Below are 70,974 nucleotides of genomic sequence, written 5' to 3'. Positions count from 1 at the left end.
GGGTGATTGGCAGTACACAAAACAAGCTATTGAAAACAATCTCTAAGGACATTTCTCTGTTGATTGGGTGACATGTCTGAGAGGACTAGATGACAGATGGACACTAGAGAGGAACTTACTCGGCAGTGCAGTGAACTCAAAGGCAGAGTGGTTGGTGATCTTTGTTGTATCGATCTCCACCCGATGGTACTCATAGATAGTCTGAAGTTGAGTATCTACATGAGAGATACAAGCCTTTGAACTGGGGTTGACTGTCAACATGAATAGAATAGAATAAAATAGAATACTTCAGTATCTGATGACTGTGATATTAGTGGGGTTGGAGAAGAATCCCTTTGCTGCTGACCTGAGGATTGTGGAGAGGGCAAGAGAACCATGAATGCGTCCGACAAGCCTGCCTTCACTGGGTGTTGAGCAGAACTTATCACTTCCACAGACAAAGGTATCTGACCAATAGCATGAGAGAGACAAAGACAGAAAACATAAACAAATTGAAAAACGGACAAATGTGAGCAAGTCTCTTAGATTTGGCCCAGAAGTGTACATGGTGGAAGTTTGTCTCACGTCTCTATAGCTGAAGGTGATGGTTCCTGTGCGGTGCAGGGCAGCCTGGAAGGTGAATGCCCCCTCTGACTCCCTCCCCTGGAGTCGAACCCGCTCCCACTGCACCACAAAAACCTCACCTGGGGTTAACACAGATCACAGAGGGGTTAGCCCCACTAAACAGTTCTAAGAACAAGACCTCGCTAAACATCACACTACAGCTCACCATTGTCCAGGTACTGCACGGTAGAGTCCTTGGAGAAGCTTGGATCAAAGTTTGCCATAAGGGGGGCGATGTACTGCGTTGCTGTCAGCATGCGGTGTGTGACCTCCCCCATGAAAATAAACCCTGGGGATGGTCAGAGGTGAGAGGTCAGAGTTGTAAAGGGGTAAAGTAGAGAGTATAAATACATAAAATATCACAAGTGGCTCAATCTGAGCAGGTGCAGTATGTATGAAGAATAATAAAGTGTACCTCCTGTTGCGATGGTAATCTGCCTCAGGTAATGTCCGTAGAAGGGAAAGTCAAATGAAAGGGCAACCTTCTGGAGAGTGAGAGAGAGAGAGAGAGCGAGAGAGACATACAGTATGAGTATGAGTGTGCAAAACTGAGAATTTATGGATAAATACCATTTCAGCTGCATGAAGTTGGAAAGAACTGAGACATATCTCTCACATGCAGTAGTATGTATCAGTTTAGGTGATTGTATATCAATTTATATCATCAAGGTTTTCAGAGGGTAAGGACAACATTTTATGTTCACAGTTGTGAAGTTTGACAAATAGCATTACTTATGTGATAGCTAATGGACATTGTTATGATTTGCTGATTTCTACCTCCTCCAGCTGCAGTTTACTCACTCAAATGCCTAATCCCAGACTATCTCAGATTCTATTTTAATTGAAGGTATCATGGTTTATTTTAGATATGGGTGAGAAAATGAGGAAGCACCCAGATTTGAACTGGGGACCTCTTGATCTGCAGTCAAATGCTCCACCACTGAGCTATTCCCCCAGCTGATTATAAGCCTCTGGCCAGGCCGCCCTGTTCCCAGGCTATTGTTGCACCCTCCGGCAGTGAGTGAGTGTGTGTGTGTGTGTGTGTGTGTGTGTGTGTGTGTGTGTGTGTGTGTGTGTGAGTGTGAGTGTGAGTGTGAGTGTGAGTGTGAGTGTGTGTCTGTGTGTGTGTGAGTGTGTGTCTGTGTGTGTGTGTGTGTGTGTGTGTGTGTGTGTGTGTGTGACTCACCGCAGCTTGTCTGTGTGTGTTGGACAGAATGCCATGCATCCTGACTCGGCCATGCTGGAGGTCACTCATGTCTATCCAGAGTTCATGTGTGCGTTGGTCCTCAGGGCCAAAACTACGCAATGAGTAATACCTGGCCGAGTCCTCCTAAAGTAAAGAGTGAGTGAGGTGATTGGACGAGAGAGATAGACGGATGGTGTACAAGCAGGTGGAGAGGATGTTATACATAATTCAGGGTGCGCACACTTAATAAGTTAAGAAACCTTTCTAGAAACCTTAGAATAACATTGAACATGTCATGGAATTTTCAGCAGAAAGGTTGAACCGATTGAGTGCTGTTTGATATTGCCAGCAGGGGGCAGTCTTCTACCACAACTCAAATGCTCAACACATCAACAGGCAAATCCCCCCCATTAACATACATGCACACACATCCCACTCAGACAAAGCTTCTTGGACCACTTCCCGCAGCTCCACTCACCACTAAGTGTGTCATGTTGTGAGGCAGGGTGTCGATGGTCAGTCCTCCTCCCAGTGTCTCCCTGCCCACCCTGGCATGACCAAAAGTGAACCTCTGGTCTCTGGTCCTTACTGCTTCTGATTGTTCCTCATACTGCTGTGCATACACATCAGAGCGCATACCTATCCAAAACACAGTAATGTAGGGAGAGATGTTATAAATTACAACTTGTTTTCTTTGACTTGTCTCCATCTATGGTAAGAGGACGTGCCAATGATGTGTTTATGCAACAGTTTACTGTAACAGTTTTAAAAAGTGATTGTGAATTTAAACTTCTGAACTCCGTCTTCGTCCAATTCTCACATACCTTAGCACATGTACACAGACCAGACACAAACACACTACTACACACATGGAGACGTTTTGTTGGCTTGAATCTAATCAGTACAACAGACCAGAAAGACCTTGAGCTGAGGCATTGAGCTGAGGCATTTTTGTTTGTCTGCCATCATGAATTTCTCTCCACCATTTCCAGACCTGCATATCCCATAGGCTTTGTTCTGTCTCTCTCAAATCCAACACAGTTCCCAAGGCTACAGACCAGCTACAATACAGCATGTGTTTCCACAACATCCTGCTAAAACATTATCCAAACACACCATGTAGATTTGTGATCATCTGCTGGGACTGGGTGGGACTTATCTCAGTGGACCTCCAGGTTATCATAACACATGTCCCGGAAATCAGTTCCACATCACTTTGCCTAGGGCCACAATACACGTTAATGTATGAACACTCTGGTTCCACACAGCTTTCTGAAATGTCAAATAAGAATCAGTGTACACTGGTTTGCATTAGGCTATATCACAGAGATGATGTATATTATACTATCCTCCTAGAAAAGCTCAAGAACGCAGCAGAGAATAGAATGAATTATTATATTTACTGAATTTACACCTTATGCCATTGCTTCTGATGTTGTATAATCAAAGCATCTTTCTAATCATACGAATGATCTCTGGTATCACCAAGTGTGTGTCTCACTTTGGTGTTTGGGCTTGTCTCTAGGCAGCCATACATGTTGCGCTCCTTTTAAGGAATAAGGGGGTGTGTTCATGACGTCACGTATACTATATAAACGTTATCTCAGGGTTGTTTTGTACACAGGGTGTCTTATCTAACCCTAAATTACAGCCGCTTCCTGTACTACAACGTTTACTGTTTTTCCTCTATAGCTTTCAGTAAACGACAGGAAGTTTTCGAATGACGGTAGGCATGGCAAACAAAAAAGCATAGAGATTCACTCTGAAGCTCACTTTTCCTGGTAGAAACGCCATGAACATGCCGTGGTCAGCATGGCTGCCGCGAAGAGTTCGTCTCTGCTGCTCTGGTGATTTTCTGCCGGAATAATGATTGTTGTTGAGTAGATCAAACTGTGCTGGGCATGTTCTTGCAGATCCTTCAATGATCTTGTTAGAAAGCCCGCGCGCAAACATTTCCTGTATCTTCAGATGTCGAGGTAGCCAGCTTGCGTTATTGCATACTGAGAAATCGCATGCTGAATGTCATTCATGGCTAATATCAGGATGTTGAGATAAAACTGTTCTTTCCTCTATGGTTAGGATATGGGAAATGTGAGGGGTTGAGTGTCATTTACAATTCATACAGATGGTATCTTACCTTGAAGGTAGACTATGGGCCAGGATAAACTGTAATCCATGGTTCAAGTTGTTTAAATAGCCATTGCTAATTTAAGATAACTTTAGCCACTGCTAACAAAAAAATGAGTTAGTTTAATGGATATTTGAACAACTCTGAACCATGGATTACAGTTTATAATGGCCCATAGACTTTCAATGTAAGGAGCCATCTAATTGGTGTACAATGGTGAACTATCCATTTAAGTGAAGAATTGAATATTCAGCCAAATTATGAAAAAGAAGCTCTCCTGGGTCTGCATCTTTTTTTTATTACAAGAATCAGGTTTTCCTTTATGTACCTGGAACAACATAAGGCAAATGTAAGCTGGCACTTTCCTAATAGTCAGTGTCTGTGTGGTTGTCCCTGTGACAAATGTCTAAAAAGATGGTTGGGGTTAGCATATAAACAGAAGCGCAAACCAAACACAGAAATAACATCCAAGTGGAATGTGTGTTGGCATTAATCTGATGCCATGGTGGCTTTAAGCAAGTGTGTGGGTGTATGTTACGACATGTCAGCTGGTGCTGGTTGTGCAGCTATCATACCTTACCCTAAAATTAGTGGCATGAGTTACAGTGGGTAAGAGCACTCAAGCCTGCTCCAAACTTTCTAGTGCATTCAAACACTACCATATTGATTGTTTCAAGTGTGATCATCAGTGATACAGAGCTCTTAGCAGAACAGACCAGCCACAGAAAGATGTCACTACAGAAATGCATTGACCATATTCACTGTAACTGTTGAATCCATCAGAGCTTATTTTCAGTTTGCACATGACACTTTGAATATGATATTTTTCTTGAGGTGCCATTTTTCAGCCCCTTCCTCTTACAGCGTCTATGAACTATGACAGCTGATTATACAATTGTGCTTTTACAAAAGGGGCTCATTCAGTGGCCATAATGTCTGAACGAAGCAGGTAGAATTTTACTGTGTAAAACACAACTCTCAGATAGGCCTAATGTTCCATTTTAATCGTGACCATCTCTGTGACCTTGCAAGAAGTGGTCATACTGGCCTAAAACGGGAGGGGGTTGAAGCTGCGCTCCGGGCCAGTGGTACTTAAACTATTGGCTTATCATCAAGACAACAAGAGGAGTCATCCTATCCAGAGAATGTTGAAGACAAGGGGGAAGTGCACTCTGCCTGTCAGAACTCCAAGTGGGGCAAGTTGTAATTAAAGGCCATCTTTGCATCCAGCCCGTCTTCCTCCAGGGACAATGACTAGGCTAGGGCAGTTGTTCATTCAATTCAATTCAATTCTGGAAGTTCCAAAATGGAAATGTGTCCCATGCTCTTGTTTTTGAGGACAAGGGCAGGGAGCTAAGCATCTTTCTTAGAGGAAATATTTGAACATAAAAGGGCTAATTGGATCTATCACATACTCTCTGCCAACGCCGTGGCAGGATTCTGGGGATTTAAGAGGTGGTTTATTGTTGTTAAATATGAGGCACCTAAAATGAAAAGTTTTAGCTAAAGGGACACAAAAATGACTTCAGAAGTCTAAATGTTGTTTCTGAGTATGTTTTAGTATAGAGTCCACTGTCCCAACCAGTTAGATTCTCTAAGCCCCACTCAGTACATCTAAGGGGGAATAAAGGTTTGTTTTTCAGGATCACATTAATGTAGGCATGCTAGTTAAAGGCGGGAGTGGATAAACAATATATTGAATCGGACATTACAAGAATGTCTGCTTTAAACATCAGCAGGCAGGCGTGGGCTGTTGAATGCTGGAAGATGGAGGAGTAGGATATGAAAAGTGAGAACACTATTTCTACATAAACACATCCTTGTACTGTATTTCAACTTTGTCTTTGAGGTACGGCCTAAAACCACAATGAACCGTCACCTAGTAGGTATATTATTAGTACAGACCTCAGGCTGTCTTTTACATTAATAAACTATGAAGGGTCAAGAAGCAGAAAGACATTAAAAAGACTGAAATAAAATAAAAAACACAGACTAAACAAATTTAATAGGAGTCATCCTCTTGAGCATAAAGAACAGCAAACTGTAGCACAGAGTGTAAAATAGACTTCTGCCCAGGGCACTAAAGTCGCCCAAATGCCATAAAACCACAGAATTTCCATTACTTTTTCTGTGAGCGGTCAGCACAGACTGGGGTGAGAGGACACACCCTTTCCTATAGAGATGCTGCACACAAGTCACACACACACACACACCACCAGCAGCAGCAGTCGTGGCTATTGGGTCAGAAACAAAAGACAAGCCTCCATAACAAAGTGACACATTAAAATGAGTCTCAAAAACCATAAATGCATCTCAACACTAAGTGTCCTCTAGCTATAAAACTGACATACTGTCAGTAGACTTGGTGGGTGACATAAGGCAAGAGATTTAGCAAGCATTGTAATCATATTGGATTGTAAACTGGGTGCACCTGCAAAATAAAGGTTAAATAAATAAAAGCGTGCTTGATAAGAGGGTTTATAAGCCAACACCCATGACTCTTGATTCTGAAAAGAACCCACAATGAAAACAAGAGTGTTGTGATGACATCACACATCCTCTGTGTTCTGGCGAAACCTAATCTCTGTGTGGATGAGGTAAAGGAGATGAGTTCTGTTTTTCATTGCATGGTCAGAAAAAGCCCATGTGTGTAATGAACAAAGGAATCTCAATAAGGATCCGGGCCAAAACCCATTCCCATTGGAGCCGTTTTCCCAATTCCAACATCACGCCTCATCTTCCAGAAAATAACATTTCTTAAACCCTGGCAAAGAGCCATTAAGAAGATTTGTCTCTGCTCTTTCTCTTTCCTGTTGCAACTCACGATCAGCTCAAGATCTATTGTTACGGGTGGATTTTTTTTACATCCATACTCATCTATTCGATTTCTTGCTTTTCAGACTTGGCCCGAAATGCTTGGAACAGATACAAGCCATTTGTTAAGTGAAATTCTCAACAGGACAAGGGACAATGAGCCAAGCACTGAGATCACCAGCCAGTATCACAATTAATTATCATCGCTCAGTTTAATGTTTTTATAATCTGGTTTAGATGCAGCAAATGGCTCTCTTGGTTCTATTTCATACTGCTTTTGTATACAGCAACTGTTGTTTTGGGGAAAACAAAATGCCTTTTTTCCCAGAGTAAGAAGCAATAACAGTTTTTTTAGGGTGAATCAGGGACAGAGAGTGGATGTATTTTCTTTTACTCAAAACTCAGGATAGATAGATCAAAGAAATAAAACACTGAATGTTCTGGTGAAATGTGTTTCCTTATGCATAGGGTGTTTCATAAAAAGCGAGGGGAAGAGATAACCAGGATTAGGAGCAGTGGGGCCAATATGGGTGATAGGATTTATTGAGAAGAGAGGACAGTCTTCATGGGTGGAAACGAATCTATTCATCTTGGAGCAGGGATGTGTTCAGTAGACTCGTTTGGGCGATATCACAGCATCCCACATGCATCACTCTCGGCATCCCACATGCCTGCACTTCGCTAACACCCAGAACACATAAGAAGACACTCTAAGAAATCTAAAACATAACATAAATATGAAAACACAGTTCATCACTTGTTTTTTCAAGCTTACACAAGCATTACATTCTTTACAACAGCTTTCCCCTCTCAGTTCCTCTCAGCCACTGCCTCTCTGGACTTCTCCAGACCTCTCCAGGCTAGCAGGCACAGAGAGAGAAAAATGTCCAAATCTAATTTTAAGCATAGCAATGCTGTTCTGTGGGTTGTTTTTCAGAGTCATTTGCGTATTTGTGGAATCGGGTGGTTTTTTTATGGTACATTTTTAGGTCTCACTTTTCTGCACAAACAAAACGGAGAGGCTTGCTCACTCCAACACAGACTAATTGTACCAGCAGTCTTTACCTGTAACTCACAAGTCACAAGTAAAGTCACAAGTAAATAAGAAAAATAGTGTGTCATAATAACACACCCCTATACCTTTTTAGGTCAATATGAATTCATGAGATCAAAAAGGATGCCATGATAACACATTTACACAGTGTATTAAATGATAAGTATCACTTGTTGTTCTCATCATCATGACATTCATTTGTTGCATTCAGCTCTTAAGTACGGTCCCCCTCTGTGAAGAGTGCATGCATGGCTCTGAAAGGAAATGTAGGAGAGAGGCAAGAGGGAGAAGAATGGATGTGGACATGGGATTCAGATAAAGTAAGTGGGAGAACAGAGAAGAGGACGCCATGCAGGGAGACAGAGGATACTGTATGGCAGTAGCGCATTACCTGTGTGACCCGAGTAAAGTCGTAGTCGTAGTAGTAGTAGGAGTAGTGTACTCAGGGGAGGCTGGTGGAGGTAGAAATCGGAGGACAGGCTTATACCATTCTCTATGTATTACAATGAGCCTGTCCTCCGATTTCTACCTCCACCAGCCTCCATTGAATGTACTGTATGCATGATAGCGGGATGCCTGGGGGGCGGGAGGAGAAGATAGGTGAAGGCGAAGGAGATTGAAGAGGGGATGAGGGACAGTCAGTGGAAACAAGAGGAAAGAGAGAGGGGGGTAAAGAGGTGAGGGAGAGAGACAACGTACCTGTTGGTTGCTGAGCCCAAACACTCCCCAACTCAACCTGAGAGAGACAGATGAGTAGCAGCGCACTGAGACACATGTTCAGCAGCAAAAACACAAAACCCCTCTCTTCTCTTTCGACAACGGTTTCTCCTGGTCCCACTCTCACCCTGTCGCTCACTCCCTCGCCTCTACCTCCCTCCCTTGCACTCTCTCTCTCTCCCCTTGCAGTGCTTATTACACCCTCTCCCTCTCTCTCTCTCTTTCTCTCTCTCTCTCTCTCTCTCTCTCCTTCTCAATGCTGTTCTTCCGTTGCCATGGTGATTAGAAGACACAAGGAACAACTGATGAGGCATTGCAGCTGAGGAGATGAAAGTGTTCTCTCTCTCCCCGGGTGCCCTGCCTCTCTGGTGTTTCTATCCATCTACTTTGTTTTGCCTTCCTCCCTCTGTCTCTCTCCCTCTCTCCTTTGTCTGGGATTCTGATGGTGTCATAGCTGAGCCATACTGAAAGATGAACATAGTGAATGAGTCTGATGCCTGTGCATCTCTTGGTGTTTTACAGTCTCGGACAGCAATATGGCGCCTCCCTGTGTTCATGTAAAATCTCTCTGAAATATGTTCAGTTGTATTGAAGGTGAAAGTGCTGTAGTGTGTAGGGCATTGGGTGTCGAGGGGTCAGCAGCAGTGCCAGTGAATAATGTCTTTGGTCGTACTGATAACCATTGCCAATTAACACAGCCACTTACCCAACCACTTTAACAATGAGAGGTAAAGGCACTACAAACAAGTCAAAAGCAGCAGTGATATTCCATGCCCATTCATTACACTGCTATACTCATGACTTTAGTATATAAACACAAACCCTATGAAACAAAACGTACATATATTTTTGGATGAGTTTATCAGGCCTGTGTGAACACTTATTTTGGTCTGGTGAACTGATTAAATGAGCTTTACAAGTAGGCTACTGTGGTTGACTACACCATGGCATGTCTTGTCTCAGCCTCTGTTTTACTTTCAACGAGCTGTTTCATTTTAATCAGTTCCACTTCAAAAGCTCAGGCTCGGGAACCCTAGTGAGGAAATGACAGTAAGAACTTTATTAGACCCACTGCTGGAAGAGGCTTACAATGGCCCATCCCATGTCATTAGCCACAAACACTAGGGGCTATATTTTCACGGCGTAAACAGTCAATGTGGGCGCTGTCGGGGGCACTGCCGGAGGCGCTTCGGGTGTGTGTCCCAAATATTAATTCTATTTTCAAGGCCAGATTCTTCAACGCACATGATGGCCTTGGCCTGCTTATTGTCATGAACACGTTACTCCTCCCACGTGAGCGCAGGCGAGACAGCACTACAGCACAGTGGTATTTTCACGTGTTACCGAAGATTCAAATTGCCAATAGGCCTGTGTTTGGACTTGCGTTCGTTTTGCGCCTGCTGAAAATAGAGCCCTAGCTGCCTTATTACAGGATACAGGATGCTCAGAACACCTTTGCACAAAGAGATAATGTGTATAGTACTGACTGTCACAAAGACAAGATAATTGCCAGTGTTTTAATAGCACATTTCTATCAGCAATGTTCTGAACGTTCTCCTCATCCGAGTAATGCATTCTGCCTACACTGGTCTCTACTGGTCATCTGGGGAACAGCAACATTGAGGGAGAGAATCTAGAACTCTAAGGGGAAGGCAGATCGCCTTTCTACCTCCCAACTCTCTCTCTTTCTCCTCTCACCATTTTCTTGTTCCTGTTTCCTATGTTCACCTTTCATGCTTCCCTCTTTTCCTCCTGTGCTTTGCAGCCAGCTGGGTAAATATTGGTTCTGTGTTCCGGAGGCTGAGTATTAAACCCTTTAACCCCACGCCTGTTAACATTTAACACAAATTGGTGAATGCTTCTATCACCACAACTGCCATTGTGGCCAACACAAGTAATAAACCTCATGCCTCAGCATGCTTACTGTGTTGTGTGTATTGTTATTTCATTTTATCCAACTTTGACTCTAGTAGGCCTACTCAGCAACTGTTTGGGTGATTTTCTGTAGAGCAAAAGCCAACTAATTTAACACGTTAACAAATAAACAATATAGAGAGAGTAATCCAATACTGATCACACATCTGTGTAGCTCTCCCATCCATTGTATTCTGTCTGTGCTATTATGGGATATAGCAAAGAAGATACCAGCATATTCATACATCCATGGGCTGAGTATAAACATACCTGCTCTCCTTTCTTGTAATATGGACTAACTTACGCACACACACACACACACACACACACACACACACACACACACACACACACACACACAGAGTTGTGATTCAAAAGAGCAGGAGGGTGGAGCAATGGCTTGGGAGTGGTATCCTAATGATTTTGGCCTGATACCTGAAACCAGCTGTTGGGACAACAATGAGTACACCTATGTTTCCTTTTAACTTCATAGGGGGTATAGCTCAGTGGTAGAGCATTTGACTGCAGATCAAGAGGTCCCTGGTTCAAATCCGGGTGCCCCCTCATTTTCTCTCGGTTGTCCATCAAACCATCACATAATCAACATTGTTGGGATCCTATGTGGGACAAATATTCAGAACGGTGAGTTGAAGATAACTGCAGTAGTACATACAATATGACGCTGATCAAATACAGAAAACTTAACTGACATCTGATAACGAAACAAAGAGGCAATAGTAAAAACATTATATGGAGATGCCATATAACAAAATATACATCTTACCACATTAGCAAATAGGATGGGAATGTTGAAAAAAGTTTGAGTCCGACCTTTAACCAAATACACACAGAAATGCTAAATTCTTTGCAGCTAGACAGTTCAACAGTGTGTATGCATAGACAGTTTAACCCTCGTATTGTCTTCACTTTTTGGACCCTTTGGAAGTCTTCGGGTCAAATTGACCCGGGACATTATTGGGGCTTTAAAAGCAATACAAAAATACAAATTTCCATTCAAAACTCTTTAACATATATTGTCTTTATCTCAATTCCAAACAATATAGATAACATGTATGATTAATATTTGCAATTAATCTCTGCTAGATCATATTTAACAGTGGAAGTGTAATTCGTTTTTTGTGATAAAGTTATAATTTATGTAAAAAATCTGCTATAATAAGGACTTGGGTGGAATGCTTATCTCTGAAAAGTTGAAATGAAACAATGTTTTCATTGATGTTTATTATTTTTGAGGAGATATTCTCATTTGATTTTCATCTTTATCTTATTATAATCAAAGCTGTGAAAAGCAAATACAGGTGATGAACGACAATAGAAACACAAGAACCAAACTTAGATCGATTTAGTCACTGGATATGAAATACATCTCTCAAAAATGTCTCAAAAATAATTTGAGATGATTTACAATAAATAGAAACACAAAACATGAACGAAATGTACACTGCTTTATTCACTGTCAATGAAATACAGTACACTGAAAAATACATCTTTCAAACAATTCTGAAATAATATTGGATACATACAATTTGAGAGTATGTGTCCTACAGATGTACTTTTAGCAGTTTCTGCATGTGGTTTGTGTCTTTGAGTCCTTTGAGGGTTCACACACCTCGCTGTGCTTCCTCTTGTTGCCACCAGCTGCAATCTAGAATAATGAAAATACTTTATTAGTTCAGGATTTTTTTCCCACCACATCTTCTAATAGTCAATTTCAATTTGACCCACATACATACAGAGATACTCAGAAACATACACACACACACACACACACACACAGATACATGCACACATAAACAACAACAACAACAGGACACTTACTTCAGGCACTGGAGGTTGTGGTTGTGTGGGTCGTGCAGGTGGGACAGCAGGAGCCTCCTCCACCCTCCTCACTATGGCTAGAGAAGCTGGGTTCCTGGGCACATGTTGTCTCCTCTGTATGTGCGGTGTCACCAGTGCTCATAAGCATCACATTTTTGCCCTTTTTGGGTATGTAGGATACCAGGGCCATGTTGGCCGTAAACACAAAGTGGGAGGAATGGACTGGCCTGTTCGTTACAGTTAGAAGCTGAGGTGGGAGCTCTGTCTTATTTTTTCTGACTGTTCCACCCATTGTCAGCTTTCTTTTGAGAAGTTCCTGTCCCGGGCTGTACGATGTGAAAAAATTATCCCAAGTGATGTTGTGGCCACTGAGGCCCTGTGACATATCCAGTACCACCCGTGTCCCCTGGTGTCTCTCAGGGTCTCCTCCCTCTGGCTTCCCAGAATGTTTTGTAACAACATTGTACAGATTCTGTGTGTGTGTGTGTGTGTGTGTGTGTGTTTGTATGTGTGTGAGTGAGTGTGTGTGTGCATGTTTCTGTGAGTCTGTGTGTCTCTGTGTATATGCGGGTCAAATTGACCCGAAGACCTTGTGAAGGACATAAATGTGTAGGGGGGGTGTAGCATGTGCACTCAATGATTTTTTTTTCTTTGACATGTTCTTCGCAGTAAATAAGCCAAGGCCATGGAGTTTCAGGTTGAAAAAATGTTTCCTTGTATATTTTTTCTTCAAGTAAAAATTTAAAACGGGTCAATTTGACCCGAAGACCACACAAGGGTTAAAAGTGATAACAGCAATAACACTATTGTTGTTTTACTGCAAATATTCAGCACTGGCAGCAGAGAGGGTGTTGCCATCTGAAAAAAAAAACATTTGTTTTCATCAAACAAACCATAATGGTTTTACTCTCTACACACGCATGCATTTGCCTATAACTTTCCCGGGCGTGCAATGAATGTTGTGTTTAAGAAATGCTCACACAATATCACGTATATGTGTACAAGGGCTTCGCCTTCAGCTCAAAATTCATTCAACGAGATTGGTTGGACCAAGCACCCCTCTGTCTCCCTCAGCGGTTTATCAGTTTATTGCGCCCACTCTAATTGGTTGCTATGTCGCCATCATGAAAACGAAACGATATTTTTTCCTCTCCAGAAAGCCAAATTTCATCAAAATTATAATTAATTATTAGCAATGATGTGTGATTGTATTACAATCATATTTTCAGAAGACGTCGTGTCACCGAAAGGGGCGTAGCTCAGAGGTAGAACATTTGACTGCAGATTAACAGGTCTCCGGTTCAAATTCGGATACCCCCAGATTTTAATCCATGACGTCCCGTCATTCATTAATATCGTCACAGCTATGCCGTTAAATTAACGATTTACATAATAGGCTTTAAAATGTGCATAGACCAATGGATCCACTGTATACTGTTCATCTGAAATACCAAAGAAAAAAAGCAAGGGCACCAATTTGCCCAAGAAAGTATTTATTTAAAAATGAACAAAAAAACTACACACAAACAGTTGCACACGTTCATGATGAGAGGATACCTTACCTTAACCACTCGAAGTTAATGCCTAAAGGCATTTACACACAGGCCATGTTTTTGTTTACCCTTTAGTAGTGCTTTGTGGAAACGTGCAGATTCCATGCAACAGTAAGGCGCAGATGAGCCATAATGGAGGCCTTGTTCTATTATTATTGCATGCACGTTATGGGAGACTGCGTTGCAGGGAAACAGGCTTAACAGTACCATTGTGTTATATTTCCAGCCCACTGTTCAGGAATGATAGCCTCATAAAACCAGGTAGCTATCACAAGCTCACATTGTGTTTCACTTTAGTGAAACAAAACGTTAAGTTGGTCTGTTTGATCAGACTAATGCTGCGTTCATGACATGTCTGAACTAGGAAGCTCTGAAATTTCTGACTTGGGAACTCAGATGATACCCAAGTTTCCCATTTGGAGATTATCAGAATCAACCAATACACAATTAACTCTACACACACTCTGGGCTCTACACAAATAACTTTTAATTAGGTTAATTTTAATTTAGAGGTTCAGAGTTTACGACTTGTCATGGCCGCACCACAATCATCCACCTGCATTGTCATGATGAGGGAACATATTAGCAACTCCCCCTGTTGGATTTGTTACACAAGTACAGACTGATGGCACAGACTGATGGCAGGGATGCAATTAAATGTTTTTTTTATTTGATTTTTTCAATGCTGAAATACTGGGCTGAATTGTCTAGAGAGACACACCTCAGTAGGAAGGGCCGCGACATCAGCGAGGAAGCTGAGGATGTATAAAGGAAAAAACATATTGAAATGTGTAATCTACCAAGTATTGTGAAGAGGGGTGATAGCACTGTATTCTGAATCAAGATAAATTCCCCCTGGTTTCAATTCATAACCTCAACGTCTACTGGACAGTCTCTATCAGAATGGCTGAGAGAGTATTGACCTGACCTTAACACGCCTAGGATTGCCTCTCATTAGTCCACAGACGTTTCCCAGGGGCCCACAGACGTTCCTTATATTCCGTAGGAGCTGCAGAGGAAAGAACAAAACATCACTGTCTGTTCTAAACAGCCTGATTTGAAGTCTGCAGGGGCTTTAGCTAGGGGCTGCAGATTGGTCTGAAGCCTGCTGCCAAACTATTGTCATATTCATAAGGGGGGCGTTGACCAGCATAAAATCATTAGTGGGAATCTGATTTCCACCATCAAATAGAGATGCCTTAGGCCACCAGCCTATCAGGCTTGTAGAAGAGAAGGGAGAAAATCTATTACTGAAATGAATACTGACCATCCAATGGGAATGGCACAGAGCTGGGCGTCATCATTGATACATGGTCCAAAGGGAATGGCATCAACCCTGGGTGTGTTAGCAGGAGATCATCACACAGTTATGAATGGCTACGGCTAATGAGTCACACGTAAGGGGGCATTGACAGGCATAACGTCACTGATGGTTATCTGATGCCAACAAACAGATAGTTATTCAAAATTGTGGAAGGTTTTCTTAGATCACTAGTACATCAGGCTTGTAAGTAAAGAGAGGACACGTATAGTTTAAATCAATACTGACCACAAGGTGGCAATGGGACGGGTGCCATCTGGGTTGCCAGATCCATTGGTCCCAGCAGTGGTCCAGGTTCCTTCCTTGGAGTTGTTATAGAACTCACACAGGGGTAGAGCAGGGTGGGATACTTACCCCCTGGACGTGCTGTTAGTAGGGAAAACAAGATCACGTCATCATCATAATCATCATTGTTATTGTTATCATCATCATCATCATCATCATTACAGTCATGATTGGCTGATGCATTATGAAGGCTGATTTATACCTCCAAAATGGCATCTACCCAGCTTTTCATAGCGGACATAGATATCAATCTGCATAGGGGTTTGCATGTATACCAATTGCGGACATCTGCATGTATCTATGAGCTGACTTTAGCCAAAACAATGGAAATCTTTGTGGAGATTGACAGCGCAGACACTTTTTTGGGATGTGTGTGGACCTCCGCACAGGACCAGTCCACAGGCATCCGCTATTGCCCAAGCGGACAAGGAAGGTATAAATTAAGCTTTAAACACACGTGTAGGCTCCAGTGATATTCACCTGCTCTTGTGGAGTTCACTGTGGTTGAAGGAGGAGGAGCGCTAGTGTACCCTAAACCACCTGGCTGAACCGCTATCATGGGCACCATCTTGGGGGTCGTCGTTTTAGGAATAGGCGTTGTTGGTGGAGCCATAGGAGGAGGTGGTGGAATTGGCTCGCTCTGTGAAAAATATCAACAATATGTTACAACTATTTGTAAATATGAGAGGGTCTGTCTTGGAGAAAACTCAGCTCATTGAGTTTTGAGAAATGTTGGATTAACAGAAATGCTCTCACAGTTTAAATGAATACAACTGTTACTACTGCTTTAGACATGGCAGTTAAAAGTGAATACCTCGCCCTGGGGCTTGCTGGTGTCCACCCATCTGTCTATGTTCTTATCAAAGACGCACTAAGGAAGGAAATGAAAGGGATGAGAATCAAACCACAAAGAAGAAAACCAGTCTCCCTGGAGTATTAGAAACATTGTAAAGCCTTGCTTCCTACTTTAAGGTTTGTGAGTAATCTGGTTCATGTTACATTATCACTTGTGTCTCTCTTACATTATGAAAACAATAAACTTTAATAAAAACAACAGAAAACAATTTCATCCATCACTCCCTAATAATCACCACCCAAGCTACAAAATCCCTCCCTGCAAAAGCTTCCCTGTGCAAAATGGCCAAAGATTCTGTGTATCAGTTCACTGAGATTTCCCTCAAGGTTATGATGAGCGTGTTTCTTACAGGTTTATAGTCATCGTCCGGTAGGAACGCCTCTTTCTTCTTCTCCCTGAAGAGCCAGCTGGTCCACCCCTTCTTGGCCTGGGTCTCCAGCAGGGACCCAGCCCCTGGCTTGCTGTTTTCAGCCTCTTTGGGTTTAGCTGGCTGGCTAAGGGCTGCCTGCTGAGCTAGGAACACGAAATCAACATACCTGCTCCGTACGTCTGAGAAGAAAGAAAACCTCTGCTCAGTACAGCATGACATTAAGCTCAGTTTCAATATAGGACAGACAGTATTCCTATTGCTGACCGTATTTATCCCTCAGACAAACACTACTTTTGTTATGAACTGTGCTTTCTCTTCACAGATGCTCAGCTGCTGAAAGAGAGACCATCATCCCTCATAAGCAAAAATCACCTTTTCTCCTGGCGTAGAAGCCTGGACCAGGATTCTCCTTAGGTGGTGGAGGTGGTGGTCCAGGATAGGTCTGCAATAGACATCAGCCAAGCAACCAACAGGACACACTTTGATGAATAACATGACACTGCTTATCATTTGGGATAAAGGATTTACACATGTGAACTAGAGTGAGTCCATGTCCTCTGACAGAGTGCATACCTCTGTGTGTAATCTGGACGGGGCACTTACCTTGGGAAGACGCGCCCGCTTCTTTGGGACAGCGCCAAGCGGATGTTGCTGTAGCTCCCCACTTCCAACCATTCTGGGTGGACCAATCTTCTTCCCACCTGGAGCGATACCGCCAATCTCCTCATCCCACATAGGAGGGGGGATCTCAAGGAGAGAGTCCCTGTTAAAAAATCCCTTTAGCCCCTGTGGAGGGGTGTAAGGCTCTCGGGACGAACTCCGGAGATACACGTCCTCCAACAGTTGAGGGGTAGATGGCCTACGAGGGACGACGTCAAGGTCCCCCTGGGGAGCTTCAGCAGAGGCCCCCTGGTCCCTCTGGGTGTTCAGGCCCCCCTGCAGAGGCACACATACCCCAAAGAGGGGAGCCTGGGGAGCTTTTTCAGGGAGGACAGCTTCGTCCCCCTGGAGAGGCATACTCACCTCAAGGGCAGGCACCTCCTCATCCCTCTGGGGAGCATTCTCAAGGAGGACATTCTCGCCGTGGTCCTCTTGGGTAGATGTCTCAAAGAGGACCTCCTGCTCCTTCAGGGGAGCTGTAGCAGCAGCTGCAGGGGCCGCATCCATAGCTATGGCCTCACCATGGTCGCTCTGGGCATTCGAGCCACCCTCAAAGAGGGGAGCCTGATGAGCTGCCTCAGTGAGAGCAGCCTTCTGGTTGTCCTCCTGGGGAGCTTTCTCAGGGAGGACACTCTCGCTGTGGTCCTTTTGGGGAGATGTCTCAAAGAGGACCTCATGCTCCTTTAAGGGAGCTGCTGCAGCAGCTGCAGGGGCCGCATCCATATCAATGGCCTCACCATGGTCCCTCTGGGCATTCGAGCCACCCTCAAAGAGAGGGACAGCTTCATCCTCCTGGGGGGGCACACACTCCTCTTCTCTACAGGGAGCTTTCTCAGGGAGGATATTCTCGGTGTGGTCCTCCTGGGGAGATGTTTCAAACAGGACCTCCTGGTCCTCCTGGAGGGTCACATTCATCTCAAGGGTGGCTTTCTCCTTGTCCCTCTGGGGAACTTTCTCAAAGAGGACCTCCTGGTCCTCCATGGGAGCTGTGGACGCATCCATATCATTGGTCTCCCCTTGGTCCCTCTGAGCATTCAGGCCCCCCTGCGGAGCCATACTTCCCTCAAAAAGGGGAGCCTGGTGAGCTGTCTCAATGAGGACAGCCTTGTCGTGGTCCTCCTGAGGAGCTTTTTCAGGGAGGACAGCTGCATCATCCTGGGGGAGCACACTCACAGTTTCGTCCTCCTGGGGGGGCACACACTTAAGGGCAGGCACCTCCTCATCCCTCTGGGGAGCATTCTCAAGGAGGACATTCTCGCCGTGGTCCTCTTGGGTAGATGTCTCAAAGAGGACCTCCTGCTCCTTCAGGGGAGCTGTAGCAGCAGCTGCAGGGGCCGCATCCATAGCTATGGCCTCACCATGGTCGCTCTGGGCATTCAAGCCACCCTCAAAGAGGGGAGTCTGGTGAGCTGCTTCAGTGAGAGCAGCCTTCTGGTGGTCCTCCTGGGGAGCTTTCTCAGGGAGGACATTCTCGCTGTGGTCCTCTTGGGGAGATGTCTCAAAGAGGATCTTCTGCTCCGTAGCAGCAGCTGCAGGGGCCGCATCCATATCAATGGCCTCACCATGGTCCTTCTGGGCATTCGAGCCACCCTCAAAGAGGGGAGCCTGATGAGCTGCCTCAGTGAGAGCAGCCTTCTGGTGGTCCTCCTGGGGAGCTTTCTCAGGGAGGACACTCTCGCTGTGGTCCTTTTGGGGAGATGTCTCAAAGAGGACCTCATGCTCCTTTAAGGGAGCTGTTGCAGCAGCTGCAGGGGCCGCATCCATATCAATGGCCTCACCATGGTCCCTCTGGGCATTCGAGCCACCCTCAAAGAGAGGGACAGCTTCATCCTCCTGAGGGGGCACACGCTCCTCTTCTCTACAGGGAGCTTTCTCAGGGAGGATATTCTCGGTGTGGTCCTCCTGGGGAGATGTTTCAAACAGGACCTCCTGGTCCTCCTGGAGGGTCACATTCATCTCAAGGGTGGCTTTCTCCTTGTCCCTCTGGGGAACTTTCTCAAAGAGGACCTCCTGGTCTTCCATGGGAGCCGTGGACGCATCCATATCATTGGCCTCCCCTTGGTCTCTCTGAGCATTCAGGCCCCCCTGCGGAGCCATACTTCCCTCAAAAAGGGGAGCCTGGTGAGCTGTCTCAATGAGGACAGCCTTGTCGTGGTCCTCCTGGGGAGCTTTTTCAGGGAGGACAGCTTCATCATCCTGGGGGAGCACACTCACAGTTTCGTCCTCCTGGGGGGACACACACTTAAGGGCGGCCTCCTCTTCATCCCTCTGGGGAACCTTCTCAAAGAGGACCTCCTGGGGAGCTGCAGCAATGGCGTTCTGCCTGCAAAGCAGGGCATGGAAACACCACTGGGCATGTTGCATTAGGGACTCCAGGGACATGGCCTGGGCCATAGCTCTCATCTCATCACTAGAACAGAGAAAACACACACGTTGTTTAACAGACTGGGGAAGCACATGTTTTAGTTTAGTTTAATTGACAATTTTAAACAAGCAAGCAAGCACACATGAATATAAAAACATACATGTTCTTAAGAATTCTTAGTTTTCACACTTAAACCCAATTACAATTGCAAGATATCTCTAGGTAGATGTTGTTAATTAATGTTGTGAAAAGCCCCTACCTTGTCAGAGGGCCAGGGGGGGATGACGAGGCAGCTCCCTGCCCCTGGAAACCTTGCTGTGGTGCAGGGGTCACTAATGGAGGAAAGTAACCCCAATTAGACGATAAAGCCCTCTGGTAGGCTGTACTACAGCAATAACATGAGTGCTGCACAGTAACAGTGGAGACTAAGGAAAATGCTAACAGGGATCCTTGGTATGGCTCGACTCTTTAAATTAGTTAAGGTATGGGTTAGGGTTAGGGTAAGGGTAAGGGTTATAGTTAAGGTTAAGGTTCGAGTTAGGTAAGGGTTATGGTTATGGTTGCCCTGAGGTTTCCCCTCTACCAGAGACTAACCTTCCTCCCTGGATGTCTGTTCGGTTGGACGGTGGATGGGGGCATTACCATTGGCCACGGAGTGGTAGTAATGGTAATGGTTAATGATGGGGTTATAATTATGGATGACATTTAAAGGCGCACCCCCATCGCCGTGTCTCCATTGGCTCCTCCCTGTGAAAAAGGAACAAGAGGAAAGTTTTGGCTCTTTCATTCTTCATGTCGCGGAGATGATTTGGAATCACGCTGTTGTGATGAGGTAAGCCTGCCTGAGACATGTGTAGCCCTCGGACCTTGAGGAAGTCCTTTTGGCAGATGCTTGAGTCTTCCATGTGGAAGACCCAGGTTCCCGCCCCCCATATTTACTTAGAAAAAGGCGTATCAATAGCATCATTAGAATCATCAGGGGTGTGTAATGCTTACCTTCAGGGCCATATTGGCTATCATCATGAGGCCCTTGTTGACCATTCCCAGGGTACTGTCCTCCCTCATTCTTATAGCAAAACAATCAAGTCAACAGTTTGTAAAAGATTCAGAGAATAATCCATGTCAATAATAAATCCTGGTAAACCATCAACTTGCTGAAGCAAAGCAGATTCATTGTGCATCTTAAATTCAGAGTATAGACTGCAGACCATGAGATAATGCTCTCAGGAACTGTAACTCAAAATGTTAGTCAAGGTATGAGTACTACTCACAGGAGTGGTGTCCATGGGTCCAAGGATCCTCTATAGAGGTTTTCTTAGGTCTGGATAATGAGACAGAAGCATAGTTTTCTCTTATGTACTTGAACAGACATTTCCTTCTTATTTTCTTTTCGATCTTTTCTCTCTCAAATAAGATTGTATATACAATATATTTGTTAGGGTTAGCGTAACTATTAGGTAACTATATACAATCATTTTGTATAGGCCTCTATAGTAGCCTAGATTTTTCGATTAGGTTTAGTTGTTTACTTTCTTTATCTACTACAAGGCAGAGGTTAGAGCCCTAACTTACCGCGGCAAACATTTTTGCGCCTACTGCGCAGCGTCGGGTATGGGCTAGATTGGAGGCCAAGGGACTAAGCTTTAGTGGAATAAACTCATATCAGTCTAGACTTGCTTTTTTTGTGCATGGTTACTTGAAACGTCACAATACATATTTGGCGATTAGATTGCGTCACAATTCAGGGCTATATTTGGGTTCATTTTGATGGACCAAATTAAAATACCGTAAAACTTGTTGTAGTAGCCCGGGGATACATTTGCTTTAACCGCGGAGCGCACCCGGCACGTATTAGAGACCGGTGGCTATTATGTTACCTGTTGCCAAACTGCTGCTCAAACCCGCGATATAACGGCTCTGAATATGAGCCTACTGAGAACATCTATCCACCAACATTATTAGCCTATTAATGCATTGATTTAATCATCTGCTGACATAAACAGAGAATACATTCCGAGAATCGTACATGGGCACGATCGTATTTGCTTCATTGTCATATGTGGCCCGGATATTATTGGAGACAGGTGTTTATTGAATGTTTTACGGTAGCCTGCATGATGGGTAGGCCTGTTTTAGGATGTGGTAGGGATATTGACCTACACTAAGTATCATTTCTACCTCAGCGTAGTTCAATTAAGGGCAATCATAACCTAACCCTTGCTTGGAGTAGGCAACATTCTGATAGCATGGCCAAATATGGACCGATCTGGGTTCCGATTTCATCAAAGACCGTTATATCCCTCTATGGTTTTATCCAACCCCAGTTCATGATGCGTCTAGGTCCCCAATTTGAAGTTAATGGGCCGGGCCAGTGTTTTGTTCAGTAAATGTATTAAATTGTATTTAGGTTTGTAGGTTAAGTTGAGTCGGTTATACTTTTTAATGATATTATTAACTGAAATTTCGGGGCTAGACCCTAACTTACCTTTGACCCAATGAGTGATCGCATCCAGTCACGTGCGCAGGGTCTCGTACTGTATGGCTTTAGCTACTACACTGTACACTAAACACTAAAATGTTTGCTTTATGGTGTTTGGTTACTTAAAAATGTCACAATGCATGTATGGCCACTGGATTGCGTCACAATTTAGGGTTATTTTGTGTTAATGTTTTGATGCGAAATGGCGCGCGTTTACTATGCACATTTCGAAATGATGATACGAACTTTTTTTTGTACAGGTTGTATCCATCTTTATATCCATCTCTATCGCCTGCAGTAAATTATGTTTATAGCTCAAATAAAGAACTCACCCCCCACCCCCTCTCATGTTCCTTTCTCTTAAGGCATACACTGGCACCCCACGCGACCTCATCCAGTCCAGACTATTTCACTAGGAGCAACAGGACCTAGCTGAGATTTATATCAACAGGCAGTCTTCATAAAGTGTCCTACGTAAAGTGAATATATGTAGGTATACTATTTCTGGCTATCTGTAGGCTACTCTGCTAAAAGTGTCTTGTGCAAAATCCTGTGCTTCAAAAAACAGCAATCTTATTCCTGGCTCCTTAGGCCTTAGGATGACACAGCACAAAAATGTAGATGTGAGATACACTGTAAGTCACCTTGTGCACTGTCAATAGCTGTTTATGAAAAATATGGAGCAAATAATGGCATGTATGTTACACTAAGTAACATCAAATATAATGTTATTATTAGAAACACTAGTTGCAATAATCATCCTGGTTTGACCAATGCATCTAATTCTGAATCCCCAAGACACTTGAAATTTACTGAGGAAGTACTGTGTGTAGTAAATGTTGATAGGCTACATTTCATGTGATGTAAATATATTTTCTGTGATTGAAGGTTAGGAGATCGGGTTGAAACGATTAGCACTATTGTTGTGTTACTGCACATTCACATGAAACCTTTTCAGGAGCGTAGCAGGTTTACGTTGGAGATTTGAAGAAACGGTCACATGTGTTGGCAAGTCAGAGGTCCACAGTTCGAGACTCAGTCGGAGCAACTTGAGATGCGGGGCTACTGTTAGAAACAACTTGACGTCTGTTTCACACGCACACTAGGCAGCGGAGAGGGTGTTACCATCAGAAAAAAACCCGATTTGTTTTGATCAAACCACAGTGGTTTTACTCTCTACACGCAGGCATGTGCCTATAACTTTCCTGGGCGTACCAACAAAGGAATAGTATGATAAAGAAATACTCAATCAGAGACACAATCTCACGTTATGTATACAAACACAGCCCTACAGCTCAAAATGCAGGAGTACAACTTGGTACCAAGGAACCTGGACCTCTGTCTCCCTCAAGCGGCAAACAGCCTTTAGATGTTGCTTTTATTCAAATTCTATGGTTGCTCTTTGTCGACGTCATGAAAAGAAACGATCTTTTCACTTTCTCCAAAAAGCCAAACTATAAAGCTGCAAAATGATTATTCATGATCTATGAATAATATTGACGTGATCATTATGTACATTTTCTTACATGTTGACCATGGGGGTATAGCTCAGTGGTAGAGCATTTGACTGCAGATCAAGAGGTCTCCGGTTCAAATCCGGATGCCCCCTGATTTTAATTAATGATATCACCCCTCGTCCATTTATCATCAGAGACATGACGTTGAATCAATGATTAAAATGATAGGCTTTACAATCTGCGAATGGATCCACTATTCATCTCAAATACAAACTAACATAACAACCAATTTTCCAACAATAATATTTATTGTTACAAAACTCTTTTGTACACAGTATAATAATCCTGTAGAAAAAATACATTATCAGCCTACTTAAAGGGGAAGTTCACCCAAAATCCATTTTCATGTGTATTTCTAGTCAATCCACAATGCATATTGTCTTGAGCTATCATCATTTCGCAGCACAGCTATCAAAACGCAAGGTCTGTGTTTCCTGCCTAAAAGTCTCATACCGTGTTAAAATACGTCAGACAAGAGTTTTTGCACTCCACCCCGGCTCTACTATGCCAGTGTTTCCCAGAGAGCAGCACATGCTAGCTCTTGCTCTGTTCAACAGAAGGACCTCTCCTGAGAGGGGGATCTTGGGAGATGTATGAATTTACTGATAGTCAATTTGGAACATCAGGTCTGATGAGGGCATTGAAAGCGAGATATCTTGACTCAGAGGTCGTTTTAAAGCACGATTTTTTGTGAATGTGTCTACTATTGAATAATGAAAAGAACAAATCTGCTGGATTACAGGGTAAAGTTCATCTTTAAATGGACATATCATACTTTGAAATGGCCAGGTTCTGCCACTTCTCTCGGCATGCTACAGTACTACTTTTCACTATCAGGCAATCATCCTTTTTTTCTTTGACATAAATACTTCAAGTAATTTGTGCATCAATAGCTTAAAAGACTGGGCACCAATCAGATCAGTATCTGATCTCTCTCAGAAATGTTTGTTCTGTGGTGCAAGGGAACCACAATTTGGCCAGAGAACATAAATTGGTTACACAATTCCAGCAATGAGTTCATGAGGAGAGGAGGTCTTCAACACTGTCATAGTCAGCATGTGTGTTGGTCAACCACACAGGGCTTGCGCATGGAATCAGGTTTTACAGGTAGGGCTTATTATGTAAACATGGTGGACTTCTAGAACAGAGTCACACACACACACACACACACACACAGTTGCAAATGCACATTCACATTCACACTTGCACATCCCCACACACACAGTTCAGGGCATGACAAGTTCCCCTGGGCCTCCACTATCCTGAGGCAGGCCCGGACCCTGAGTGGCCCCTGCAGAGACACTCAGAGCTGGGTAAGGCATGAGGGTAACAGGGCAAGTCCAGGGCCAGTCCTGAGGCTCAGAGGGTCAGTATCACTACAGAGTGGAGGTCCTGGTCCTGATCTGGGCACTGTGGCTTCTGCAATGTCAGGTTGTGTTGGGTCAAGGGATAGCTTTCCTGGTTCCATTCGGGTAGTGGATGAGCCCACAGAAGGAGTTCTAGCTGGCCAGTACACGCGACCTCATCCAGTCCAGACTGGCAGGTAGACTGGAGGTTAGGAGAGAGAGACGGACATACACAGAGAGAAAGGTGTTTGAGAATGGTGTCTTGACTCAAGGATATTCTGTGTGTGTGTGTGTGTGTGTGGCAGTATTACTCACCCCTCCCCTGTGAGGGCACAGCAGGCCTGAACATGCCAGGAGTGAGCCGTAATGGAGTTGAGGGTGAGGCACTGGGAGATCTCTGCCACCGTCATGGAGTCCTTCATGTCCTGCTTGTTGGCCAGAACTAGAACCGCTGCATTCTGCAGTTCCTACGCATGAGTGAGAGATAACATATTATAACCATATCTCTCATATTAAATCAACCGAAAGCTTCCTGCGGAAATCTACAGTGTCCCTGCGACGTCTACAAGAACGGAAAGATGCAGCATCAGCAGAAAAACCACGAAACAGCTGTCAATGCACTGATTCACACGGACGATGTTGAAATGTCTAATCAGCGTTCCTACATCTGTGCCATGAGTCATCTTGAGATATCATACGCAGCAACATGTTCAGGGCTAGTCAAGGTGAGCGACAACTTGAGGAACTGGAAAACAAAGGGTGCTTGTTCCTAAAAAACCCTCACATAACCTGGTATTACAAAGAGGAAATTCAACCAGACAAATATTTATCATACGTCATACACAGGAAAGGGAGGAGATACTTTTGTGTTCCTGTTCTTGAAACTCATCGATTAGTCAAATGCAGTGACATTATTTGAACACCACCCACTTGACTCCCTTCCCCTAATCCCAAAGAAGTCTCAGGTGGTTTTTACCTCATGTGCTAGCATGTGGTGCAGTTCCTCTTTGGTCAAGGTGAGGCGCTCACGGTCAGTGCTGTCCACAACCAGAATAACAATCTGTGGGAGACAAGACATACAAGCCAACTTAATACACAGTTGGGGATGTATTCACTCACTTCACAACTGATCCCCAGATCTACTACATGCCTGTGTTATCAATGTTAAATGTGATTTCCATAACAGCCCTGTAGAACAGGAGCGTTCATCAACAGAGAAATAGACTGATGGACTGCATTGTTCTCTAACAATCCCAACATGCTTTATCCATGCTGGAGGAAGAGATGACGACAACAAAGCAAGTGCTTATTAATAGGTGATAGCTTTGTGTTGGACAATTGACAATCATCTTATCTGCTGCTGTAGCTGAAATAAATAGTCACTCTTGGAGAATTTAAGTTCACTTAAAATAACATTTTGGCTCTTCACTAGGCTGCATACTCCAGCTGTAACTGGATAAACAAGCATGCACACGCGCGCGCACACACACACACACACACATTCTATATTGTGGTTTTGCTGTGCTGAATACAAGCATGTGGAGACACAGACACAGACACAGACCTCTGTGTTGCAGAAGTAGGAGTTCCAGCTGGCTCTAAGGCTCTCCTGGCCTCCAATGTCCCACACCAGGAAGCGGGTCTTGCGTACAGAGATCTCCTCTACGTTGCTGCCAATAGTGGGGGAAGTGAAGACCGCCTCCTTGGTCAGACTGAATATATGTGAGGGAAGATCAATAACATACATTATGAGTAATCGTGAACTTATTCTTCCCATTATTGTTATTTCTCCCAACAACACAGCACCTGCAAGATCATCAAGATAGAAATACTCAATTCAAAATAGAAAAACAAATTGAGATCTATAGTAAATAATCTACATGTGCATATTACTCACAATTGGTAGAGGATTGTGGTCTTCCCAGCATTATCCAGGCCAACAATGATGACCTTGTGCTCTGTAGGAGACCAACAGGTTAAAATCATTTACAGAGGTAGAACATAACACACAATCCCAGTGTTAGTTAGTATACTGAACGCCAATCATAGATCTTTGTGACCCTAATGAGGGCAAAGATTATCGACGGTTAATTCATCAAAGTTTCGTCAATCATAATCATAATGCATTACATTTATAAATCGCTCCTCATTATACAAGAACAATCTCAAAGTGCATAAAATAAAAGATAAAACAGAAAGACTGTTAAAAAAAAAACCCACAAAAAACGAAAGCAAAACAAATATATATAACCATATCATAAAAGCAGCAAAATCTAGGAGGAAGATTAGGCCAGAAAAACAAGGCACTGATCAATTATCTCAGAACATGTTCTGGATTGCGTAACAACTCAAAGTACCACTACTGCGAACAGCTGGAATAATTATACGTCGACACGTGTGCAGAACTCTGAGTTAACAGGACATTCTCACTACCACGAACAAATCAGAAGCAGAGACTTACATAATCGTAAACAATAAACGACTTATTATGATTTGAGGTCGCTAACACGCTACAAAATGTTACTGGAAAATAGCTCACTTGTGTCAATGGACAGCCCTCCGAATTTGTGAAAAGTAAATTCATGTTTAATGATATGGAACTTAACAAACGCAGTAAAACTAGGCACACTGGACCCCCAACAACAAAAGTCAAAAAATCGAACTTACCTCTGTCTCCGAAGACAGTCATTAACTTGGTAAAAAGGAGTCCCATTTCCAACGTGATGCGAATGAATACACCACTGAGGTATATCCAAACAACACTATTCCGACACGGCAAATGTTCTGTAAATTAGCCTACAATTGGCTATAACAGGAGATATAGGCAATCCGCTATTCAAACAAACGAAATTACTCTTCGATGCTACTAGTCGCTAGCTACCTAGTTAGCATCATAGCAGAATAAAAAGCCGGTGCTTTTCCAACGTTCAACAAATCATACAATAAAAGAGCTTGGTCTGTGTAAGCTTACTATCGATACCTTATTGATTCTATGATCGGCATTCTTTTATCTCAGATTTTTCAGCTGGGTGAGTCAAGAAAAGGCGGCGCATAGGAATTCATCAGTTTCAAGTTGTGGGCGTGGCTATGGGGCTGTTGTAGAAAAACAATGACGTATGTGAGACCGGTGACGAATCAAACAGACACTTCTGACGATCGGAAGGAGAAGAGGAGTACACCCGCCCTCCCACACACTCCAAATATGGAAGGGGAACTATACTTTTAATTTCACTTCTGCAGGGGAATTTTGATAAATGTTGCTGGGTCATAGTCCCTTTCCTCATCAGAAATTATTTGGCTGGGTGTTCTTTGTACTTTCAAAAGTGAAAGATGGGATTCCCCGGAGTTTCCATTACCATGATGCTTATAATAGACAAGAAGAAGCAACTCATTGAAGACCTGACTGAGCCAGATCGACCTAGTGAATGACAGTGAATTTAAGTTATCACACCAAACTTTGACTGTGAGCCTCTGTATTTGGCCTAGCTGCCTTATCGCATAGTTAGGCCTCATGATTGCCCCTAGATAGGGGTGGCAAAACATTGGTGGCACGTTGGCAATGTTTATGGCACAGAGGACATGCTTGCCCTTTTACCACAGCCTGTGTGGGCCTGTGTCTGAGACCATACAACCCACTTGATCAATTACCTTGTACTCAAACTCGCTATTATTCACTGTACTGGATCTAGTCTGAGACCTACTACAGTTACTTGTTTATCCTGAATAAGAAAGAAACGTGAGAGAACAGCACTACACCAACACCAACGTCAAGAGCAAGATAGAGAGAGAGAACTGTTTCCTTTGTAGAACCATCAGAGATTATTGTGGTTCTAGCTTCCTCTCAAAACAATAAAAAAAAATATATATATATCTTCCATTGCGTAGGTGTGAAACCAGAGGCACGTGTTGAGCTAGTGTCCTGTGGCTGCTGTTTTTTTTAAACAAAGATGAGTCAAACACCACAAGCAGTAAAGGCTTTTTTTCTTTTCCTTCTGAGGTAGAGAACAATACACAGATTATACCCACAGTTTATGTTTTGCCACAAGAAATGTCCCATGAGCCTGAGCTGTAGTATAGAGTATGTAGCCTATTGATGTTACAAATAAATGGGGCCTTCTGTTTGGTATTTGAAGAACTGCTTACTAATAATTCAATGACTATTGTGAGGAGATAAACTGTATCTATATTTTGGTTCAAAAACAGCCTGAGGTACAGTAGACCTATGGAAGATTAGGCCTCGATAGGGTTTTGAAAAGGCCAGAACCATTGCAATAAGTTCCACAAGTTATTTATATTCCACTGAGCTGTCTTTTAACTACATAATCTTATAAAGATCTAAATAGCAAATTAGCAGTAAATTAGAGTACTGTGCATGTGGAAGTTGAGGTGTTTGCTCTTCAGAATATTAAGTTGTTGATTCTCTGTGATCAGAAGAGATCTAATTGCACTTCATCAAATAAGTGACACAGTTACATTCTCAGCAATAGTATTTTTTCGGATTCAATTTTTAATTAAAATACGAATTTATCCACAGATTAAAAATCAAAGGCAGAAAAGCAAAATGTAGCTACAATCAGGCACCAATGATACATGTTCTTTCATATTTTTAACAATTGCGATAACGCAACAATAACATTATTTACTGATCATTATTTAATATTCATTTATTTAACTGAAGAAAAGGGTGGGCAGAAGGAGCCCACCAAAGACATTCATGGATTCTCCATTTAGATAACTGAGTAAAGAGCATGTTTGCACCTATCCCCCCACCCTCCTTGATACTCTCACTATCTCACAAGAACAACTGAGGATTTAGAAAATGCAAATGTCCACAAGAAAAAACAACACTAAAGTCAGTCAGAAATCAAGAATAGAAGTGCATGGCATTTGATATTCAGACAAGCTAGCTGTTTGGGTGAACGTTTGGAGTGATTTACCACGCAAAACAACTCTTCATAACCATTAGTGCGCTCTGGAAAAAAAACATAGACAACACAAAGCTGGTGCAAATAAAACAAGATGAACATTGTGCTGGAGCAACAGGATGGGCTACATTGCAGAGTAGCCAGAAGACACAGAGAGACACAGATACAGTATGAAAACAGTGCGTGTGACAAGAGTTAAGACATCCCACCGTGACAATGGTGGACGTGGCTTGGCGAGACATTCCGGCACTTGTGATTGGAGTTTTCTTGAAGTTAATTTGAGGGTGTGAGACTAAGGCAGGACACTTCATTCACACAAATACTACTGTAGTGCTGCTTATAAACTGTACCACATTCGAATGACAGAGTACAAGTGACTACAGGAGCAAAGCTATCACTCACAACACCCTCTAGCGGCAGGAAACAGAACAGATGGGGGGACCATACATGTACAGTACTATTCAAATGCTATGACTGAAGCAGGTCAGGGACAAGAAGTAAAGTATCTTTGGGGTGTTATTGTATCGTTAACATTAAGGTAAAGGTCAAAAAACAAAGAAACAATCATCTCAATATATGATCTAAACAAAATTATGGCAACTTTTCCACCAGATAGCTTTAAGGTCTGGGTGATGAGGAATTGGAGGAGAGGGTCTCAGAAAGTCTGGGTACATCCTGAAACTGGATGACTCCTGAAATCCTGAAGCTCTACAGAGACCCCAACACTGTACATGATGGGACATTAGACCCTGTTTAAGACTGCCGAGGACAGATGTGACGGACTACAGCTCTAACATCCTTCATATTCTGCGCTAGTGAGCGATTGAGCCATACAGATCACAATCATAAATTCACAATCATAACGATAACTGTCCTCGTGCTGTCAGTAGAATTCATGCAGTACTAACGAAAGAAACAGAAAATCAATTTGAAGAGCTGAAATAATTGGATGAGGATGGCATCTGGCAGTTGTTTGTTTTCTTTACAGTGTACTCTAGAATGAGAAAAGTACCTATTTAATAGGGTTGTAAACAGATTAATTCATGAGCCTCTGATTGGCATGGCCCCCAAATCCCCCCTACCCCCCATTAACCCAAAGCCCCAGCCCTGAACCCCCAGCCCTCCACCCCCTTCATCCCCTCCCCTCCTCTCCTCTCCTCCTGTCCTCCCTCGGTCTGTCCATCAGCCTCCTAGCCCTATCAGTGTGATGTGTGTTTAGCGGATGTAGACGTCCCTCCCCCAGTCCTCCTGGTTCTTGTTGCGGCCTAGGTTGGCGCCGGTGTCTCCAGGGTCCTGGCAGTACCTCTCCCTCAGCTTGGCCCGCCCGTGCTGCTGCGGCTGGGTTGGCATAGGAGGGTGGTTGAGGTTCTCCTGATCTGGCTCGGCGCCCTCGTCTTCCCAGGAGGCCTGGCGGCCATGGTGCTGGGCCAGGTGGAGACGGCTGCCCCCGCCCCCACCCCCGCGGTAGGGCTCAGGCTCTTCATATGGGTCGGTCTCGATGTCCATGCAGGAGTCGCCTGCCTCCGTGTAGGCCGAGTCCCGGCTGCCCTGTGTCTCCGAGTCAAAGGTATCTTGTCTCGACAGGCCCCGCCCACCCCCGCCCCGTAACTGGCCACGGGAAGAGCGCAGGTATGTCTGCTGCTGCTGTTGTTGGTGCTGCTGCTTCCCGCCTGGGTCACTCTGGTAGTCATGGAGACTGCCGCTGCCACCGCGCTCCGACAGAGGCCCCTCCCGCTTCTGCTCTCCGTGCACCAGGTACGGCCCCTGCAGCAAGCCACGCCCATGCCATACGCCAAACATGCAGAGACACAGTTGGCAGAGCAAGCCCAGGCAGTGAGTTAGTCAACAGGGTTAGCAGAGGTTAGTCAAAAAAAATGGATTTAGCAGAAATATATAAATCAGTCAGTCCACAATTAAAGTCAGCTGGAGCAGCATTGACATTAAACAAGCAATACACTTAGCGATTATACATACATCACACACTGTTACTGCATGACTATGCTCCAAACCCACGTTGCATTGAAAAAAAATCACACGCACACACACACACACACACACACACTCATTCATACAACAATCGTCAATCGGCACACACATCTGTAAGAGAAACATCCTAGCTGTCATTCAGCCAGCAAAAAAACAGTTTTCAGCTGCTGTAAAATCAACAGTGCCATCTTGTGGCAGATAAACTATATGACAGAGAAATACACCCAAACTGTGTTCTCAATTCTTATTGTATAATTCACAGTAAATTATACAAAGTTTGAACTAATTTTTGGAATCACTGTTCCATTCATAGTCAGTGTGCAACATTCTGCTGAGCTATCAGTACTAGGCAGCCCTTACTGAAAGTCACATCTACAGTATAACGTATGTGTGGTGTAGTAAAGTGCACTGTTCTTAATTGTTCATTCATGTCTAATTAAACAGGCCCCTCTTCTCTCTATAGGATTCATTGTGATATGGCTGCAGCTTTGACAGTTTTCGATCTCTTTGAACATGACAGCCATGACTCATCCTGCATACATTTGGCAGCCAGCGGTTGATTAGAGATGAGAAACACACAATCCACCTTTCTTTCCTCTGTTAACACTATGCAGAGTGAGTTAATGAAATGGGACATTCCTGTTAGTCACAGCCCCGAAATCACTTAACACACACAAACACACACAGCCCCCGTCCCTACGACGCCACACACATCGGGAAACTAGAAATGAAGCAACAACACGCCACGTTTGTGAAGTGATCGCGATGACTCGCTTTTTTTTCAGGGGCGGTGCCATGGCAACACGGAGTAGGGAAGCAAAACTGGACTCGGTTTCCCAGACGATAAAAGAGTGCTGAGGAAAGGAGGCCATGGAGCCCAGGAGTGCAGTGGGGTGGGCTGGGGGCAGAGGACTCCATTTTACAACACGGCCAGGGCACCAGAGGCAGAGGCACCTCACTGAGTGATGGGAGGATGTTCAGCCCTCCGATAAGCCCTGGTCATTTCAGTGTGAATAGTGTGTTATTCTCATGGACAACCCTTCCCTGTGTAGTTGAAGTAGTGTTGGTTTGGTCTGGATCCAGTGGCCTGCCCATAAAAACGACCACTGCTGTGTGTGTGTTGCTCTAAGATACTGTATCATTTGCAGAGAGGCTTTTTTGTCCTCTCTGAAGAAGAACTCTCTGTCCTCTCTGTGTTTGTGTGTGGGTGTTGTAGAACCAAGGAGGCTGTTCATGTGCGGGTCTTATATTGTTATGAGCATGGTGACTATGTGTGTGTGTGTGGATGAGTGAATGCCTGCATACTTTACGTGCTCTTATAAACTCTCTAGTATAAGCATCCTGCCTCCCTCTCTCCATCTATGTGGCGTGTTTCTATATACAGTATGTATGAATAAGGGATACACTGGGTTTATAATAAATGTGTGTGTGTGTGTGTGTGTGTGTGTGTATGTGTGTGTGTGTGTGTGTGTGTGTGTGTGCTCTCTCCGTTCGCCTTCCTTCAGGGGGTTGGAAGAGGAAGGGAGAGAGAGAGAGAGAGGGAGAGAGAGAGAGAGAGAGGGAGGAGGGGGGCATATCTGGAGAGCAGGCATCTGGGTTTTTCCCCTGGCGAGCCTTTAGAGGGCGTGCTCCTCTTCCTTCTGCTCATTGGCCACGGGTCCCTCCAGGCCGGGCCAAAATTCCAGGTTGCGGCGCAGGGAGGTGAGCACCTGTACCTGCAGGTTGGAGACGGGCTCTGGGGAGGAGGCCAGGGCGGCCGTGGCCATGGTGCGGTTGAGCAGGGGGTTGGGTGGGTTGCTGCTGGGGGGGTGCGTGGCCTTCCAGTAGGCCTCCAGGTAGTCAGCCAGGTGCTCGCAGGCGTCCTCCAGTTGGTTCTCATCCAAGATAATGTCAAACAGCTCCTAAACACAGATGGTTTTAAATCATGTGGGAATGTTTTTCACCTTTCAGCCTTGAGGATGCAACCAAGAAGTTTAAAGTTTAAGTTATTGCCCTTTGGTCATATTAGTCATTGAATTAATTTGTTCAGGGCAAAAAGTAGGGCAAACAGCATGTAAGAACATCTGGGTTTTCTCCAGAGCCCAAGGTCAGAAACACTCACAGGAGGGCACTGAGCCAGCTTGTCTGCTGCCACCATCTGCACATTCAAGTGTTTGGCCTGGGACTTCCCCCTGGATTTGATGAGCCTCTGGAGGACCTAGAGGGACACAGGCATACTGTACATGTCAACACAGACATGCCATTGCAGTCTACCATTACATGCCATTGCAGTAAATGCTCAGAACATACTGAAGTGAAGCGGTGACAAAATCTATGACAAAGTAAATTAACTGTTTAGGGATGTACCTTAGGGGAGGCGATTTTAATGTAGACGATGATAGGGGCCAGGGAGGTCTTAGCCAGCTGAGAGGGGTGGTTGATGGTGTCTGCGTCCAGGGCAACCAACTGCAGGGTGCGGGCTAACTCAAAGATACGCTCGATCTCACTCTGCACCTCCGCTGACGGGCCAGAGAACAAGACAGGGATACAGTTAGCAATGCATACACATCCATTTTGCTCGCAACTAATCTGGCTGGAAAGTGATCAAATACCACACACGCACGCACGCGCCCACACACACACGCGCGCGCGCGCCCACACACACGCGCGCACGCACGCACGCGCCCACACACACACACACACACACACACACGCACACACACACACACAAAGTTGTGCAAACTTTGCATGTTAGTACTGTATCATGCATTTCACATTTTTGACGAAAGGTTCTGTGCATGTGAATCAGAACCCATCGCATTTGAAGTTCCATTTACTAACAGCAAAATGGAAAACTGGGGCATTCTCATTCTTTTGCCACTTTCCAACGAGCCACACTGGATGTATTGTTAAGGGAATACAAAGTTTGTCAGAAAAGTTCCTCTAAGGTCTCGGGAAGGAAGGAGGCTCTTGAGAATGAGATGCCAGCGGCACTTGGAATAATCACAAGGGTACTCTTTCTGATTATGTGAATGAAAAACAAAAATAACTAAATCGATGAAGCGTAACGTTAGTTCTTGTCAGAACTGCCAGGCAAAGCAGTAGCTATCTTATTCAATGAACAAGTCAAGTCTGGTTTTGTTTTCATTATCCTTTAGCAATACCTGGGAAGAGCCTGTATGTTGTTTTTGGTAGTTTGAGATAGTGATGAGCCCTCCTTTGTTATGAGCTCAAATGTGTTGACGTTTGTAGAGCTTCCACACCTGCCTAATCTTTAGTCAAACTTCAGCGTCTGTAAAACGTGTGCTGCCGCCCCAGCAGAGAGAGAGAGAGAGATAACGGGGAAAGGTAATCTGCAGGGGGAACGGCCAGCCGCAGCTCCACAGACAGATAAGAGAAATTAACTTCACCTGAAATAATGAAAACCTACAAAATAGTCCTCTCCTTGATTAACCTGCGAAACCTTCAATTTCTCAGAATTTACACACTGCATCTCTGTGTACAACTTGTTCCCTACGACAGAGATTGGGAATTAACGGACAATCTGAGCAGAGTCTGTGAGTTTGAGCTGGCATACAGGCTCCTCTTAGGTAAAGTCTTCCATGTACAGTAGGAGAGTCCCTGTTTAGGGAGCGGGATTCTGGGTCACAGGGTGGGAGTGGGGGTGGAGGGGCAGCGTGGGATGGAGGGGGAGTATCAGCTTCCCCTGTATGCTCATCTCTGACCACAGTTGTCCCACCCCCAGGCACCCTATCACATTTCCCCCGAACCACAGACGGCCAGCTCACAGCCACCCGGCTTTCACACTGGGGTGTTATTGCTTTTTTCTTTCACTTGCCTTTGTTATGGTCTTTCTTATGGCAAGCAACAGGTTTTTCACGCACAAGTGTGAGGAACAGAGAAAATGACAGGCAGGCAAGACAGGCAGACACACAGGCAGACGTATGATGTGTGGACAGATGAGGAGAGGAGTGAGAGAAAAGGGAGGGAAAAGGGAAGGCACTTCATTGTTTTTTCCCCGTTAGGAAGGATAGCATACGTACCCAGTACGTCTGAGTCAAGAGAGAGTGGAGGAAGAGTGTGGTGGAAGAGAGGGGGCAAGGAGGGATGGGTGGGTGGAGGGCAGGAAAGACAGGATGAAAAGAGAGAAGAGGCTAGATCAGACTCAGACAGTCAGACGGAGCAGGTATAAGCCTTCGCCGTAAACCTTTCATGCTCTTGTGGATCCTCCCTGGAGCCTCTGGAGGAGGGCTGGAGTTTTGTGCTCAGTCTGAACCCTACTCACTTATAAGGAAGCTCTCTATGCTCAGGGTAATGAATGGAACATCACATTCTTAGAACAAGGTGTAATTCTCTGTGTGCAGAATAATTCCCTGTCAATGTAAGTCATTGGTTTAATGATTGAACAACTCTGTGTATCATACTGTAGGTGGTATAGACTTTCTAACTAACTTACTAACTAACTAACTAACTAACCAACTAACTAACTAACTAACTAACCAACTAACTAAAAATCACAGATATTTGTGTGTCAAATACTAACTTCACAAACACAACAATACTTCTAGTATCTTCCTCTCCATAATCTGACTCTATGGAAACACCAGTTATGTGTGTGCCCAAGTGTTTTGTCAGAGGGATAAAACGGCATTCAAACGCTCATATTGATATATGAAAACACAGATTGTGAAAGGTAACAACACAATAGCCAAATGGATGAGAAGAAACATACAAACAAACAAACCAAAACATTTTGGGGGGAAACGACGTTATCTGTTTACTTGGCGAAGCTACATGAATGTGATTCTGTCCAGCACTGTGTCATGTTTGTGGTGTTCCTTCCTGGCCTAATGCAGCCTAGCTTTGTGGCTTAGTTCCCCCAAACCAACCAGAGCGACGCAGAATGATGATCCGGTTTGTGTCTTACATTACCCTAAGTTCTAGTTTCCCAGTGTAGTGTGACAGTATGTGGGACATAGTCAGGTCAGGTGTGTATTGTGGTCTATGGGGTGTTTAGGTAGATGGGTCTTGGCCTGATTCTCCTCTCTTACCCAGACTGGAGCGAGTGCTTGAGCGCTCGATGATGGTGTGTTTGCTGGGGTTGTTGAGGACCGAGCGCTTGGCCAAAGAGATGTCCGCTGTCACCCGTGTGATGGATATCCTGGAACAAACATTATCCGCCAATCGGCGTTGAGTTTGGACATGTGTGTAGCAACAGATAATTGATAATGGATCATGAGGCTACGATTGCTTGGCCTGAGACTCACCTGCCCTCAAACTTGTGTTTAAGAAAGTCAAAGAGTGCCTTCTGCATCATATCAGTCACCTAGAGGGGAGGGAGAGGAAACAGACAGCTAACTCAAGGTATACTTATATCCAATGAGCCAAACATCAAGCTTTTTGATATGGAAATAAAGTCTTATTGCTGGAAAGAAAGAAAGAAAGAAGGTGGAGATAGGTGAAGACTGCCGTACCTCATAGCCCTTGAGTGAAGGCCCCACTAGAATGATGGGTCTCATGGAGGGAACGACGTCATAGGGAGGAACGTGCTCCATCTAAGCCAGGGAGGAGAGCGCCAAGAGTGGGGTGAGTTACTGCGCTGCTCGGTACCTCAACACACACACACGCATGCACGCACACACACATACCTGCACGGAGCTTAGACCACGTCTAGGACACTGACACAAACGATCTGTGGCCAGCCACACAAACACACTCACTCATTAATCACCATAAACTCAACACAAACACGATAACCCACTCCCTCCGTTGAGTTCCCCCTCTCTCTGTACAATGTGCTACAATCAAAAAGATAGACCAGTCCATTTATTTTGTTGGAGAATAAAGACATACAAGTCCTTTTTTTTTTTTACTGAAAGCACTTATTTCAATTTCTCAGTCTGCAGTCATAACAAATTAACTAATCCATAATTAAATTTGATGTCTGGGGAGCAGAATGAGCTATGAGTTGAGGTGGGGAACATTATTAATATATAAAGGCTCTCTCTCGTGGGCTTTTGTCCAGGCAAAGTCAAATACAATTTCCAAAACCCCATCCCTCTGTGTGTGTGTGTGTGTGTGTGTGTGTGTGTGTGTGTGTGTGTGTGTGTTCATTAACGTGTACAAGTGTATGTGTTCATCAGTGTACAAGGCTCCTTGCCGCATATAATGGGTCCGTTGCCTCCAACCCAAATAGATGAAGAGAAAAGACACAGTTAAACAGACGTCTCTTTCTGGTTCAACATACAGCACAGAGTGCACTGACATCTCTGTCTCTGACACAGACTTACTTCAACAAATTCATAGCACATTCAAAACACACAGCTGACATGCACTCTTATGCAAAACACCCACACACAGTCAACACTGAACACATTCCAGCACAAAACATATGCGTACATTAACGGTCCATATGAATCATAAAAACATGATTCATCCATAAATGCTCCGTGTTAAGCATCTGTCCTCTTTTGAAACCGTCTGGTGTGGAGTGACAAGCGTAGGGGAAACAGTCACATGGGGGGGTGGTGGGGGGGGGGGGTTCACTTCTGTATTCCGAGCACGCCTTCTCCTCTGTATTCCGTGCAGCACTTCAGTGCACTGAGAGCAGGAGTGAGGGTTTGAGAGCCCTACTCCACTAAGGTGCATTACATTACGTAAAGCGAGGCCAAGGCAGGCTCACTTCAGCTCATTCGTATTCACAAAAGCTAAAAATACATACTTTAAAAAGTTTCCAAATGGTCCTTATGATCTCTGAAGGGGCAGTAGTGGAGCGGCGTAGATCATGATAAATCCCTCCGCTTTTGAACAACGTTAGCGTACAAATGTACTTTGTTAATGTGATCTATAGCCAGAGCCTGTTTTTCTACGCTCAAGGGACGTGCCTCTGTTCCACGTGCCTCTGTTCTGTGCTGACAGACTGCCAGAAGAGCTGACGGTAGGCTACTGCCGCTCAAACGAGCCGTCCAAAATGGAAATGAAAACACATCGAGGCTCATTAGTGTTACCCAGCGCTCTGTGTGTGTGTGTGTGTGTGTGTGTGTGTGTGTGTGTGTGTGTGTGTGTGTGTGAGAGACAGGGGCTGTGACACGCCCGCACCTGCACACTGACAGGCTGAGTTTAAACCCGATTAGCACTGCAGAGAGATGACGGAAGCGTTTGAGTACTGGAATATCCGTTTCCTTTGATACGACTTGTGTTGGTCAATTTGAAACTGATGAACGTGATATTACAGATATATGCTGATCTGGGGAGGCCGGCGGAGGGAGAAATCGGAGGATGGGCTCATTGTAATGCACGGAATACATTCTACCTCCACCTGCTTCCCCTGATGCTGATACATGGTTGAATACTGCCCTTCATGCAGAAAGTACTGTATGAAGGGACCACGGCACCATATATTTGACATACTGTGAGTGAAACCGTTTTCAAGTGACAAAACATGTCTTTAAGATGAAGAGTTAGGTAGCTCTTGCCTCTCCACCCTCTCTCTAGCATCAGCTGGAGCAGACTGTGTGGAATACGGAGCAACGCCAGAGTGAGGAGGAGGAGGAGGAGGAGGAGGAGGAGGAGAAGACAGGATGGAAGGCGAAAGGTTAAAGGTTAGTCTCGTTAGAGAACAAACCGCTCAGACTCACCGACTTCTGTTTCTGTTTAGCTGGGCCACCTACAGTATCAATCGGCACACACAACCCCCACCAGAGAAAGAGCAAAACAGACAAGGGAAAAAGAGACAAAAAGCACAAAACACAGAGCACGGTTTGTTATTGACATGTTAGGATTACGGGAGGAACTGAGAGAGGAGCCGTCCAGTTATAAATGGAGACTGCATCGATTTACAGCTTGCTCAAATTCACATTTAAAAAAAGAATACAGTGTTTCACTGTACTGTAAGGTCAGCTCACCCCCTCTCCCAGTTGACAAGCACAGGAACACACACGCAAACATATCTCAGCGACGTTACCATAGTGACCAGAGACGGAGGGGCCAATCAGGATTAGAGTCAGGAGCTAGCGGCGGGAACAGCGGGTCAGTTTGGGTCAGTTAGTTGGTCAGAGACGGGGAGGTAAAAGGGCTAGTGGGTAGAGGCAGCAAGGGGACCACAGCTGGGTGCAGTGGGGAGGGGGGAGGGGTGGTGGTGGAGGGAGGTGGGGGGAGTAAGCAGTGCCTTGGGCCCCTGGCGTTACCTTCTTAAAGAAGGGCAGGCGGTGGGCGTTGGCCTGTGGGGAGGTGACGCTGCCCGCGTTGCCCTTGGGGGAGCGAGAGTCACCCTGGGGCTCAGGGGGCTCCTCAGCGTCCAGGTCCAGGGGGTCAAGGTCATAAGCCACTGTGGCCATGTCCACATGAGCTGGGGGGGGGGGGGGGGGGGGGGGGCAGTGCACAGAGAAGGACAGGGGGATGACAGAGGGAGGGAGAGAGAGAGAGAGAGAGAGAGAGAGAGAGAGAGAAGAGCAAGCAGGAAGGATGAAGTGATAGAAATGGGAAGAGAGAGAGACAGAGAGTCAAAAGGAAAGAGAAAAAATAGGAAGATGTGTGAAGACAGAAGAACAAAGGGAAGATGGAGACGAAGGCATGATGAGAAAGGCATCCAAAAAAACAGACATGAAATCAAAAGAAACGAGAGAGCAAAGAGGGCATAAGGCATAGACTGAGATTTGGAAATGTGTGGGGAAAAAAGGAAATAACCACCATCAAAGTTAATCAGCGACTGAATAAATCATAGAATGCTTTTGATCACGAAGAAGCAAGGAACGGATATTTGTGTGTGTATGAAGTGAGCGGCAGTAGGGGAGAGAGTGGGTAGACAGAGAGAGTGAGCCCAGGGTAGACAGAGAGAGTGAGCCCAGGGTAGATAGAGAGAGTGAGCCCAGGGTAGATAGAGAGTGAGCCCAGGGTAGATAGAGAGAGTGAGCCCAGGGTAGACAGAGAGAGTGAGCCCAGGGTAGATAGAGAGAGTGAGCCCAGGGTAGACAGAGAGAGTGAGCCCCGGGTAGACAGAGAGAGTGAGCCCAGGGTAGACAGAGAGAGTGAGCCCAGGGTAGACAGAGAGAGTGAGTGAAAGATAGCATAATAAAGAGGTGTATGGAGAGGTGGAAGAGTCCCAGATTGGTTCTAGAAGGAGTCAGTCAGAGAGAGAGAGAGAGAGAGAGAGAGAGAGAGAGAGCGGGGGAGAGGTGCTAGGGAGTGGAGGAGAGAGATGTGTGGCAGGGGAGGGGTGTGCTGTGTGGTGGTGGTTGTGGTGGTGGTGTTGGTGTTGGTGGAGGTGGTTGTGGTTGTGGTGGAGGTTGTGGTGGTGGTGGTGATGGTGGAGGTGGTGGTTGTGGTGGTGGTGTTGGTGGAGGTGGTTGTGGTGGAGGTCGTGGTGGTGGTGCTGGTGGTGGTGGAGGTGGAGGTGGTGGTGGTGGTTGTGGTGGTGGTGGAGGTGGCTGTGGTGGAGGTGGTGGTGGTGAGGGGCTCTGTGTTGGGGCATGTGCCAGAGCAGCCATGCAGGGGGCATGGTGTATCAGATCAGATCATAGATGTAGTCGATAGACAGGCTGGTCCATAATTCACGTGATGTGTAGATGGATTAATCTATCTCGGTATGTCATCATCACCTGACAAAAGATGCCAGTTATACGTATTCGGTCTGATCTTGTCTGTCTTCAAGTCAGTGCAGTTGCTCCTCTTAAATTAAACAATTTCCTGATCTAAAAAAACATTTTCCATATCTCTCCGATCCTTTTTCGATAATGTCTCCCTTCTCTCTCTCTCAAGTCTCTAGAATCTAGATCTTCCTCAGCCTCTTCACGTCTACTCAGCAGCAGCGTTCCTGTCTGTGGGCTTCTATCCTGGTACCGTTCAGTCACGCAGACGGTAGAGACTGGGCAGGCCTAGTGATCAGGTTTAATGAGATGACTACATTCTACAGCTCTATTTCAGTCCCGTCCTGTTGGCTAATGACAGACCTGCTAAGACCTCTTTCGCACTCCGGTAGCAGAGCACTCCCACTGAGACAGGATGGAGTCCACCACGCTCAGACTGAGGAGCTGCGCTAGTGATTAATCATCACGGCTCACTAACTATCCAATTAAAATCTACATCTAAATATCAGAGACAGTGACAGAGGGGCGGAGGGGGCCGGGGGGAGAGGGGGGGGGGCGTCTCGCCACACACACACACACACACACACACACACACACACACACACACACACACACACACACACACACACACACACACACACACAGTGCTACAGCAGTGACTCTCCTCGACGTGGAGAAGGAAGGAAGGAAACCCCATGACCTTACCTGTGCCGGGAGGGGTGGGCCTGCGTGTTCCCGTGGCAACGTCCAGGCTGGAGCTTCCCCCGGATTTACTGTGAGGAGGGAACGCAGTTAGAAGCAGATGGTCGCTGGTGATGGTGCAGAGGTGTCGGGTAAAGTGTGGTGACTCACTAACACAGTGTTTCGCAAGGACTTAGGGGTTGATTGATTGATTGATAAGTGAGTGTGGTGTGGTGTGGTGTGGTGTGGTGTAGTGTGGAGTACTAATTAGGTTAAGTAGTGTACCATGTGAATGAGGGGGTGTTGACAAGGTTGGTTAAATAGTTAACTGGTGTGATGTGGGGAGTGCTGACGGGTGTGTGATGGACAGTAGGGTGTATGGTGTATGTACGGTGACTGGTAGTGGAAAGGCACCTGGAGCTGAGGCGGTTCTGTCTCATCCTCTGCTCCTGTAGAAGGCGGGTGTTCTCCAGCTTCACTGGGCTGGGGATGAAGCCCACTTCACAGCCCTCCTTCACCAGGCGCCCGATCCACCAGTCGTTATTGTACTTCTGCACGGCACAGACAGCCAAACGTCAATACCCAATACCCCTGCCTTCCCTCCGCTCGTGGAGACCTGCTGTTGCCAAGGCAACCGACGCCATCTTAGCTTGCTTATCGACACATCACATCAGACAAATATTGAAAACGCCGATTCTTTACAACTGAACAACAAGAAGATGACATTTTACCTCAGACGGATCTCGTTATCTAAATGTCAGTGAAGAGGCCTCAAGTATGGTTATGGGACAAACAGGATCTTTAAAAATAAAAATAAAAGACCAACAACAAAGAAATGGAGAATAAGAATGCCCAGCATGCGTGTGGTGGGAGTGTCGGACCTCTTTGATGTGCAGGAAGTCTTTGGCTTCGAAGGAGATGGCCATGCCCTGCACAGGAACGTCATCGTTGGGGCCTGAGTTGTAGCCCACATTCGTCCGAACAGCAAAGGCCACTGGTTTGGTCTGGAGAGGTGGTAGAAGGGAGAGAGGGAACATGAGGATGAGGCAAGAGAGCGAGAGAGTGTGTGTAAAGCATATAGTAGGCTACTTTAAATGTAGAAGACGCTCTGTCAGAGAGCGTAGACAAGGTACTAGGGTGAGGGTCAGTATAGAGGGGCTGAGGGATATGGCAGAGGAAATGGGGCTGAGGCTGGTGACCTCTGACCTTGGCTTTCTCGAGCGTGGCGAGGGCCTGTCTGTCAGCCTCCTTCCTCAGTGCCTCCGGATCCTCTTCCAGGGACACGTCCGAATCTGACGGCCGGCTGGTGTAGGAGTCTGCAGAGCCCTGAGACACACAGAGGGGGAGAGGAAGAGAGAGAAAGGGTTAGGAAGAGTGACATCTTCACAAGATGGTGGCATCATCATTTGCCCCAATGTGGATTATGTCTGCTTAGTTGAGTGAGTGTTTTGTGTGCTTTTGGACTTGGACTGTGTGTGTATTTGTGTGTGTGTGTGTGTGTGTGTGTGTGTGTGTGTGTGTGTGGACAGTATGTGTGCGTGTGCACATGTGTGTTCGCCCACGCAGGCACCCAGAGTACTCCATGTCCTTGAATAAAACCCCTTCATCCAGTGAGAGGCAATAAAGACAACAATAGTAGTGGAATCACAGGTCTGGACTGACACAGAACACACTCCAACCCCTCCACAGAAGCGCCAAGAGACAGGGTGACAAAAATGTGTGTGTGTGTGTGTGTGTGTGTGTGTGTGTGTGTGTGTGTGTGCGAGCGAGCGCACACGCTCGCGTGAGTTTCTGTGTGTGTGTGTGTGTGTGTGTGTGTGTGTGTGTGTGTGTGTGTGTGTGTGTGTGTAATAACACACTCAAGCCTCGAGCGCAATGTGATAATCTGTTTTGTCCTCCTCTGGGCTCCCTTTCTCACTCCTCTCCCTCGGCGCCTTTCTTCACACTCCTGTCTCTCTCTCTCAATATTTTCCTCTTCATAGTCTTTCTTTCCCACCTGCTCTTTCTCTTTAGTATGTGAGGGACATGGGTCTTTGCTATACACTGCCAACATCCATGTCAATATCCAACTAGCAAGCTTGTGGTAGCCCGTGAGTGGTCCCCCTAGATAGCGGCCCTCTATTGGCAAAAGCTGTCAGCCTGGCAGAATTTTGCTCATCGCATTTACGATGATTCCTATGTGCGTTAGTGTTATGTTGTGCGCTAGATAAAGGTTCTGTTAAAACAGCACGACACAATCGTGACCAGGTTCTCCCATTAATGTCTAATGTTCACATGCATCGTTAACAACGCGTAGAGTGGAGACATCGTCTTCAGGTATTGGACCAAGCGTAAACTCCTCGCGATTCATTGTAACTTGAGAGCATGGCGGTAGCATTTTGGGTATTTTTTAATGGAATCTAGGATCCGATATGATTTGAGTATCAGTCACACAGGGATGAGCAAATCATTATCAATTATTATTAACCGTAAAATATCTTTTGGAGGCTGATATAACGTAATGTTAACTTGTGTTAGTTGGTCATGTGACCACTTGTGTGTCCGCTTCATCATGTTCATAACCGTCTGAAGTTGTTCTGGGGAATAAATGGATGTCTTTATTCTTAACCCGTCCAGTCCGTTCTCTATTCTTTCATGTTTTATCCCAATTCTTCAGTTATGGGTTTGACTATCATTGGTTGGCATGCCAACTGTTGGTGTAACACTGGCGTGCCAACCATCGACCTACCATTTACACACTGGCCTCTCCTGCTGGGACCATGTATACTGAAAAATGTCACTTCGGATAAAAGCGTCCGCTGAATGGCATATATTACATCTTTTCACAACGGTATGGCGACCATGCCAACATACAGTAGGTCTACTAGTGGCATGCCGACTGTCATCCCAATATTAGTGGTACGCAGTTTGGCTAAATAGCAGCGTAACTCCACGATAGATGCCATCCTTTTTATCATCAGGGGTCGTAGGCTGATGAGCTGCTCTGCCACCAGCGGTCCGATAAGCACTTGCTGGCTGGGTGATGTCATCAATAGCACTGAGGTAAATAAAATATAAAATAATAGCTTATTGTTGCCAGGTCATCCTCCCCATGGTATTTCTACTGCCTTTTATGTCCAACTTACTGTAGCAGCACAAAGACGACCTGCCTCCTGCCTGACTGCCTGCAAGCTGACTGCTTAAATGCGCACATTCACGTCTGGCTGGTGAACTGTAATATGAGTGTGAAGTGGATGCATAACAACAACACATATGCAACACACAAAGCTGAATCAAAAAACACGATGAGCTGTTTCATGTTTTAAAATTCACTGCTTACAACGGATCTGGAGAGTGTGGGTGTGTCAAAAGAGGGGGAAAAAACAACAACCTATGGGGTCGGATTTAATATTAGCAAAGATATAAATTACTCATGAAGAGGCTATGGTTTCTACCGCTTCCACCTCTCATGCTTGGTAACTTGAGCTTCTCAGGCTGACCCTAACCCACCCATACCGCACAGTAAAAACCCTGGCCTCCCGGGCCAGCTCTGAATGCTAAAGTACTATACAGTAAAACAGCACAGTGGGGGAGTGCTTCTTCAGTTTTTCAAGTGTTAGTGTTATTCTTTATATAACTCTCCTTCTTGTTCTCTTCTGTGATTTTCAGGTGTCAGACTGCCTCGCAACAGCGCCCGTGGGAGGTGCAGACAAGTATGCGGACAGCTGAATGTGCCAGGCTGAAGAAGTGAGTCATTAGGTGTGGTGGGGTTTCTAAAATAGAGGTGAGAATGTGCCAGGATGACATCCACCATACAAAATGACGTTAAATAATGCACTGTTAAAAAGCAGTCAGCTCTGGGAGCACATACGTAAGCATACACACACACACACACACAAACACAAATATGTGTACAATCGCCTCATGATGAATCACCTTGACTCCCTATTGCCCTCTCTGACTGCCCACATCTTAACTTCGACAACAGCAACGACAGGTAACGTTGCTAATCGTACAGTACAACTAAAGCAGAGATGAAAAGGGTTCTGGAGGACGGCCTTGGCAGTGCCTCCCCTCCCCTATTCCCTAATGCAAACATTGAGGGTGAAGGGTCAAGGGTGAGAGGTGAAGGTTCATCCCCCTTCTCTGCTCAAACGGAATGGAGACCAGACTGGACTTGAAAGTCTAAATATACACCAGGACAGCCTGCGACTGAAAGACAAAAATACAGTATGTGTGTGTGTGTGTGTGTGTGTGTGTGTGTGTGTGTGTGTGTGTGTGTGTGTGTGTGTGTGTGTGTGTGTGTGTGTGGACTAGGCATTTGGATATCTGTTGTGCCACTTCTCTGGTTTTAATGAATCTCAAACAAAATACTGATTGAAGCACAGCCACCTGTCGCATAAAAATCATCTGTGGCTTAGCAACAACAGGCTGAATTCAGACACGCCCGGTAACACGCCTGGTAACCAGGGCAACTGGTGGACCCTCCCAGAAGCCGACAGGCCTGCCCTGACCCTCTCTACTTCCTGTTTCATTTACGACAAACACACACACACACACACACACACACACACACACACGTAATACCCCCAAGCGTTTAATGAGTATGATGGAACAGCCGTGGCTACTCACCGGCTCTGAGTCATCTAACCCATACAGGTGCATCCCAACATGGAGGGCTGATTACAGAAAGGTTAGCGCACCTTGATGACAAACCCAGCCTGAGACAGAATAAGCCTACTGTTGCCTCCGGAAGACAACACTCTGAGCAACTCCTGGACAGCAACAGGTCCGTGAGGCAGCATAAAGCAGCAGATCAAGGAGAGCGAGGGATGGGAAATGTGTGTGTGTGTGTGTGTGTGTGTGTGTGTGTGTGTGCTTCTGTGTGTGTGCGTTTGCATGTGTGTGTGCCTGTGAGTCACTCACTCAGCCTGGCCACGTCACAAAATGCACCCACAGAAAAGAAGAGAAAGACAGTGAAAGGAGAGAAGGGGGGAGAGAGAAGAGAGAGAGAGAGAGAGAGAGAGAGAGGTATATACAGAAATAAATAAATACACATAACTAATAAATCAATGATTTATAAAACATGCAAAACAAGTTAAGTATGGGTGATGAGTGTCGTCGTGAGGAGCAGGGGTTAGGGTGGGGTTAGGGAGGAGGCACTGTCAACAAGCACAACAGCCTCCCGTATATTATTTTCTGTAATACTGTCTTGTCGAGCTTTCTCTGCATTTCTCGGATTTCTCTTCCTTGTCCTCTCTCTGTCCACCCCTCTATCTCTCTCTTTGACCCCCTCTCTCTTTCCCTCTCTCAATGGGTTCTGTCTCTAATGTAGTTGCTTGATTCGTTTCACACACAGCCTGTTCAAAATAGCTACAAACCACCTGATCCCAGAGCCGGCCCTCCTATTGGCTAGGCCAGGGCAGAGACCCCAGCAGTGTCATAGTAACCAGCACAGCTGCTTAGTACAGTGAGAGAGAGAGAGAGAGAGAGAGAGGGGTAAAGATGACGGATGATGAGAGACACCACCAGAATAACACTGATCACAGTAAACTGGGACATGAGATAGAAAGGATAGTTTGATTGTCACTCATCTTCACACGGAGGTATTGCACTCAGAGACAGATGTCCCTGAAACACATTCAACAGGTGGCCATGTGGTGAGTTTCCAGTTGAGAGCTTCTATTCAACTCAAACAGAGCAAGGCTACGGTGTTCCTGCCTCATCCCCTCAGGCTTTACCTCGGGAGCCTGGCCACACCCTGATCAATACAACAGCAGAGAACATTGTGTACACGCATCTCTCAATAATACCGTAGAAACTGGACCAAACCAAAAAGGTTTACCCACTAGGCTCCCATGCCAAACACTCTGCTTTATGTCAGCCATGTTTTGAAAAGATAGTATACAGCAGGCTGCAGCCATAAGAATCACCATATCAATACAACTGTACTAAAACATGATCTAGCAAAACCCCAAACATTTGGATCATTCGGGTATAATAACACAATCATTTGGGGTTCTTAGAACAAGCACCCCTAAGCACCATTTGGTACCAGGTTGTCACCAGGTGTGTTGAATTCTTAGTAAGAATCCTTGTAAGTAGGCCTACCAAAGAGAACCCATTACGACGTCATCATTTTCCAGATAGGAGGCAAAAAGCACTATGAAATTAACCTGCTGCCCATTAAATAAGGTCACAATAGACGGATAATAACCCTAGTCCCAACATGTGTCAAAACATTCTCTTTCCAGTCCAGTCAGGGGCAGCGAGGCAGCGGCTGAGACATGTAGAGGTGTGAGAAGTGAGACTCCATATTTATCAGTGCAGCTCCCCCCACCTGCAAAGTGTCTGCCACTGTGATGAATTCACACCTGTTTAGCTTTGATATCAAACTAATTGGGAGAGCGAGACAGGAAGAGAGAGGTAGAGAGGGGTAAAGAGAGAAGGTGAGAGAGTTGAGTGGGAGAGAGATAGAGAGAGAGAGGGGGAGAAAGGGAGAGAGAGAGAGAGAGAGAGAGAGAGAATGACAGAGAAAGAGAGGTGTTGAAGGGGAGTGGTGGGAGTGGGAAAGGGAGTGAGAAAGACAAGTACTTTGAATAATGAGGGTTGAAAAGAGCTGCCCTGCGGGAAGAAATTATGTTAAGGCTGTTACTTCTGGTGGAATGAAGTCCCTGTTAACTGTTCCATTATACCAGGCCATGGAGGAGAGAGGGACGGACAACATTGCCACGTCTAGATAGAGCAGCAGAATGAAGCAATGAATCAGAATGTTGATGCGCGTATGATGTGGGTCGCGTGTCTTCGTATGCAACCGTTTCTTCATGTGGATAATTGGATGGAGAGTACAGTACTCGTAGGTGCATATATGCACATATCAAGTGTCCTCATATGTGACTGCGAGAGAGTTGCGGTTCCTCACGCGGCGGCTGTTTCTGAGCGCGTTCACACTCACAACCCCCTTGAGAATAAAGGCATATTGATCGGTAGATAAAGGAAGATTATGATCTTCTCTGTTATTATTATTATGTTATTATATTATGATCTTAAGAAACACGAGGGTGAGAATGTTCTCGGTCGTGAGTGGACGATAAGAAAATATACTCATACCAAATCCACCGGCCTGGTTGATGGCTGCATTCTAATACTGCCAAAATGACAAACACCTCACCACTCCCCTGAGCTGTGTTTCTGACTCCCTCCTGCTCCGCGTGGCGCCAGAGTAAACACCTCCCTCACAGACACAGAGCAAACACCAACTCAGACAGCAGAGAAGCACGCCAGAATCCATCATCAGAACAGGCCCAAACTATCCTATGTAGAGAGTTGAGATCCCAGAAGGATGGGGAGGAACAAGGGCCAGTCAAAGGAGGAACAGAGAAGCAAACAGGCCAATGTAAAGGAGATGCAGAGACAGGTAGTACCAGAGTACTGACGGGAGTGCCACGGGAGTGTTACAGGGGTCTCATGTCTCGTGATGGCCAGTGGCGGCTTCAAATGAGTAAACGGCCATGTGCCTCGGCTCTGCGGTGGCGTTGTCACGGCAACCGGCTGGCCCGGACACCGTGCCACAGAGCGAGCGCTATCTTAAAAGGCCCTGGGTTGCTGAGAGATTACGAGAAAAACATGAGTCATAGAGAGAGGCCTTGCTAAAAATACATGGATACATAATTAAGCTGAGCATGGGCCCTAATTCAGTAATGACTTAATTGCTCCACAAAAAAGACAAGGTAGGCCTACTGCCAATTAGTCTTGTTCAGTGGTATTCCAATAACACCGCAAAAACAATGACTAAGGATATGACCAATCAACACAAGCAGACAAACCAGACAGCAAAACATTACAAACGGTCCACCTCTAAAGACAATCAATAAACTCTTCAGCATAACAAGTTATAACCATAAAATTTTCTTCATAGAAAGCCCTGTCATATGTTCTTATGTCTCTTTGACCAGTGGCTTTGGTTGAGATCCAGGCTATAGGACCAGCTGGTACGGGGGGGGGGGGGGGGGGGGGGGGCACACAGAGAGAAGCCCCCTGAAATGGACATGGGGCTGGGATAGTGAGGCTGGGGGCTCCCACAGCGGGAGAAGCTACCAGTGGGACTGGAAGTCTAATTAAAAACCCAGCGCCTTTCCCGCAGCTGTGACCCAGCCCAAAATGGAACCGCACAATGCAGGGCGAAAGAGGGGGATCAAAGACAGCGAGAGAGAGAGAAAAGAGAGACACGGGGAAAACGGACCCGCAAAAAAAGTTTGAAAAAGTCTGTCTCTGTCCTGTCCGACGTCTCCAATCTCATGACACTCGAACCCACTCACTCATACACGCTGTCTTTCTCCCTCTCACACAAACAGACACACACGTACTCAAACCCTCAAGTGCAAAAACAGACACACACATACTCAAACCCTCAGGTGCAAAAACAGACACACCAAAAAGTGTCAAGCTTTTGGGGTTAGCCAGATCCTCCTTACCATAACGGGCCTGTGAATCCTCTCCGTCGTCTCCATACCTTGTTTGCCACGCTCGCCACACCACGGCAAACCAGGAGGGGTAAAGCCGGAGTCCACACAGGCGAGAGTGTGTGTGTGTGTGTGTGTGTGTGTGTGTGTGTTTGTGTGTATATGTGTGTGTGTGTGTGTGTGTTTGTGTGTATGAGAGAGAGACAGGGACGGCAAGTATGTGTGTGTGTGTGTGTGTGTGTGTGTCCCTGTGTGAGTGCAACACAGGGAAAGAGTGTGTGTGTGTGTGTGTGTGCGTGCGTGCGTGTGTGTGTGTCTCAGAGAGAGAGAGAGAGAGAGAGAGAGAGAGAGGGAGAGAGAGCCAGAAAGAGTACTATATGTGTGAAATTAGAAGAGTGCTCTCCTAACCCCCACCCTCCCTCCCTCTTCACACACACACACACACCCCCACCCCAAAGACCCTGAACCTTGTGTAGAGGAAGGGAGAGCGAGCAGGGGATCTGGGACTGGTGGGGTGGGGTGGGGGGGGGGGGGGGTCGGGTTGCAGGACTTGTGCTACATTTGCAAACTGGGGAATTATATTTAGCCCTGGCAGGACAGAAACAGGGACGTGAACGCAGCGAGCCCCAGAAGGAGGCTTGGTATGCAGCCGTCAGCCATATAATGCCCCCACTGACGTGGGAGAGGGGTAGGGGCAGTACCCAGGGAAACCCCCCCCCTTCCTATATCCCCCTCTCTCCCTCTCTCTCTCTCTCTCCCTCTCTCTCTCTCCCTCTCTCTCTCTCCTATGCGCCCCTTTCCATCTCTCTCCACTTGGAACAGATGATCAGACAGGGGGGATAATAAAAGGAAGAGGGGTGAGTAAAGGGAGGGAGGGAGGGAGGGGAGGAGGGACGGTGGCAACAACACAAGGACAGCCAGCACAATGGTATGTGCTCACTGCTCACACACTTGGAAGCAGTCAGCACTCTGGGCTGCAGGGGTGTATTTTCTCCTCAGCCAGTCGGGGTATCAGAGTACGGTAACCCCATTAAGACAGCACGCCCATCCATAATGATTAGGTAGCACTGGCAGCCTTCTGGACCACAGCCACGTCTCTCTGTTGGTTCCACTTACAAAACTTAATTAAAAAGGTGAACGAAACGTAATTAAAGTTGCTTAACAAAAATAATTGTATGACCTGTTCCTCAAACTGAACGCGGATGAGTGAACTTTGAATGAACGAATCGAAGCTGACACGTGAACGAGGTGAATTGAACTTGAAGTCATTGCGCCCAGACGGTCATTGGCGGTGTTAAAATGGCACCGGGATAAACTAAGGTTGATGAAGGGGGGAGGGGTTGGAGAGGTGGGAGGGGAGGGAAGGGAAGGGAAGGGAGTTGGAGGGGAGGGGTGTGGTGGCCTGTCAGAGCTATCTCTCTATTACACCACTAGAGGGCGACCTCTGACACAGTGATCGGTGCCTCTCCATGGCGACAGAGTTGAAGGTCTCGTCTCAACCGTCTCCAGGGCTGAGGATGATGATGGACAGGCTGGCCGCTGCGTGAGGAACAGATTGCCAGTGACAGGGTTGCCAGTGATCAGAGAGCCCCTCCCTGCAGCGAGCCACTATGGCTTCTGTTCCTCCACAGAGAGTCAAATGCCAGGAGCGACAGAAGGACTGATTACGTTTTTTTTCTCCTCCCAATGGAAAAGCAACACATATGATAACAGGATTCCTCTCCCACACACCTCAGATCCATCTTCACAGGAGAAAAAAAACGACAAGGGGAAAAAAACAGCGCTGGGTGTAGTCATCGATTTATCACATTCTCCTCCGTTGAATTTATGTGGTGTGGAATTTCAGGGTGTATCAAACACAAGCTGGATTTTGTCAATAAACTAACAGCCGTAGAGTTCTCTTATCATCTGTCCTAAACCTGAAATAGCTTCCCGCCCCTCTTTTTCTTGCTGATGCAAAACAGTCAATTGACCTGACCTTAGCCCCATTACTACGTCAGTATCAGGGTATCGGCTGTTAGCCCTGCTCATGTGATTCATCCTGACCTAATAGCGGTGGACTGACGCAGTTGCCCTGAATCTAATGGGAAACAAGGAAACTGGACCCCACTGAATGAGCCCCCAGGGATGACAGAGTGATTATGGTCACTCACTGACTGTGTTGAGGGGGTTCAGCTCATCTCAGGTCACATAGCAGCATGGCTGGAAGGCATTGTGAGACAGTCCACACACAGTATTGATTACAAAAACCCATTTCAATGTGGTCAGGGTGTCTTGGAACATGTTTGTTGATTGTGTGTGTGTGTGTGTGTGTGTGCGTGCGTGAGTGCGTGTGTGCGTACATGCGTGCGTGTGTGACCTCTGACCAAACAGCCAGCTTGTTATAGTAGGAAAGTCAAATTCCAAAGATACGAAGAGGTGAGAAAAAGATGAAGAGGAGCTTTACTTGTGTGTGTATTTCACGTTGCTTCTTCCGGTCACAGCTTACATTTACATTACATTTATGGCATTTAGCAGACGCCTTTATGCAAAGTAAGTGAATCATCTGTCCATCAGTCATCATAAGACTATATACATCATAATTAATTATTTGTTTTTATTAATTTATTTACAGTCGGGAAACTTGTACAGGAGGGTAGTGGGGATGAAGAGGTCTTTACGAGGGACAGTTAAGATGTAGCCTGAGGAGATGGGTCTTCAATCTACGGCGGAAGATAGGTAGTGACTCTGCACTCCTGACAGCAGGAGAAAGCTCGTTCCACCAACGGGGCGCCAGGACAGTGAAAAGCCGTGGCCGAATAGCGCGACTGCTGCATCCACATGGAGGCAGCGGTGCCAGGCAGCCAGCCGAGGTGGAAGAGCCGAGTGATCGGGCAGGGATTTGGGGGCTGACCAGCTGATGAACATCTCATCATAATGGTTATCATTATTAAATACCTGCCAGAAGTGCATCCTGTCCCTGTATCTAAGGTAAAGTTGAGGGCTGCGCGTACGTGCATACAAGCTCTCTCTCTCCCTCACACGCACGCACGCACGCGCACACACACACAGACACACACACACACTAATCCATCTAAACATCCTCTTCTCCTCCTCTCCATCCCACTGCGCTTGCCACACTGCTGAGGGGAGATTCAGTGGCCCGGTTGCCATGGAAACCAGGCCAGTGTACCAGCTCCACTGTTGGTTGATTGTGGCTCTTCTGTGTGTGTATGTGTGTATGTGTGTGTGCGTGTGCGGTGTGTGTGTGTGTGTGTGTGTGTGTGTGTGTGTGTGTGTGTGTGTGTGTGTGTGTGCGTGTGTGTGTGTGTGTGCGTGTGTGTGTGTGTGTGTGTGCTTGCGTAGGTGTGTGCGAGACTAAAGAGAGTGCAGCTTTGAGTTGTGCAAGGAGAAGCAAATGTATAGCTACAGTACATACTGTGCAGTGTGCAAAGCTCCATTCTTAGCTGGCGTGTGTGGCATGATTATCAGCTAAATGCAGCCACGGGCACAGTCCCTCCTGGCAGTCATGTACCTGTATGATATCCTCAGGCTGTCTTAAAACCTCGACCACTGCTGCCCTATGCAGTGAAAGAGCGCGGTGATTGGTAGAGTGGTAAAGAATGGTAAGGACGTGTCTAGATTGGTCTCAGTGTTGGTATACATACGTATGCCTGATCAGGAGCCTTATCATTAAGGTGTTGTTAGTGACGTTCCAGTCAGAACTAGTGCGGCTCTATGAAGCAGTGTAAGACCAGCTGCAACAAGCGGTGTAAGGCCTCCCCCCCTGCAGACATGTTAAACACGCCCCTCCAACACGGCAGGCTAAGCAGACAGAGAGTTAATGAGGGGAACAGGCAGTGGGGAGGAGGGCGTACAACGGAGGATGAAGCTAACCTTTACGATCCACGGGAGGGCTCTACTCCCAGCTGTGTTCACCGCCGAGTGAGGTTTTTTTTTCAGAGTGACACCCGTACCGAGCAGATAAATGTCATTCGGCAGGGGCAAACCATTTCCTTCACAAATGAAGAGGTCAGAAGGAAAAGGGGACTCATTTTAGCGTGACACAGGGCCGCTTTGAAAAATGTCATGTCCAGACAAGGAGCAGCTCTGCAGGTGATACACGTGTGCCCAGAGGGAGGTAGGGAGGGAGGGAGGGTCTGTGTGGTACGCCGTGTTCACTGTTCACTTTTCCCTAGACAATAAGATGCCATGGTTCCTGCAAGTCTCTTGTCTCCTGCTGGAGAAATGAAGGTTCCCCATGGGCTCCCCCTGACAGAGATGATCGATGCACCACTGGAGAACCGGAGAGCACTGGGGGACCCTGAACACCTGGAATCAGGAACCAGGAACCAGGAACCAGGGACCTGATAATCAGGACCTGGGCCATGGTGGAATCCCTGACACAGATGCTTTAACACCGCCTCTCTCTCTCTACACCAGAACCAAGCTGAATTCTTCAGTGTGAATTCTACCAAATTCTACCATCCAAAAGGGCTGCTGATTCACTGGGGTAGATCAGTGTGTCATATAATGGTGGTCAGGGCAGGATAGGCCCATCGCATCGCACCCACCGACCAATGTCGACAATAAATGAGATGAGTGGCAGAAAAAGGCAGAGAGAGAAAAGGAAGGTAGGAGAGAGAGATAGATGGAAATGGCCATCCTGAGGGTGAAGAGAAGGAGTCGGAGACATCGGATGTACTACAGTATGAAAACAAACGTGACCTGAGAGGTTTCGTGACTGAGTGACCGTGTGATTGTGCAGACGAGACAAAGGCGGTGACAGTATCCAGACACCCCGGGGTCAAGGGGTGAACCCCGTTCGCACGTACTCCTCTTCTTAGGAGGACTAGGGCATTTAAAGACGGATGAAGAGCTGGCTTACCTGCCGAACAAAACTGTTGGAGGTGGTGTCGGAGGAGGTGCTTCCATCGGAGCGCTTGAACCGGCTCTTCCGCTTGGCGTACTTCCCCTGGAGGGAGAGAGGGATCATGAGGAGGAGAGAAGAGACACACCCCCCCCCCACACACACACACACACACACACCAAAAAAGAGAGATTATACAATATGCTCCATGACAGAAATACAGACACTCGAAAACACTTCTGATCACAAAAGCAATTTTCTCTGCTTTATAAAGATGATATGAACATTGCGCAACCTCAGAGCTGTATTCTAGCACAATGGAACGCTTGAAATCATAAGAGCATCAGAAACAGAAAGACATTGCCAGGGTCCCAGATTGGAGAGGAAGTTAACATCAGAGAACGTGTCCTGGGTTTACTCCAGCTGGCTCCACCAGCTCCATGTTAAGCCTTCATTACTGGTCATTATTCATGCTCTGATATAGGTTGGGACCCTGTAATCTGATTGGCAGATCCAAGGGAAATGGCCTATCTGGCTTGGGCAGGGTCCTGCATTGCATTAGAGCCCACCCTGGCCACGTCACCATGGCTACGCAGTGCTGACTAATTGCATTTGTTGGCAATCAGGAGTCCTGATGGATAAGGTCCGGCTGTGGGCCTCTCATGTGTGTAGACAGGGACTATTGCCTGAGCTAATGCAAGAAACACACAGCGCAAATATATAGCACACGCAGATACACATGTGTGCCATGTGCACAAATCATGGACTTGTTGACATATAGACATATGACGTACTGTTAGCACAGGCTGACATTCATTACATTATGCACACACAGAGACACAAACGTTTCTAACAATTTTCTCCCTCTGAGGGATTTTCTCTTTCATAATCAGGCTCATATATGTGCAAACTGTGCTCCCACACACCTGCTACTGGCAAACCAACCGCTCCCAGCCCCCCCTTCCCACACACACACACGGACACACACACACGGACACGGACACACACACGTGCCCACAACTAGAGTGAACTTTAAAGCCTTTAACCTGCCCTGCCCTCATTACATGACTCTAACATTTGTCTGATGACTGAGGATCCTTCAAGTGGAAGGAATCTACAAGGGTTCACAGAGTTCATCCAGGCTCTTCCTCGGCTCCCCTCTTATCTCTCATCATCATCATCATCATCATCATCATCATTGAGATAGGCCGCTGCCAGCCTTTCAACAAACGTGGTCTGAATATAACATGATCCATGATAGTGTTGTGATAGTAGTGATGGAGTCACTAGGGTGGGAGGGTTATATTGAACATGGGTTCGTTTCCCGAAATCCTCATTACTAAAGTAGTATTTGATCGCTTTGGTAAATCCAGGCCGACTCCTCTCTTAGGCCAACAAAGTGCTTCGTTCAATAACAAAAGATTAACCTACACAACACTGATTTGACCATTTTCACAACCTCAAAGCTTTGCGGCTTGGTTGTCGGGAGAAATTAAGTACTACTTAAGCTACTAAACATTCTGGAAACTGACCCCAGATTCATGAGGAGTGTTCCCCACAGTGAAGGGCAGGGAAATGCCAGGGCAAGTCGGGAGGGGAGGCTTCCTGTTGGTAAACATCCTCTGAGGGAAAGTGGCTAATGAGAGTGGGTGTCTTGCCGTCTCATTCTTTCCTGGTGTAGACTCAGAGCAACACGCACGCCAGGGGAGGCTGGTGGAAATCGGAGGACGGGCTCATAGTAATGCATGGAATGGAATGAGGAATGGTATCAAACACGCGTGTACCTCCACCAGCCTCCCCTAGTGTGCAAGTTGCTCTCTGAGCAGGAGTCTAAACTGGGAAGGGATGAGAAAACATGACACTACTGGGGGGGGGGGTGTTTAAGGCTTTAACAGAGCACAGACAAACATTCTTCCACCAAAGAGATTCCACCTTCAAAATTCCTCTTACAGAGTTCAGCGTTCCTCCAAGGCGGAAGAACAAACACAATCTTTAATCTGAGTTATCGTCTCGGGGCCTGATTCTGATCAGTTCAGCATTCTCTGGCGGCAACTCATTTGTCTTGGGTTCTATTGGGTTTGTTTGCTGTGATCCAGGATTGTGAGCCCCTTTCTCTTCAGGATATTAGAAGTGTTGTCCCCCGGCTGTGTCTCCACAGCTAAGTTATAAATATGCCAGCGTTTATATTTATTTCTAATTGAAATATTTATATCTAATTGATCAGAGAGCCACACGGAAACCCTTCCCTGCTGTACGACACATGGAGGGGGTCCATCTGTCTCTGAGAGAGAGAGAGAGAGAGAGAGAGAGAGAGAGAGACAGAGGTCAAAAAAGGAGAGAGAGGAAGAAAGAGAACATAGGGTTGGATGAAGGTAGAGGGAGAGGGTGAGAGAACATGATGAATTGAGGGGGAGAGAGATGAAGAAGGAAAGAGAGAGAAAGAGAGAGTGGGAGTAAGGCAGAGAAGGAGTGCAGGATGCATACTTGGCATGGCTTGAGGCGTTTGGTTTTGTGTGTTGTTTTCTGTGATGCCGTGGTTTCCGTGGAGAGACAATGATGGAGCTCAGTGTGGGTTTGTTTGTTCTGGTCATTCTCATTACTTTTTTCATTCGATTTTAGGACCAGTCATGCCCACACAACCAGTGATATCATCTAACTTCCTAAATGCTATTTATAGGCATGAAAAATGTAAATATGGACAAAACTTATGTAAAACATAAAACATATGTTGCATCAGCACAGAGAAAGCAATATTACAACATAACCAGGACATTCACTAACATGTTAGGGCAGAGGAATACTGGTAGATGACATTCTAAGTAAATGTGAGGGTATCTTAACCCCTGATATGAAATGAACATGTGATCTAAATGTGTCTGCCATACATTAAAGAAAGAACAGACATAATATTCACATCTGATGGACTACAGGAATCATGTCTGACCATAGCATATCATAGAAGAAAGTAAATTGTCTCCATCCACTGAGAAGCCATGGTGACAATTCCCAGCAGCAAGCGCTTTAGGCAACCCTTGCGTGAAAACTTTTCTAGACTTTTCAAGGTAGACTAATTGAAAGAAACTAAAATAACCATGATGTTCTTTATGACAATCTTGAAATAGATTTTTAGGATGACAGTTGCCTATGTCCATAATATCCACCGCAATTACATGGGTTACACGTGGGCGTGGTTTGCTTCACTTGAGGACAACATCCAGCAGCATACGTTGCGCAAATTGCATAAATTACATCATTCTTCGTTATATTTAGGGATTCCTACAGTGCATAGGTAGATTAGGCTATTGTTATTTGTTCACTACACAATAATAAACAAGAAAATGTAAACTGACAGCAACCATATTTGATAGTCAATAGTCATATGAGAATTGTAGGCTACATCACACAGGTCGATTAAAAGATACGTTCACAATTATGAATAAAGCACATTTTATTTGAATCATTTCTGTATGCGAACCATTTTTTTTTAAGTGGAACTACCCCTGGTGACAATGTAAATACGAGAAAATCGTCTTAAGGGACAAGTGGCTGATTAATGGATAACGGAGTGGCCCTCTGTCACAGAAAGGGACCAAGCTTTTTACAAATAACCTAGATGAGGAATTCATGAAACCTCGGTTGATAATGAAATCGACAATTTGGGCTACATCAAGTTTTTTTCCTCTGCAAGAGTAATTGAATCGTAGGCTGCTATTCGCTTCTAGTTAACCTGCTTTATTTTTTAGCTACCTGTTATGACAAGTCAAACTAATGTGCACTATTCATTATTAAAATATATAAACTTAAGCTTTAACCATTTGTTTCCTCATTAGCCAATGCTAAATCAACAGGCGGGTCTATTTACGGGGACGTCCACATAGGTTTGTGTTGTATTCGTCTTACCTGTGCGTGTGGATGAGGATCAAACATGTCCATTTGGATCTCTTGAGTAGAGGTCGAAGGCGTCCTGGACATACTACTTTTCTGTACCATTGATTTACTTTATAAATTCTATTTGCTATTTCATGTATTTATGATAATATCGATATAGTCATTGTCAACGAAGAGAAATTGGTTGCCGTTTTTCCCCCCCAAGATATGCCGCTCCACCACTAGTCGCAACAGCTGCGTCGACCGAGCCTAGCGCACCAGCTTCCTTCGCGCAGACAATGCGCTCGCGATTCCAGCTGCTAACCGATGAGGTCCACGCCCCGTCGGCCAGGCCCCACCTTCCATACTTATCAATCTATCAGAAAGCAACACGGAGGGGGTTTCAGTCTTTTCTGTGCAGTGATTGGGTTATTATGGGCAAAACAATTAGGAAGATGAAACTACTAGAATAGATGATTATCACAGCATCACACATCGTGGACACTCCGCCACCTGCGCGCGCTCGTTTTAATGCATTGTGACTGCAGGCGTCATCTGCACTAGACTGTAGGGTATTAGTCCCTTTATCAGCTCGTGTCTGCGGGCACAATCAGTGATGTAGTGGATTATAAACCCAAGTAAACTCAGTTTACCCACATTTTTATTTTGGAGAATAAGATTAACCCACCATATATCAATGTTATTTGCATTAGGGTGTACACACCTATTAAATCCATGCTGTTCAGTGTTTACGCACCTGTTTGTATTACCACTGCGCACATAATCGTATGTATCATACCAAAAGTTGAGTCGATGTCATTATCGTAGCCTACCTGTTGACTACAGTGTTACTCTTTTGTGTTGACCTGAGGATAAGCTACGTTCGGTGTGGCATAGACTTCAATAGCATATTAGTGAATAAAACAGATTCTATTTGTGATTTTTAAACAATAGTCCTTGTAGTGCTCAACCAAGCCTAAAATCCCAGAGAGCAAGGAGCAGCAGAGCAGATTGAGATAGCAACAACAATTTGAGATTGTACGGCTGTAGCCTACATGTATACGAATTTGTCTTATGGAGACAAGTCCTATTATTGATTATTAACCCCTATTACATAAAGCCAAATCCAATTCTTTAGTAGGCATTCATTAGTAGCCTATTCATTAAGATATGAGCCAATACAGTAAATGCGGTGATCATATCTTGATGTCAACATTGCCCTCTTGTGGGACAGTAGTGAATTGCATTTAATCTGATCTCGCCCACAATGCAGTGCAAGATCCGGACAGTACTATTATTTCTAGACGGGGGTATTTCTAAATAAATTACACTTTAATGAAAAAATTATTCACTCAGTCTAGTGTTTATTGCTGTAAATATCTCCACAGATAATAAGTCTTATTTATATGAGAAAACGTATTTTTCTCATATTTTAATTCGATTTAGATTTTGAACACGAATTATGTAGAGTTGATCATGGATTGTCCTCTATAATGGTAGCGCCCTTTCCGTCCCCCAATCTTTCCTTTTCCTATTGAATTAGCAGCCATGAGGTAAGCACACGAACGTTGTGACAATCTGAATGATTTTAGAATGAACAAAAAAAACATTTTCCCTCGCAAAAAATGGTCATGTTTGCTTATAAGTCTATGCGCCATCGCTGTCCAATGCCCTGTTTACATTTTATGCTGTAACGGGCATATTACACGTGTGAATGTGCCACACGATGTACCAAACCGGGGAGGCCATGTTGTCAACCAAGATTTCTAGACGAAAGTTACACAGGGCCAGAACCTAAATGCAAAGCCCCTTGGAATCTTTGAAGAATTTCCTAGTCCAATATAGATATGGCTCCCAACTGGTTGCTCGTCTGTGTTATATTGTTATATATTTATAACCTTAGATGGCCAGGTAGCAGTGTTTGCAATCCTCTTGAGAACGGTTGGTAGCTAACTAGCTAGTAGTAGTAGCCAGAGCCGGACACACACACACAGTGTATTTATGGCTCTATAGTATGCTGTATTACATACTTTACACTTCTCCCATATCTAATTTGCCGCTCCGTGCATTAGATTGTGGGTGACCCCCCCCCCCCTTCCAGTGTGATCAAATTCTGTACGACTTAAATTAGCTAACGTTATTTTATCGGGAAACGACTGCTCATAATCACAGCTAATAATGGACGTTACAGTATCACAGTACACATTAGCTAACTTAAGCTAGCTATTTATAACGACAGACCGATTTCGATTGGAATTGGATAGCGTTGAAGTAGAACTCATTTAATCCAAGGAGGCCGAGATGAAATGCAGTTTAATTTCTATGGTAGATTTGCTTGGATTGTGATGTTATGGCTAAGCATGGTAATCATTACTGGTGCAAGGATGTCAGGCCGAAAGTGAATTTGGAGTGTTTTGGTGTATGTTTAACCTATCACTATCCCCTTCTCAGCATGCTCAGGCTCCAAAAGAGGCTTGCCTCAAGCGTTCTGCGCTGTGGCAAGAAGAAGGTATGGCTGGACCCCAACGAGACCAATGAGATAGCCAATGCCAACTCCCGTAAGTATTGACAGCTGTGCCAATCTTGTTGGCTGCGCCAATCTATTTTCCAGTTGCTTATTTTGACACAATGTGAACGAATTATCGGTCATAAGTCAGTGTAGGACATGGCAAATTCATGTAGACAACCCCCCCACCCCACCCCACATTCATATACATGAGATTACTGTCAAATGATGCCTCATAATTTCACCTGCCTTCCAAATGTACCCTAATTTTTCAACCTCCTATCTCTCAGGCCAGCAGATCCGTAAACTGGTGAAGGATGGTCTTATTATCCGTAAGCCCGTCACGGTGCACTCCCGTGCCCGCTGCCGCAAGAACACGCTGGCACGTCGCAAGGGAAGGCACATGGGAACTGGTGAGTGGGCACTGCCACCTGTCTGCTTTGTCTAGTGGTGTTAATGGAGAAATGGCCCACCATCAGGATGCTGGTCCAAATCTTACATCGTTAACTTCTTATTCTCTATCGAGAGCATGTAACACCTTTTTATAGAGGTACTTGTTTATAGACGCACAGATATAGCAACCAACTTCAATTGATGGGAGCAGTGCAGCAATATTTCAGGCCTCACACCATTCCCCCACCTGTCCTTTCCTAGGTAAGAGAAAGGGTACAGCCAATGCCCGTATGCCAGAGAAGCTGTCCTGGATGCGTCGCATGAGAATCCTGCGTCGTCTTCTGCGTCGCTACAGGGAGTCCAAGAAGATCGACAGGCACATGTAAGTGATCGACATCCACCCCAATCTCACACACGCCAAACACTTTTAAAGTAATCGAGGTTGTTATGGTGTTGTGGTTTTATCAATGGGCTAATGTCCTGTGTTTGACCCCTACTTTCCCACAGGTACCACAGCCTCTACCTGAAGGTTAAGGGTAACGTGTTCAAGAACAAGCGTATCCTCATGGAGCACATCCACAAGCTGAAGGCAGACAAGGCCCGCAAGAAGCTCCTGTCGTAAGTTTTAACCAATACTACAACTCCCATCTTCCTTACGAGGGATGGGCATTTTATATTATTTCACTATTCAAAATGTTTTTTTCTTCAAATAGTTGAAAACAAAGTTAAATGCTGTTTCGGGCTCATTTTGTAAATTAGCCATGACACCATTCAAATGTTAGTGCTCCTCTGTAAAATGGGCATCTTTTTATACACGTGACAGTGAAGAGTTGTGAAATGGCAGAGAAGCAGGCACAAGATGAAATGGCAGAGAATAGGTGTGAAGGGAAATAGTGGAGAATTTACATTGAATTTACATATATAGAACGCACCCTATTGATTGCATAATTAAGTGACACATTTTCGAGAGAGGAGTCAGAGGTTTAGGTTACAGGGGGATTGGGACTGGACAGGAAAATGGGCTACTATAGAATTTCCCTTCCTATGGGGAAAAATCCAAATGCTCAAGTAATCGAATACTAATGTCCCTTTTGGATAAATGAATAACCATGCCTAACCATTTTCCATACACTAATTCTGTGTGGCCCATGGTACCCGTGCAGCTATTCAGCATAGGCAAAATTGATTTTAAAGTAGTGTGGCCGTTACCCTTACATAAAGGAATAGGCTGATCCCTCCATACTACACTATAAACCATTTTTTGGTGAACTGAACTGATGAGCACTTAGGCAGATCTATAAAGGCTTGACACTGATGGGTGTAGCATCAAATGCAACGATTTGATTACACAATACTGTGCTGCATGTGGTTCTTATAGAAATGGGTGTCAAGGTGTGTAATCTTTCTAGTAAGTCAAAGATTGGTTTCAATGTTATGTTTGACCTCTTCTACCCCCCCCCCACCTCTTCCTCCCTACAGTGACCAGGCTGAGGCCCGCCGTTCCAAGACAAAGGAGGCCCGCAAGCGCAGAGAGGAGCGTCTCTTGGCCAAGAAAGAGGAGATTATCAAGACCCTCTCAGAGGAAGAGGCAACCAAGAAGTGAACAGCCTCTTGTCCCAGCACCTCCAGCCCAACCCAACCCTCCGTCATGTGCTAATAAAAAAACAAAGTTGACAGAAACAGCCCTGTTTATCTGAGTCTTCTTTCACTCTGAATTTACAACTATCTGAAATGATTCTACAGGGTTATGATGGTGGCATAACTTAAGCCATGTTTACACACAAGGCATGTCCCGGTAATGTACTGTTGCTGTTGTCTGTAAACTGACATAGGGTGGGGCGTACTGCTGAATCTTTAAACCTGTGGCAGACCTAGTCATGGTCCCGGTAACAAGCTGATCAGGGGGTCTGTGTAGATGGAGCAGATGTGAAATGCAGGATGCTCATTTGCATTAAATACCACTGTATCCTGTGCTCCACCTCAATGCTCCCCAACTCTCCCCTCCCACTTTACCTGCATTGCACTGATGTGTAAACTGGGTGTCCCAGGTAAATCATGGCCTGTGTAAATGCCTCAGACAAAAAAAAAGCCAGGAAATCTTTTCTGCTGTTTTACTGTTCTCTGGGAATAGGGCTTTATATGTATGTACAAGGTAATAGTAACATTTGCTGCCTTATTCGATCTCTTCTATATTGGTACGAGGATACTTTTCTCAGGTCTGCATGAGCCTATAAGGTTAGAATGAAGCTATGGTAGGCATTCCATAGATTAATGCAGCATTTCTGGTTGTCCATGGTGTATTTTCTGCCCTCTGAGGAATGATAATCCTGTTACTCACACCCATGCACCCTGTCCTCTTTTTCCAAGAGGTTGCATTTATAAAATGACATTTTGAGCGGTCCAGTCAGAACTAAGTTTCAAGTTGATATAGGTGATATATATATTACAAATTGACTGAAATTGAGTTGGTGAAAAATTCTGAAAATACATGAATCTTTCTTTCTTCATTTTGGGGAAATTCAACAAGTGATGTGTAACAAGTTGTTAGTTTGTTGCCCCCTAGTGGGTATAAAATGCAATATGTCATCTGTACAGTTATGTCCATGAACTATGAGTACGGATAATGATAAAAGTATTATCAATGGGATAATGTGTCTCCATCTTGAATACAATAAATATCCCGTTTATTTGTTTATACTGTTGATGTTTATATTGATGTTTAAATGGTTGTCAACCCTGTTGCAGGTTATTGAACTGCATAATCCTTTCTATGATCTGTCTAATCTGCCAATCTCGCGGTCGCTATGGCACCCACTTCACAGAATTGGCTTGGTGGTCAGCCTAACTTCATTATCTGGTAGCGACTAGAGGCCAGTTCCTTCCTGACATTTGACCATTTCAATCATGCCCTTTGAGCATTATGGCTATGCCCATAGTACGTCAAATCCAATTTGTATATAAACAAAACAAGCATCTAAAAAGGCCCACAAAATTGTTGTTTCCAGGGTCAGAGTTGAACATTTAGTCCTGGATACTTTTCAGTCTATAGAGGTTTGTTTTTGTAATATTTGCATGCTGAGACCAAAGTACGTACCTCTCATTGTCTTGAGTTTCAGACTCTCAGTTCCTCTCACCCCTGTGTTCAGTGTTCCATGACATTCTGCCCTGAACCATGATCCAGACGAGAGGAGACTCCCATGTCTGGCCTGATGGGCACCATACAGGGCACACTGTTTTTGAATGTTTGCATAAAGGTATGCTGCATCATGCAAGGCAGGGATGTCAAATAACTCTTGGCCATTGGGACACATTTGTCTCACAGAAAACACATTTTTTAAAAAGAGTTCTCAGACATATTATTATATATTTGTAATAGTTGCATTATCATTCCGAGACAGGTTGTATATTGTTTTAATCTATTTTCTTTTTATTCAAATAGATTTGAGTTAAATATTTATATAAACATATTTCTTTGTACAAAAACATATTTTTTTAATAAGAAAACTTGGCGGACCAGCCTCACATTATCTATCCAGTCCACCCTGTAACAAATATCTCCGCACTGGAAGTGAAAAAGTGCCGATGGGAACTTGTATGAATACATTTTGAACAGTATGCAATTAAATTAAAGAAAATCAATTTCACTCTCTCCCTGAGAGACGCAGTGGGGCTAATTGCTTTCTCTAGACCCAAAAAACCCTAAACATTTCTGCATGACAAGCACACAACTCATAACTACGAAAGATAGCGCTGCCAGTGCATGGCATTCAGATACGTGTGAAAACAGTTATATCACTAACATGTACCATACTCATCAATTCATCAATTGCAATGAAATTGCATTACATTTTTTTCACCATTTCATGTTTGTTTTGCTTTTTTTGCTCAGCGTCTTGGACCCCCTGCTTACCTCTGTAAAACTCAAACAAAGTGATCATTTGGCAAAATACCAACTTTCTCATAGAGGCAAGTAAGGCAACTAATGCGATGTGAAAGGAACAACTGTTAGGTTGCCCCTCAAATTAACCCTGTTTTCCTATGTAATGCGTTACCAATCGCTGGGGCTGCATCTTTAGATTTGAGTAAATGGGACCGGGAGATTTTTTCTTTGTGCCCTGTTTGTAATGTGGTTTCGGGACAAGGGATTCTGTGGAGTGTGGGAAACAGGTACGGTGAGATAGAGATCATGTTTATGCTTTCCAAGAGGATGATCTTCCTGTTTTAAGTCTGCCAGGGTTAATTATTTTGATTCTTCCTGTTGAGAACAGAAGTTGTTTTAATCAGCTTATATTTGCTATGAGAAGGAATCCCTTAAGTATGACTTCAGAACTATTGATTGATTTATGATAGTTTGGAATAAGGGGTTAGAGGGAGGCTCCTAGAGATTGTGGTCATGGCTAAATATATGAATTATACATGTGACAAACTGAAATGGATACATGTCTCACTGAGTGTGCGTGAGCCTGTGTGGGTGTTAGTGTGTGTGTATATTTCTGGGAGTGGTGATTTGTGTGTGGGCTACAGTTTTTGAATGTATGTGTGCATGTGTGTGCGTGTGTGTGTGTGTGTGTGTGTGTGTGTGTGTTTATGTGATCATGTATGTGTTTCTATGACAGAGAGAAGTAATGGCTCAGACAAGCACAAGGGCGCCAGGCCCCACATTAAGCACCTTTGGAATGCGCCAGGGTCAGCTGTTCCTGGGCCACATGACCCCAGTGCTGCCCCCCTCAGGTCACTGTGTTCCACTGCAACTCCCTGTGAGTTGACCTGCTTTAATGAATGACCTGCACAAGGATCTGCTTCACCATTATACACCTATAGCAGCTGGTGGAGGAAGGAGAGGACCAACTCTAAACTGTTTATGAAACTCTATGTATACTGTTATTTACAACACAATGTCTTTATTTGGTCAAATGAATGTGATTATAAAAACTCTCAGGCACTTTGTAGTCTATTTTTGCAAATCTGTATTCAATATAATTCTGACTCCTCCAGTCCAGGCCATGTGGTCTGTTTTGCCCTAATCTTCTTTTTAACACTTCTTCTATCATATTAACACACTTTCTAAACTCCCCACCACACACACCCACACACACACACCCACACACAGTTTCTCAACTAGTGTTTCCCAAACATACACTGACCTTGCCGACCAGGGTCAGACTCATGAAGCAGACACCAAGACAGAGTGAAAGATAAGATGGAGAGGCTCTGTTCTGTTTCACTCCAGTCTGCGGAGCTCAGACAGGTTCAGATCAGGGTGTGCCGTCTGCCTGGTCTCACAGCACACCCACTAAGCCACACTGTTATCAGGTGTTAAACCCAGAGAGAAGAGGGAAGGATGGCTTAGTGTGTGTGTGTGTATGTGTGTGTGTGTGTGTGTGAGGGAGAGAGAGACCCAGAGGGAAGAGGGGAGGCTTTGTGTGTGTAAGTGTGTGAGTGTGTGTGTATGTATGTGTGTGTGCGTGTGTGTGCTTGTGTGTGTGTTTGTGTGTGTGTGTGTGTGTGTGTGTGTGTGTGTGTGTGTGTGTGTGCGTGCGTGCGTGTGTGTATGTGTATATGGGTGTTGATGAGTGTGGATTACAGTGCAGAGGGGGAGATAGTTGTAATGGGGCTGTGTGGTTCGCAAAGAGGTCAACACGTAGGCTGGTCAGGGGAGTGGAAGGAGGGATGGGGGAGAAGGGGGAGGAGGAGGAGGGTAGGAGAAAGGCTTTAGGGGTGATATTGGGGGACAATGACTCCTTTTGTTCCCGTCTGTCTGCTCTGTGTCCAGAGGCTGCCCAGCCCTGCCGTGTGATGTCACATGGGTCCGGGCAGGAAGTGACCCCCTCTTCTCCCCTCTTCCCTCCCCCTCCATCCCACCCTCAGGCTAAGCTCACTCTCATGCTGTGTTCACTGCTCAGGCTCCCTGTCAGGAACAGCTGGGCAGGGTCAGACTGGAAACATACACACCAACACTTACTCACACCTATACAAACATGCTGAGCAACACTTAGGTACACCTACATAAATATACTTAGGAAAACAAACACACACACACACACACACACACACACACACACACACACACACACACACACACACACACACACACACACACACACACACACACACACACACACACCCCTACTGTGTACATTCAATACATACACTCTTTCTCAGAAAAAAGATAGAGGAAGAGAAATACACACTAATCCAGATGATTTATTACGAGCGTTCTGGTTCTTCCCCCACTGAAAAATTTCATTAATCACATTAAAGTCAACTCAATCTAATTAGATAAATATTTCCTAAATGATTCATTCAAGCGGGGGTGGGGGGGTGGGGGGGGGGGCACCAGGGGAGTCGCCGAAGAGACTGGAGGGATGTGCGATATTGAACCTCCTCACCCCACCCCCAGCTGTAATAAGGTTATGAATGTGGTCTTGAAAAAATACTTATTTGGCTTTAATAAGGTTAGAAATGTGCTTTTTGAAATATGGCATCTCTGGCTGAGATGCCCTATTTTAAAGAGCGAGATGAGAGGCTTAGATACTTGATTTATCAGAGAGAGAGAGAGAGAGAGAGAGAGAGAGAGATACATTCTTTGTACTTTTGTATCCCTTCTTATTAAGGCCCTCATATTGCTCAGGAACACTGCCTCCCTCTGTTATCAGCCTCCGTGTTGCTGCTATCATTGTTATTAAGTTTCTTATTTTCCCACTGCTTCACATTCCTGTTGGTATCTCATGATTTGTGCCGGTCATGCATGCTGGCATGTATTTTCCACCTCAGGCTGAATGCTTAAGGGGTGAGTCCTTTATCCTTTATAAGCCAAGGTTCACGCAGGGAGAGTCTGAGGAGGAGATGTTTTCCTAGCTACTCCCACTCCAATAATAAGATGATAAATATCAAATCTGAAAGAGAAAGTCTGTGTGTGTGTGTGTGTGTGTGTGTGTGTGTTCAGACCAAAGGGATATAACCTCCTCCCCTCTTTGTAACAATTAACTGTTGTCCATTCATTATCATTCATTACCCTTACTGCGAAGTATCACAATAAAGCATGGTTATATAACCCGACAGGATCGTTGCAAGGGCCATGCCACACTGTGAAATGTGCCAGGACAACCCTCTCTTAGAGCTCAATTGTTCAGGCCGGCTTAACAGCTCACTAGGCAAATGGTCCAATGGTTAGTTTAAGATGCAGAGCCCTTGCCAAAATAGTTTTTTTTTCCCATAGAAGAATAAAATAGATTTCTACCCGTACTGATTCACTCAGCGGAAATAAGATGAGTCTATAGAACATGGGTGTGGTACAGATTAGCAAGCTTTCATTGTTCATCTATGGTTTTCTTACGGTGAAACCCTCCATAAATATTATGTCTCTCTCTCCCACCCCTTTTCAACTGTACTTCACAGTCCCTCCCTCTCTCCTCCCCCCTCCCAGAACTGGTAACAGAGACAGATTTCATACAGAGCTACAGAGCGAGATTCAAACCAGCAAAGTATTCATCCCCTGGGCATCAATTCTCTCCCTCTCTCTCTTTCTCTCTCTCTCTCCCTCCATCTATCTGTCTGTCCCGTCCCCCCCCCCCCCCCTCCCTCTCTCTCTCTCTCTCTCCCTCTGTCTGTGTCTCTCTCTAAGTCATTTCCGGGTGTTGGTTTAGTTTCCCTGGGGATTCAGCCAGCACCACTGCCATGACACAAACAGGTTCTCATCGCAGTTTTATCAGCTGAGACTCCTCTCCCCGAGCCCACTGTCCCCCGAGCCCTCTCTCTCCCTCCCTCACTCTGCTCTCCTCCAAGGGTGGGTAAAGCTGTTATTATTAATAACCCTTAAGAGCTGATACTGCAAACTGTTACGACTCAGTTGTGTCTAGGGTAAAGGGAAGTACGTAACAGATTTGACTAACTAAAGGCAGGAATCTTGAGCGCGTTGGTGTGAAATAAAGGAGACCAGACCAGGATGGAGTGAACTGAAATAGTGGTATATTGTAAATAGTGTGGGGGGGGGGGGGGGGGGTGTACGGGCAGTGTACACACAACACAACAGACACACACAACACTAGCAGCCCACAGGCCAAGGGGACACGGATGTTGCCAAAGAAAAGAAAGTAACAAAAATCTAGGAGGGTTAGGAGAGGCTACTAACTGATCCTAACTAAACATCCAAACTCAAAATACCTCTCTGACTAACTAACTACTCTGACCAAGGACATCAAAATGTACATGGTTGGCAACCACCCCTTTCCTAGTGTATCTATACAATAGTTCCACCTACGTGTGAGAGTATAGAGGCCTCTGTCTTACCTGCCCCAGGGCCTGGACCATACAAACAACTACCACACACACAATCAAGGTAGGGGGAAACAAGTGTCAGTGTGGATACATACATCAAAGTGTACAACAAAGCATGAGCTCAGGAAGAGAGCGACTGGCATGCAACACACCGCTTAAATACTAAATGAAGGGAGTTGATTGGGGTTGGACTGGGATGGCAGGTGATTAGGAGGATTGGCAGCAGGTGCAGCAAATGGGAGTGGTGATGTCGCCCTATAAAGAAAGAGGGAAAACAGAACAGGCAAACCTACGTGGAACGTAACACAAACATAGTTGAGCTGGATCTTGAAACACACCCTAGCAAGTAAAACTTGCAAATCCAGTGAGGGAGAGGGTGAAGTGGGTAATGAGGGAGGGGAAGAGATGAAGAGCGAGGAAAGTATAGATCCGGTTGGCTGATAGCCCCTGCCCCAAGCCTACTCTGACCCTCATTGGCT

The 70,974-nt window shown here is 45.3% G+C and overlaps 5 protein-coding genes across 7 annotated transcripts in view; 1 reads left to right on the top strand and 4 right to left on the bottom strand.

Annotated features, from left to right (window-relative positions):
* LOC310809293 (plexin domain-containing protein 1-like) overlaps nt 1-2,426 on the bottom strand; it is a gene marked incomplete at its 5' end in the record, with an annotated part of 4,411 nt that extends 1,985 nt beyond the window's left edge. Inside the window, 7 exons of the mRNA XM_083676488.1 lie at nt 120-215; nt 347-446; nt 565-683; nt 770-892; nt 1,019-1,088; nt 1,790-1,933; nt 2,268-2,426. Coding sequence (XP_083532614.1) covers nt 120-215; nt 347-446; nt 565-683; nt 770-892; nt 1,019-1,088; nt 1,790-1,933; nt 2,268-2,426 — 811 coding nt within the window. The remainder of the gene's footprint in view (nt 1-119; nt 216-346; nt 447-564; nt 684-769; nt 893-1,018; nt 1,089-1,789; nt 1,934-2,267) is intronic.
* Nucleotides 2,427-23,899: 21,473 nt separating this feature from the next.
* On the bottom strand, nt 23,900-28,060 carry arl5c (ADP-ribosylation factor-like 5C). The gene is made up of 6 exons (XM_083677854.1): nt 27,675-28,060; nt 26,905-26,965; nt 26,572-26,719; nt 25,984-26,067; nt 25,323-25,474; nt 23,900-25,209 (listed from the first exon to the last, which is right to left on the bottom strand). Exons 1-6 carry the CDS (start codon nt 27,718-27,720, stop codon nt 25,161-25,163), a joined length of 540 nt encoding a protein of 179 aa, XP_083533980.1. The 5' UTR covers nt 27,721-28,060; the 3' UTR covers nt 23,900-25,160.
* Nucleotides 28,061-31,092: 3,032 nt separating this feature from the next.
* On the bottom strand, nt 31,093-33,393 carry LOC310809055 (voltage-dependent L-type calcium channel subunit beta-1-like). Its single transcript, XM_083676184.1, has one exon. It carries the CDS (start codon nt 31,730-31,732, stop codon nt 31,148-31,150), a length of 585 nt encoding a protein of 194 aa, XP_083532310.1. The 5' UTR covers nt 31,733-33,393; the 3' UTR covers nt 31,093-31,147.
* A 94-nt stretch (nt 33,394-33,487) lies between these two features.
* Nucleotides 33,488-59,531, bottom strand: LOC310809053 (voltage-dependent L-type calcium channel subunit beta-1-like). Of its 3 annotated transcripts, none has more exons than XM_083676180.1 (13): nt 59,353-59,531; nt 55,471-55,557; nt 43,369-43,488; nt 43,044-43,166; nt 42,577-42,713; nt 42,187-42,254; nt 40,084-40,244; nt 37,372-37,452; nt 37,165-37,223; nt 36,949-37,058; nt 34,265-34,416; nt 34,020-34,115; nt 33,488-33,819 (listed from the first exon to the last, which is right to left on the bottom strand). In XM_083676180.1, exons 1-13 carry the CDS (start codon nt 59,440-59,442, stop codon nt 33,535-33,537), a joined length of 1,569 nt encoding a protein of 522 aa, XP_083532306.1. In that variant the 5' UTR covers nt 59,443-59,531; the 3' UTR covers nt 33,488-33,534. The 3 variants fall into 3 exon arrangements, with proteins under 3 accessions (XP_083532306.1, XP_083532307.1, XP_083532308.1); XM_083676181.1 differs by lacking the exon at nt 40,084-40,244 and adding an exon at nt 39,535-39,563; XM_083676182.1 differs by lacking the exons at nt 55,471-55,557; nt 59,353-59,531 and adding an exon at nt 50,616-50,658.
* A 1,309-nt stretch (nt 59,532-60,840) lies between these two features.
* rpl19 (ribosomal protein L19) lies at nt 60,841-63,898 on the top strand. The gene is made up of 6 exons (XM_083676267.1): nt 60,841-60,872; nt 61,771-61,877; nt 62,116-62,238; nt 62,480-62,600; nt 62,726-62,836; nt 63,698-63,898. The coding sequence occupies exons 1-6, from the start codon at nt 60,868-60,870 to the stop codon at nt 63,819-63,821; spliced, it is 591 nt and encodes a 196-aa protein (XP_083532393.1). The 5' UTR covers nt 60,841-60,867; the 3' UTR covers nt 63,822-63,898.
* Nucleotides 63,899-70,974: the final 7,076 nt, after the last annotated feature.

The sequence above is a fragment of the Argentina silus genome (assembly GCF_951799395.1).
Source record: "Argentina silus genome assembly, chromosome: 9".
Classification (NCBI taxonomy): Eukaryota; Metazoa; Chordata; class Actinopteri; order Argentiniformes; family Argentinidae; genus Argentina; species Argentina silus.
The sequence above is the reverse complement of the archived record's forward strand: the minus strand, read 5'-3'. Positions and strand labels throughout refer to the sequence as shown.

What these genes read in the sequence shown, in the direction of transcription:
- LOC310809055 (XM_083676184.1), bottom strand. Translation starts at nt 31,732, where the DNA reads ATGTTTGGCGTATGGCATGGGCGTGGCTTGCTGCAGGGGCCGTACCTG.
- arl5c (XM_083677854.1), bottom strand. Translation starts at nt 27,720, where the DNA reads ATGGGACTCCTTTTTACCAAGTTAATGACTGTCTTCGGAGACAGAG. An exon ending in ACCACAATCCTCTACCAATT is followed by an intron (nt 26,720 to 26,904) that starts GTGAGTAATATG and finishes ACATATATTCAG; the next exon opens with TCTGACCAAGGAGGCGGTCT. An exon ending in TGTGCCCTCACAGGGGAGGG is followed by an intron (nt 25,210 to 25,322) that starts GTGAGTAATACT and finishes CCTAACCTCCAG; the next exon opens with TCTACCTGCCAGTCTGGACT.
- LOC310809053 (XM_083676180.1), bottom strand. Translation starts at nt 59,442, where the DNA reads ATGGTACAGAAAAGTAGTATGTCCAGGACGCCTTCGACCTCTACTCAA. An exon ending in ACTTCCTGCACATCAAAGAG is followed by an intron (nt 42,714 to 43,043) that starts GTCCGACACTCC and finishes TGTGCCGTGCAG; the next exon opens with AAGTACAATAACGACTGGTG. An exon ending in AGCTGGCTCAGTGCCCTCCT is followed by an intron (nt 33,820 to 34,019) that starts GTGAGTGTTTCT and finishes ATCTGTGTTTAG; the next exon opens with GAGCTGTTTGACATTATCTT.
- rpl19 (XM_083676267.1), top strand. An exon ending in GGGAAGGCACATGGGAACTG is followed by an intron (nt 62,239 to 62,479) that starts GTGAGTGGGCAC and finishes GTCCTTTCCTAG; the next exon opens with GTAAGAGAAAGGGTACAGCC. An exon ending in GCCCGCAAGAAGCTCCTGTC is followed by an intron (nt 62,837 to 63,697) that starts GTAAGTTTTAAC and finishes TCCTCCCTACAG; the next exon opens with TGACCAGGCTGAGGCCCGCC.